This window comes from Juglans microcarpa x Juglans regia, chromosome 4S, assembly GCF_004785595.1.
Source record: "Juglans microcarpa x Juglans regia isolate MS1-56 chromosome 4S, Jm3101_v1.0, whole genome shotgun sequence".
Taxonomy (NCBI): Eukaryota; Viridiplantae; Streptophyta; class Magnoliopsida; order Fagales; family Juglandaceae; genus Juglans; species Juglans microcarpa x Juglans regia.
Window position 1 is genome coordinate 11129648 of NC_054601.1, and position 72089 is coordinate 11201736.

A 72089-nucleotide genomic window follows, 5' to 3' on the forward strand; every position below is an offset into this window, starting at 1 on the left:
CACTACATATATTTGGCATTAATAATACAAATATAATAATAAAAATATAATTTTTTTATATTATATTAAAAATAGAATAAAATGATAAAAAATATATAATATATTATAATAATAAAATGACAGTGAAAGTGAAGGTGAAGGTGAAGGTGAAGATTCTCTTGTGTTGTTGGAAGAGGGAGAAGAGGAGAGGGTTGTGAGAGAGAGTGAGTGGAAGGAGAGAGAAAAAATTAAAAAATAACATTTGAGGAGTGAATAGTACATCTCTAAAGATGTTGAAATATTGTTTATAGCTATGTAAAATTATAGAGATGCATAATCTAATACAATCAAATTAAGGGTCATATTATGCAAATATGTCTTTGTATATGCATATACAAATACCAATGCCAATATCAATGCTCTTAACTAAAGTTTTAAATTTCGTACCGTACCGGCCGGTACGACCGAAATTTTTCGTTTCGGCCGTCCGGCCGGTACAGGTACTATACCTGTTCCATACCGGCCAAAATACCGGCCGGTACCCGTCATACCGACCTCAATTTCGGCCTATATCGACCTATATTTCGGCCGATACCGGCCGATATTTCGGCCTGTGTTTTTTTTTTTTTCATTTTTTCAAACTACAAACTTATTTTTTAACCCTCAATTCAGACTAGACTATTTATAATTTATATATATATATATGTATTTGTATATAATTTATTTATATATAGACTATTATTTTAGAATATAATTTTTATATATATTTATATATATAATTTATTTATAGATCGACTATCCCGAAACGCTATCCCGAAACGGTACCGGTACCGAAATATTTCGTTCCAGTGCCTTGACCGGTACGCTGTCCGGTACGGTATTCAAAACATTGCTCTTAACTCATGTCTATGGAGGTCAAGTTAAGGCCTCGTATTGGGAAAATAAAATTAAGGTCTGGTTTAGATGTTGAGATAAAATGAAATGAGATTAAATTATCTAAGAATAATAGTGAAATATTTTAAATGAAGATGTTTTATTGGATTTTGAGAAATGAGAGAGAAAAAGTTAAATAAAAATATTATAAAATTAAAATATTATTATAATATAAATTTTTAATATTATTTGTTATTTTAAAGTTTGAAAAAGTAATATTATTTTTTTTTATTTGGAAGTTTAAGAAAATTATAATGATTATATGAAAAAATTAAAAATTAAAAAATATTTGTATTTAAATGATATTTTAGAATAAAATTATGAGAAATTATGGTATGAGAGGAGATGATTACTTCTTTTAGTCAAAGACACGGGGGCACTCACTTTTCGATTTGAGTCTCAATTAAGTTTTGTTTAATTATAAGTTGTATATAAATGTAAAACATTTTAATTTGGAGATTTCACGTAACAAGAAAAAGTATATTTACAAATATGTATAGAAGATACACCCTACACCATGCTACATGGCATGATTTGATTGACAATAATATCTAATTTTAAATTTCTTTTTCTAATCAAATAATGTCATGTTATCAATATAAATTATACTTATTTCACACTAACTTGTAATCTACTTATGTTCTCAATCTCAAAGTTTTTAATTTAAAAAAAAAAAAAAAAAAAAAAAAAAAAACTTAAAATCAGTGTTTTGCTTCTTTGAAGAATAGTCTTATTATTGCCACGTGTAAAACAATGATTGAACAATACACATTAAAAAGGTCAATTTGCGTGCCCCATGCTGTTGGGAGACTCCTTCAATCTATACAATGCATGTTCCTAATCTATACAATGCATGTTAGATTATAATCTATACAATGCATGTTCCTAATCTATACAATGCACGTGCAAATTCCCAATCAAAGCAATAATGCATAGCTGTATATAGACTTGGACTAGACCGGGATGAAATTGATGTCGACCATATTCAAAAAATGTTACTATCACTTACAGTTGGGTCTGATATTTTTTTTTTTTTTTTACATGGTAATTAAAAAAATATTTTTTTAATAATATTGTGAATATTTAAGAGTATAAAAAATAAATAAAAAATAAATAAAACTTTTTTACTCTTATCGGACCCGTCTCGTGCTACACCGGGTTTACTGCTCTTCTTTTTTTTTTTTTTTTTTTAGTAACAAATATTGCTTCATTCAATATCAATGAACAAATACAATGAGAGTCTAGTCCACACAAACACATACGTGCCTATAGAAATTACATAATAGATAGGCCTTCAGCATCCACTTCTATGTAACTTAAAATAAAATCCGGAGGATTGTGCTACCATTGAAGAGTATTATTCACAAAGCGCGCATTTCGGGCCAAATGATGTGCTACCTCAATTCCCTGTCGAGCAACATGAAGAACGTCAAATGAATGATAATAAGATGACAAGGCATCAAATGGATTTTTTTTACCGCATCTGCCTATGCATATGTATCAGTTTGATTGTTTACAGATTTTGGCCACTTAGTTTGGGAGGATTTTGGGCATGGACAATGCAACTTTACACAGAACAAGAGCATTGGGGGCAAGGCTGTGCATAGAGGTTGACTTGCAGGCAGATCCAGTCCAAGGATTTCCGATTTTGGTGTCAAATAACAAGACGATCTGGCAAGAAGTCGGATATGAAAAACACGGGTTCTATTGCTCCAAATGTTGCTGTCAAGGACACACAGAAGTAGTTTGCAGAGTGGGGGTGAAACGCAGTGGAGAATCAAGGACTGGTGCCTCATGTAATTTGCCAAAAAACGTGTGGAAGGAAAGGAGTTCGAAAACAAATCTGGAAAAAGACGATGGGGAACCCAAGGAGGCCGTTCAGGTTGCACCATTAGCAGGGAACGTAACTGGGGGTGTTGAATCAAAATCGGCTCATGAAGTGAAAGAGCCTGCTCAAGATGGCCAGGGCAAAAATAATGGGATGGTGAAGTCAAAAAATGGTGAGGGAGTTGTGGATGATGTAGTGGAAGTTTTTAATGATGCTTCAGCGGAACCTCTTGTTGAAGAGGTGGTGAATATTGAGAATATGGAGCCTGAGAACATGGCTGTTTCTTCACCTTCCAGTGGAATGAAAGGAGGCAAGACATCGGACTGGACATTATGTCACTAGGAGGAGTTCTTGAGGCCTTCAGTGGAAGTTAAAGATGTCTTTAGTTATGTTGGTGGTCATATGGACACAGTGACAGCTATTCTGGAAATGGAATACAAGGCTCAAGGGAGGGTGGAAGGTAACTCAGAAGAAGGCCGCAACACGGATTATTTTTCAAATTGTGAGGATAGAGTTGGTTTTCAACCTCTCTCAAAAGAAAAAAAATGTATGATTTCGATTCTAGAATGCACAATGTTTTGCCTCTTGGGAGAGGTCTTGGGAAAGTTGATGTACAACAATCACAACGGGTTGCGACCCGTCCCTCAAAACTAAATTTATGATTGACAATATTATGGTCTGGAATATGCGGTGGTTAGGCACATCTCGAACAAGATTGTGGAGTTTAGTTCAGAAGTTTAATGTAGAGATTGTTGGTATTTCAGAACCATTTTTCAGAGGCCAGCCATTTGCCTCGTCTAACTCTGTCTCTAGGCTTGCCGAATTTTTTTAGCAATGCAGAAGTTGACGACAAACTTTGGATTCTTTGGAGTGAGTCTTATGATTTTGAAGTGATGGGTATGTCCAAGCAAATGATCACTGGCTGGTTGAGGAAGGGTCAGGAGTCTCTTGTCATCACCTTTGTCTATGCGAAGTGCAACCAAATCGAGTGTCAAGAGCTATGGTCGAGTCTCAAGGTCTTTAAATCTCTGGTTTTGTCTTGGCTCTTAGCAGGGGATTTTAATGTGATCAGTAATGATGAAGAGTGTATTGGTGGAAATTCCAGACCCCTCACAGCAATGGAGGAATTTAATGGGTGCATAGATTCTTGCGGACTCATGGTTTTGCATGTGTGGGGAATTGTCTTTCATGGTGCAATGGGCATACAGGGGTCTCTCACAGCTAGGCACGTCTGGACCATGCTCTAGTAAACTCTCAGTTGGCCTCTTTGTTTCCCAAAGCATTTTTGGAGTATATTGACAGGAAGACATCGGATCATTGTCCCTTGCTTATTCGGTTTCAGCAACCAGAGGTTAGATATGAGCCTCACCCTTTTCGGTTCCAAAATATGTGGTATGCATATGAAAAAATTTTGCAATGCATTGAGGAGGTTTGGACGAAACCTGTGCAAGCAGGGGTCTCATACGCCTTGCTAAAAAACTCAAAAGGACAAAAGTTGCTCTTCGGGCGTAGAATAAAAATACTTTCGGCATGGTGGAGCAGAATATCAAAGCAATGGAAGAGAGATTGATTTATTTGGAATCACATCTGCAGGGGCTATGATCAAAGTACTAAAAATGAGATGCTTATCACGAAAATGGAGTTGGACACTTGGGAGCATCGAGAAGAAATTTGGTTGTCACAACTAGCCAAAAAAAGTGGTTCAAAGACGATGACCAAAACTCCAAATTTTTCCATGCCATTGTTAACCAAAGAAGGAAGAGCAATATGATTTCTCACATGGAGTTGGAAGATGGAAGCAGGTTGAGTGATCCCGAGCAGGTGCATCGGGGTGCAGTCTCTTATTTTTAAAATTTTCTTTCTCAACATAATGAGGTGGAGGCGCTGGATTTGTCCTCGCTAATAGAGACGCGTATTTCTGAGGTTGATAACTCTTTTCTTTGCCAAGATCCTTCGGAGGAGGAGGTGCTAGCGGCTTTACGTTCTATTCCCAAAAATAGCTCTCCGGGCCCGAATGGTTTTGGTTTGGCTTTTTACATCTCTTGCTTGGAGATTGTTAAAGAGGATGTGGTGGCGGCTGCTAAAGACTTTTTTACGGGCACCTCTTTGCCACGATTTTATTCATCTTCGTTTATTGTCTTGATTCCTAAGGTGGCGAAGCTGAAAAGTTTTGACAAGTTTAGGCCTATCAGCTTGTATTCTTTTGCTTATAAATTTTTTTCTAAAGTTCTAATTCAAAGGATGACTCGGTTTTTGCCGCTAATAATTTCTCATGAACAGGGGCATTTATCCCAGGACTAAGCATCTTTGAAAATATTACTTTGGCACAGAAGATGGTTCATTCCTTGAATAAGAAGGTGAAGTGCGGTAACCTTATGATAACGATTGACATGGCCAAAGCATAAGATAAGATGGATTGGTCGTTCCTCCTTCGGGTGATGTATAGTTTTGGTTTTCCTACTAAATTTTGCAGCTTAGTGGCAGAGTGTGTGCAATCTCCATGGTTCTCAATCATGATGAATGGGTCTTATAAGGGTTTTTTTTTAAACCAACATGAGGTCTTTGCCAATGTGACTCTCTTTCTCCATATTTATTCATCATCATGCAAGAGGTTTTATCTCGGCTCCTTCGGAAGAATTTTGTGGATGGACGTATTGACAGTTTTTCACATCCTTTGGGAGCTCCTTTAGTCTCTCATTTACTCTATGCGGATGATATATTGGTGTTTGTAAATGGAGAGAAAAGATCTTTGCGACGCCTTATTAATATTTTTGAATCCTATGAGAAGGGGTCTGGCCAATTGATTAATAAGGAAAAATCAACAATTTTTTGTTCTCTAAGTGTATTTTAGGTCCTTGAAGGAGAGGTTTGAGAAGGTTAACAGGTTTTGTGAAAGGTCATTTCCCGGTCATTTACTTGGGTGTTCCTCTGGTGTCTGGTCAACTTACATCTTGGAATTTAAAGCCTTTGGTCTCTAAATAAAAAGTAAGTTTGCAGGCTGTAAATTGAAGTTACTCTCTCAAAGAGGTTGGCTCACTCTTCTCAAGCATGTTCTATCCAGTATGGCAACACACATGTTGGCGGTTTTAAAGGTCCCCATGGCCATTTTTAAAAAACTAAATTCTATTGTGTCCACCTTTTTCTAGGGGCATTTCGTGGTAAATCTCGTAAGAAATTGTGTGCTTAGGATAAAATTTGTATGCCTCTTAAGGAAGGGAGTTTGGGTCTTCGTAAACTTTCTGAAGTTCAAAATCTTTGCACATGAAGTTTGCATGGTGGCTAATATCTGTCGAATCATTATGGACCCAAGTTTTTCGAGCAAAGTACGTGAGACATGGCCATCTGATGTTTATTGAGCCACGAGCTTCTGCTTCTAGATTCTGGAACTCAATATTGAAAGTCCTTCCAAAAGTGATTGAGCATACTAGAGTTACAGTTAAAGAGGGCGGTTCATCCTTTTGGTTTGACCGTTGGCTTGTGAGCGGGCCTTTGTGTGCATCTACTGATTTAATCCAGCAACCTGGCTTGCGCATTAAAGACGTTTGGGTGGACGGAAGATGGGATGAGGATCTACTCATGGACCTGGTTGGTGCAGAAAACACTAGGTATATTATCCAGCATATACCAGTTGGGAAGGAGGGACAAGACACCATCAACTGGCAACCTGCCAGTGATGGTTGTTTTTCCTTGACAACGGCTTGGGATATTATTCGGGTTATAGGGGTTGAACAGCCAGGGATGGAGTGGATTTGGAACTCTATTCTACCCAAAAAAATTACAATTTGTATGTGGAAAGCTAAGACAAATGGTTTGGCAACAGATGATAGAATTCAGTCCCTGGGCATCCCTATAGTTTCTCGCTGTGATTGTTGTTCGCTTGGCAGCTATGAGTCACTTGACCATGTGTTGGCTACGGGGATATTGCAACAAAGGTCTGGGAGTTTGCAGAAAATGCTCTGGGTCTTCCTCGACTGATGTTTCAATCATGGTGGACGAGGGTGTTGCATTGGTTTTCTTTTGCCAAAAAATCATCTCAGCGTGGTGTTCTCATTGGTCTACTTTCGTGCCTTATCACATGGAGGCTTTGGCTAAGACGTTGTAAGGCGAGGATGGAGGAAGTTGTCGAACCAGCAAAGAGTGTATGGCTGGCTGTCATAGTGTGGCTTCGGAAGCTGTCTGGCCTTCTCGTCAACAGCAGGTCTTCTACTTTGGTTGAAATATCCATCCTCCAGATCCTTGATATCCCTATTTGTTGCACTAGGAGTCGAGTTTCGAAACTCATTTACTGGCTCAAACCAGCTGAAGGGTGGGTTAAACTTAATGTGGATGGTAGCTGTATAGGAAATCCTAGGAATTGCGGTGGTAGGGGTGTGATTTGGGATCATCTCGGTAATTTTATTGGGGCTTTCTCATCGCATTTTGGACATGGCTTGAATAATATGGCAGAGTTAAGAGCCCTCATTCTTTGGCATCCGCATGTGCAAGGAAATGGGATTTACGCAGTTGGAGCTGGAGTGTGATTCAATGGTGGTGGTCAACTGGTTGTCAATCAAGAGGTGTTTGAACTAGTATTTATGGGACTACTGGGATGAACTCATTTCATTGATACATGGAATTCGTTTCACTATTGCTCATCAATATAGAGAAGGCAATAACTCGGCTGATTTTCTTGCGAGACAAGGGGATGAGAGTATTGTTAGATGATACATGGATTGGAGCGTATTACCAGGGCCTTTTAAGGGTATGCTTAGATTGGATAAATTGGGCTTGCCGCATATTAGAGTTTAATGTTTTTCGTTTTTCAGTTTTGGTTTTGGGTTTGATTTTGATGGTTTGGTCGTTTTTTTGGTTTATTTTGTTTCTACAGTATTCATCTGCCATAAGTGAGGCTTTTTAATAAATATGGAGGTTCCGCTAAAAAAAAAAAAAAGGGCATGAATCTCCCATATCAGAGAACTGTAGCTAGACTCTTCATCTCGGCTTGATTGAATAGCTTCCAAAACAGCAAGTGAATTTCCCTCAAGAATCAAATGGGAGATTCTCATATGATGGATCATCTGTAAGCCTCTCAAGGCAACAAGCGCCTTAATATCCTCCACCATATAAATGCCTTCTTCCCTTCTCGACATGGCCATAATCATGCCACCATATTCATCCCTCAAGATGGCTCACACCGCAGAGTGACTCTGTTGAGTGAAAAAAGTCCCATCAAAATTCAATTTCCACTTCCCACATAGTGGGGGTTTCCAGCATAATGTAGATAACTAGCTATTAACTTGATGATGTTTGCGAATTATCTAATAACTTTCAACATAAGAAAAACATATTCCAACAATATCAACCAGAGAAACATCACTTGGCTGGAAAGTTCTCAAAATTCCTAAATTTTCATACACCCTAAGCAATAATCACAAACCGAGAAAAAATATTAGGATCTTGGAGTTGCATTATTGCCCAGACCACATTATCAAACCGATAATGTAATTCCCATGAAATCATATCCTTACCAAAATATGCTACCTAGAATTTGAGAAATATTTGGACATTTGCAAAATAATCTTAACTTTATTTGGTAATTGTAACTGCCATAAAGGTTTCCAAAATAATCTTTGTGAAGAATCGTATAAATTGGTTCCAACATTATTCGCTTGACTTGACTGCAGAACTAGATGATATGTTGATTTTACACTGAACAGGCCGTTACGTGTGCATCCCCACACTAACTTATTAGCACTCCAATGAGAAAATAATGGAATATTAAGTATGCCTGAGGACTCAAAGGAAGGAATACCAAATCTGAATTCCACCTACCTGATTGTGGATGATCTAGTAATTCATTAACACACACATCAACAACTAGTGAGTTACATCCAATAATGACTTTCTTGATTGGAGAATTTGGCAGCCAATTATCTGACCATATGCAAATTTGGTCACCTCTTGTAATATGCCATAAACATCCGAATTGAACTGTAAATTTGGCTTCAAAAATAATATGACACACATAAGAAGGATTAGAGCCCAAATTGGAAGATAAGAAATCAGAGTCCAAGAAGTATTTAGCATTAAAAACATCATAGAAAAGAGAATTTTGGTGTAATTGCAAGCGCCAACCTTGCTTGGCCAAGAGTGCCAAAATAAAAGCCTCCAAATCACGAAATCTCATACCACCAGAAAATTTTGAATGGCACATTTTCTTCCAACTCACCCAATGAACCCTTCTTTCATGATCTCTCTGCCCCCACCAAAAAGGTGCAATCAACCCCTTGATTTCTCTACAAAACCCTTTTGGTAGTTTGAAACATCTCATGGCATAATTGGGGATACCTTGAACAACAACCTTGATTAATACTTCACAACCAGCTTGAGATAATAACTTCTCCTTCCATCCTTGAAGTTTTGCCCAAATCTTAGCCTCAATGTCCTTGAAAGTGTGAAATTTCGATCTACCAACAAAAGAAGGCAATCCAAGATACTTAGCATGATGATGGATGGATTGAACACCCCCACAATTTCTTGATATCATTTATTACCTTTGCATTCGTGTTTCGACTAAAAAGTAATTCAATTTTCTCCCAATTCAATTGTTGGTCCAAAGCAGCCCCATAAAGAGCCAAGATATTATGAATCTGCACATTCTCCAAAACAGAAGCCCAACAAAAAAAGATACTACCATTAGCAAAAAATAAATGACTAACCCGAGGAGCTTTATTACAGACCCTTACACCCTTCACCAGATTTTGTATTTCAACCTTCTGCAGCATTGTAGACAAAGCCTCAGTACAAATAACAAGTAAATAAAGAGAGAGAGAGAGAGAAAGGGCAACCTTGTCGAAGTCCATGTGTGGGTTGAATAAAATCTGAAGGGGCCCCATTTATAACAACTTGATATGAAACCATGGCTATGCACATCATGATAAGACAAATAAAGTCAGTAGCAAAGCCCATTTTAAATAAAAGTTTCTCCAAGAAAATTCACTCAACCCGATCATAGGCTTTACCCATATCTAACTTGATTGACATACATCATTTTTTACCTCTCTTCCATCTTCTAATCACATCCATTGTCTCATAAGCCACCAAGACATTATTCGTAATAAGTCGCTAAGGACAAAAGCACACTGTGGTGGTGAAATAAATCTGGTAAAATCAGCTTCAGCCGATTGGCTAGTACCTTAGTAATGATTTTATAGACCACATTACATAAACTAATGGGTCTATAATCATTTATGTATTCAGGTTGTTTTTTCTTCAGTATCAACACAAGATATGTAAGATTAAAACTAGTTGGCATAACACTCAAATGTAAGACCATTAACACAGTATTAAGAACAAATTCTCTTACCAAATGCCAATATTTTTGAAAAAATAACGCAGGCATATCTAGGGGTGTAAACCGGTCGGTCTGGTCCGGTTCGATGATGGATCGGTCCATCACCGGACCGGACTGGACCGGACCGAACACCCCATAGGGACCGGACCGGACCGGTAGTTATCGGTCCGGCCTATTTTTTTTTTTAAATCAATTAATAAAAAAAATTATTTAAAATACTAAATTAAATTAAGTGACTTATTAATGTGGATTATGTAACAAACTCAATAAAAAAATATTTTATATGGTCAATGATAATAAATTAAATGAAAATTACATTATTAATTTATATAATTACTATATAATTAACTAATTGATATTATATATTAGTTAATTCATAGAATATTAATAAGTGTTAATAACATATTTAAAATTTTATATTGTTAATAGTGATAGGTTAGATGAAAATATATATAAAATATTGTTAATTTATAGAATATTAACAAATATTAATAACATATTTAAAATTTTATATTGTTAATTGTACAATTATTATATAAATAATATATATAATTTTTTTTTTATTCGGTCGGACCGGTCCGGTCCGGTCCGGTCCGAGAAATCTCCACCCCGGGACCAGACCGAAGATCGAAATTTATGTAGTGTTTGGACCGAAACCGACCATGCATTTGGTCTGTCCGGTCGGTTTCTCCGGTCCGGACCGACCGGTTTACACCCCTAGGCATACCATCCGGGCCTAGAGCCTTATGTGATTGAATATGAAATACTGCTTCTCTGATCTTAACTTCATTAAAAGAGCGTGTCAAATCACCATTCATTGAGGTTGACAGGTGGGGCTATATAGAAGTCAATGCAACATCAATGTCAGAGGGATTGGTGGAAGCAAACAAATTCACAAAGTAAGCAGCAATCATATTGCTTAGAGCAAGTCCTTCATAAGACACTCCAGCATCATCCTTGAGACTGGTGATCAAATTACGACGTTACCTCTAAGATACTTTAAAGTGAAAATATTTCATTTTGGTCCCTGGCTCCCAACCAATTCACTCTAGATTGCTGTCTCCACATCAATTCCTCTTTCTCCACTAGAAAATTTATATAATTCCTGACATTACAAATAGCTTGATAAGAAATTAAAGTAAATGGAGCAAACTACAATAACTCTAATTCCCTCCTCTTGACATCCAAATTGTTTCTTACCTCTCCAAAATTGGATTTACTCGAAGCAGTGAGATTGGATTGACCCTTTTTAGGTTTATCCATCAAAGAGTCTGATTTATATAAATTCCATATAGATTCAATTGTTTCCTCACATCCCTTCTCACCAACCCACATAGCCTCAAATCTAAATAAGCGAATAGAATGAGGTGCAACACGGCTCATACCTACTTGTTTAATACTAAACACTTGTGGTATGAAACCGAAGTTTCAATATTGTGAATCTTACATGTAGGATATTTCTCAAGCCAATCAAAACTACTAGTAAATCGATCCAATCTCTCCTTTGCAAAAGCTCCCCCTTCCCTTAAATTACTCCATGTGAATAAAGGCCCAACAACATCAAGACTACGTAAATGATAGTAATCTAAAGCAGATCGAAAATCAAACATTTATCTTGATGGCCTTGCCCTACCACCCATTTTCTTAGAATGATGTACAATCTCATATGAAATCACCAAAGCACAACCATGGTTCATCTGACTAATTTTTCAAGTATCACAATAACTCTCATGTTTCATGTCTTTGACAAGTAACATAATTGCCATATATCCCAATTAGTCTCTAGCTTGCATCATTAACAGGAACCAAAACACACATATCAAAATGAAATTTTAGGTAAGAGCGTAAGGATAGTTGTACCTCTTGTCACCAGAAAAGACATAGTCCTCCACTCCGACCAGCACTGACCACTGCAAGGAAGCTAGAAAAACCAAACTGGTATTTGAGCCACTCCATTCGACAGGTATCAAAATGAGTCTCTATGATGAAGACTATATCAGGATCTTCCCTCCGAAGCAAATCTCGAAGGGCATAAACTCCTTGAAGGTTCCCAAGCCCTTGAGAGTTACAGGTCATGATCATCATGGTGTATGGCAGGGCTGAGCATCAATCTCCACCGATAGAACAAGGATTTCCACCATAGCTTCTCCATCAATAGATTTCAGCCTCTTCAACTAACCAGCGTGAATAGAATAATTCAATTGTTTCTAATTGTAGTGGCATTTAGAAGGAACCACCGGGGACCAGATCTGTACAACACACCGAGGACGATTCCCAATTTTCAGAGGAGCTTTACCTCGTCAGGATGAAGAATAAATAGAGGAGTCAAACTGTTTTAGGGCTTCAATTGAGGGTAATGGACCTAGCCCTAACTGAGGCCCATTAGAATTTGGGCTAAGCCCAGCATGCCTTTTGTGGAAGAAGGACAGTTACCCAACGGTTGAATAAAGTTCAAAAATTGCTCTACAGGGGTAACCGTCGATAAGTTTGGAGACAGAGTGGTAACTGCCACTGGTGATTTCACCAACAATAGACTCCAACAACTATCATGCTCCAAGTCAGCAATAGAAAGGGACTCCTCATGCAGGTCCTGCTTTGTATCCACACAATATCGACTCTTTAAGGGAGCATTTCCAACTCTTAGCCATGGTCCATAAGGAAGTCATTGGCATCAATCTATTCTTTATGTTGAATCCATAATAAACAGTCGCGATCTCCATGTCCTAGGAGGCCACAACAATAGCAAAATTGGGGTAAATGCTCATATTTAAAATGAACCTAGACATAATTGGAACAACCCAGAGCTACACGTTTACCACGAGGCAATGGCTGGCTTATATCCAAGGGAATTCGAGCCTGAACAAATTCACCCCACCCAAGTTGTAACTCAGGTAGATGAATATCTTCAATATGACCCGAAGTCTCAGCAATTTTCCTCACAGCCCGAGCGTTCTTCCCATTCATGGGAAGATCATAAATCCAGACCCAAGATGAAGCAAAGGCATGAGAACTTTTGAAACTTGCAACGATTGATCATAGTGTGATATAATCACCAAACCGTTACCAAACATCCAAGGGCCATTATTCACAATACATTATTTTTCACTTGGCTTGAAAAAAGCCACTAAGAACAAATTGTCTCCCATGTCATAGATTTGAAAATTGTTAGTTAGTCTCCATAGATTTTTCGTCATCATCTTAAAAGCCTCCTTGTTATAAAACTTCACAGTAAGAAGTTTTATAAAACTGCTTTGTGTTGAAATGTTTGTTGGAATCCAAGTGATCAGATAAACATTCAGCGTTCTTCTCATTTTCAGACAGGAACAACGTCTTCCAACTTCTGGAAATATCTTCAACCATTAGGAGATCTTGTACAGAGAGCAAACAGCAAATCTCAATAAGATGATAACAGACTCTCATGAAGAGAGAAAACAATGATCAATCATTCATTGGCTATCACTGTCGATTATATTCTTTAGGAGTAGTGATACATCCTTTATAATCATAATATCAATGTCAAAAGAATTTGAATAAGAAAATTATTAAAAAAGAATCCAAATAGTCTTGGAGAACATTCAATTATGAGATAATACAGGGGTAACATTGAAGAAGAACTAGTTACGACACTGTTTAGCTAAGAAAAATAATAATATATTTTAGTGGAGCCTATTTTTTGAAGATGTCTTAATTTAGAGTTTTTTTTTTAATTATTAAAACTTAAAAGTGAAATATATATATACATAGAATTATCTTTATAGATAGCATTAAATATTTAATAAATATGATAAAACTATACAAGTCATGATGAAATTATTAGAATAATGCTATTAAACCTTTGAAACTTAATGTTCAGATGACCCTCTTGACGTGGCACCATCACGTGATGCCATGCACGTGGTTTATTAAAAAAAATTTAAAAAAAATGAAAAACAAAACACAAACACAAAATGGATAGAGGAAATTTAAAGTTTTCATTTTTTTTTTTTTTTGGCATTGTCGGACGTCCTTTGAGTTTAAATATAATTTTATTGTATTTTTTTTAATAAATGACGTCACATTACGTGATGGTGCCACATTAATAAGACTATCTGAACATTAAGTTTCAGATGGCTTAATAGCAGTACTCAAATTATTATTTTCTATCATTTTCGTCACTAGTCATCGCTTCCATGAGATCTCTATAGAAATACAGCCCCCATAAAACTAAAGTTAAAACGACAACATAATTTTGGTCTTTGACTACTACACAAAAGAATCAAAAGAAAAACACAAGTAGTTTCGTTTTTCTGATTTGCTTGGACACTATGAAAGGACTGTACAAGAAGATAACACATGAATTTTTCCATTCATAAATGGAAAAGCTTCTATGCCCTCCATATTTGACCGCTCTATTGATTGCTGATCTCCTCCTCTTCTTCTTCTTCTCCTCTTCTTTTTTTTTCTTTTATTTTTTTTTCTATTTAATAATTAAGGAAGTAATTTTAACTATATTAATATATTTTTTTAATTTTTTAAAAATATTTAAATATATTAAAAAAATATGAAAAAAAAAAAAAAAAAGGCCTGGGTGGTATAGTTGCCTTGCCTATTCATAAATCATTACCCAGACACACTATTTAATATAGAGTTATTTTATTAATCATCCTTACACCACACACTTATTAAGAGAAAAAAAAAATAAAAAATAAAAGTATATGTGTGGTATAGAGATGATGAGTAGAATTTTTCTTTAATATAAAATCACTTTTCAGACTAGCTATTTAATTTAGTAAGTTTTCATGTCAATATTATATTATATTATCAATAAACATGCTTATAAAAGAAATACTTTAAATTATATAAAAATAAATTTATAAACTAGGGTGACTTAATGTGATACGTCAGATTATAAATTTATTTTTTAAAAAATTATAAAAAATTACATCAATTTATAAATTTATTTTTACATCATTCTTTTACGTCTACAACACCTCTCCTACGAAATTACGATAAGTCAACAAAAATATCTAGGATGTTGGAATTGTGTATCGAGACAACAAGGATGTAGCACTTTTCCTACATGAAAAATATTTTAATTTAATTATTCGCATAAATAATATTATTTATGTGAGAGTACTATTAAACGGACCTGTATCCCTAGCTTTGCCCTCCGGTCAGCAACTATGGAATACTGGAAATGGCAAAGTAAACAAATTCACTTGGTATGTTGTATGATATTATAGCTATTATATTCTCTTCACATTATTTATATCTTACATTAAATCCTAAAATAGAATAAAATACAAACTTTAGAGATTCAAATTGATTTAATTTCATCTGATGCAATATATTTATTTTATAATAAAATTAACTTTACAATCATACATATTACATAAACCCATGTCAGTTTGTGAATTTACTTTTATAAAAAAAAAAAAAAATTATAATTAAAATATTTCTTTCCTAATTTTGCAATATAAAAATATTGAATTCCAGCTCCTCCAATTCAAAAGCAAATTTTAGATTTAGAGGCCGAGTATTCATATGAATGTTTTATAATACTTATCATGTTTATACAATTTTCCTTTTAATAAATTTTTAGAAAATCTAGAATTCAGATAAAATAAACACACAAGAAATATCTAACCATATTTATAGTTGCTTATGCAATAAAGTTAATACATATTGCATAATTTAGAATTTGTGCGTGTTTGAGATTGCAGTGAGAAATTTAATTTTTCATAATAGAGTTTTTAATTGTAAATTTTTACTAAAAAAAACTATTTACTGTCTTGTAAACATGCACCTAAATTGCTTTTAAAGTTAGTTACGATAATTTTAAAAAAATGTAGCATTACATGCCGGAGTTTTTGAACAAAAACTTCAATTTGGTACTTTTTAAAAATAATACTTTTAACTTTTTTTTTAAGTGCTCATAATATTTTTTATAAGTTTATCGAACATATTATTTTTTTTAAAAAAAAATTTTTAGACCGCTAAAATCTTTTTAAACTTCCAAATTCAAACGTTTGGTTATTAAGTTCATCTCAACTCATCATTATAATTTTTTTAAATTTTAACATAAAATATAATAAACAATTTAACTTTTTTAAATTTCAAAATAATAATAATATTAATATTATTTTATCATCTCAACTCAACTTAACATCTAAACGTAACCTAACTAATCATTTGCGCATCATTCTTTCATTTTGAGTAATTCGTACAAAACTAATAAAAAAAACAAAAACGTTGATGTGAATGTCCTTTCATGACGTATTCATTTTAGCACTTGATGGACATTGTTATAGTATGTCCACGCAAGCATAGCAGAAGACATGGCCCAATGTAGGCCCAACCCAAGTTTAGAGAATCGAGTTTGATGGAAAGTCCATGATTGAACTTATTATATAAGCAAAGTTCTCCTTGGGCATCATGGCCCAGGCTTTTTATGGCGTTTAAGATATGATTTTTTTTTTTTTTAATTTGCTGGCCCAATGAAAATAAATAAAAATCTTATTTGTTTTTTCTTTGCTTATTTAGGGAAAAAAAAGTTAATAAATAACCGACAGGAGCTTACCTAGTTGGTGTTGATAGTCATTTCGGAAAGAAAAATGATAAACACATATAATTTTTTACAACATTTTACATAATAATATTTAAAAAAAATAGATACTTTTGTAAAATACTTTATAAACTTTCATTATTTTATAAAAATATCTTTATTTTACGACATATATTATAAAATATATTGTGTGAATATCATTATTCTATATCAAGTCTATTAAAAGAGACAACAAATAAAGAGACAATCCTCCCCTCTACCCTACAACACCCACCAAAAAGTTCATCTCCTCTTAAAATGAACCCGACCACCTCTTATCGGGATAGATCAGCTTTCGAGAATGGTGTAATCACATATCATCAAGAGAGATCCTCATTGCCTTTCTTTTTTATTTTAAAAAAAAAAAAAAAAATTTCATATTTTTATATTGTTTTTATCATTTGAGTAAAATTGTAGTTGGATTTATAAATTGAAGACATTCCCATTCTTTAATGGGTGGGTATGTTGCAGTTGAGATAATGTATTAAGATTTTTTTTTTTTTTAAGTAATTGTCATAATTCATTTATCATAAAAACTATCAGATACATTCTAAAATATCTTCTTATCAAACATGATATCTTAAATCAAAATAATGCATTTAGAGTTCTATTAATATACTATTTTTTTTTTGTGACTAATATGATTTTTACAATATTCTCTACAGACAAATATATAAAAGATAATACTTTCTGTTTAAACAGAGACTCAATCTATCATTTATATAAAGAGATGACTCAATCTCTACAGACAAATATTCGAGATATATATATATTTTTGAACAATAGATATGGACGAAATACTAAATTTTAAGAAAATTAATATAAATTTTAAGAAATAGATATTATTTAGTTCTGTACGGACGATTTATTTTGCAGCTGTCAATCAACGCAGCCATGGACCGACAAAATAATTTCAAGCAACGGTTTAGATCGCTTATGGGCCTAACACTTGCACCGAGTTCCCGTGTCTCGGGAAAGTACTGGAACCCTCTCATCATTATTCAAATAAATAAATATATTTTATATTTTGTATATATATCTCATTAACGAACAGAAAGTACTAGTACTCACGTTTGGAGTTGGCTTCTCTTTGTTTCTAGGGTTTTACGGCCTCCTTTTGCCATTTCTAGCCAATATGAGGTAAGGGCTCTGCTCCATTTCCTATGTTTCTTTCCTGATTTTGTATCTTTTCCTCTCTGATTTGATCCTTGTATGCTCGGGCTACTGATGTGTACTTCACACTCTTGCCTTTTCGATCTGTTTGGTTCCTCAGAAAATGAATGGAATGATACCCAAAATAAAGACGTGATTTCTTATGCTTACTTTGTTTTGATGATCTGTTGTTTCAGGCGCAAGTGTTGTTTTTTTTTTTTTTTTTTCAAAAGATTTTTTCTCGTTATTATTTTGCTCATTTCCTCTGGAATGAGACGCTTTGTTGGAAAATTTGTGAGTGAAAATATATTTTTGGAATGTAATGTAGTTGGTCGGTCATTAATTTCAGTAATTGATTTTAGTTGGAACTTGCGGTGGAATTGTATTTATACAAGTAATTGTTAATGTAAGTGGCTGATAGTATTACTAACCACTTATATTCATAATTACCAATTACGAAATTTAACTCCAAGGGTTTAGGATGAGTGCCTAAGCACCTGGTAACCATTACCCGTTACCCATGTTTGAACCCCTAGGGAAACATCTTCGGTGCCCGTCCTAATCATTTATCCTGGTGTCTAAGTTGTGTTGGACGTTGGATATACTCCATGTAAAATTGCAGCACAATAAAAATTACGGTTTTGAAGACGTGATGAACCTCAGGTGTCGTTGAAACTTTTCACTGTTGAATGTTCAATTATATGTTTGAACTAGCTAGATGCATGCAGTGCATGGGAAACTGGTTTTTGCATTGCTAAGTTCGTTTTGAACATTTCTAGTGATCTGGTTAACAAGTAAAGGATATAGGCAAGGTTAATGAGTTGCCATTCTGCGAGAGCCACTAACTATAGTACTTTGAATTGTTGTAAATGGTCTGTCCAATGATTGGTACTTCCGTGCTTTTCTCTATTCCTTTATAGTTTTCTCACTCTTATTAATGCTTTTCCAACATATTGTAGTCGTCATCCTGAGGTGAAGTGGGCCCAGAGGGTGGACAAGGTTTATCTTACAGTGCTACTGCCAGATGCAAAAAATGCGAAGGTTAATCTTGAGCCTGAAGGAGTTTTCACCTTCTCCGCTAGTGCAGGAGCGGGCGACCTCCTCTATGAGCTGAAATTGAATCTTTTTGATAAGGTTGATGTAGAGGTAAGAAGTTAGTTTACCTTATTTTTTGTAGCATTTAATTCACCACTGAGTTGTTTGCTAGTATATTTATCCATTTCCCTGCTCACAAAATAGAACCCCCATAAGAAAAATAGTGTTTGCTAAACTTTGCTATTATTGATCAATGCCGGCCTGGTCTTGTGCTGTCCATGTTGCCTGTGAATTATTATCAGTTAATTAGGTTCGTCGTTATCCAAATCAATCATTGAATATATGTGTCCATTATGTTTTATGGTCATTCAACAATATTTCTCTCTATAACTCTTAAGGTCAGTAGGTGAAGTAATTTTTTATATCAGAGCTTTGTGAGACCGTATGATGCCAGCTAGTAAGCATAATTATTGTGGTATTTGGTTTGGAAAATTATATTTTAGATATTTCTTTAAGTAATTTATTTTTAATGTGTTTGTTATCAATTTCACTTCATTCGTTTAGGAAAGCAAAATAAATATAGGAGTAAGGAGTATATTCTGCATCTTGGAGAAGGCAGAGAAAGTATGGTGGAAGAGGCTGCTGCGTGAAGATGGCAAGGCACCACATTTTATCAAAGTAGATTGGGACAAATGGGTGGATGAAGATGAGGATAATGGTACTAGTTCTTGTCTAAACTTTGTTCTTTTGTGCTTTTAATAGAACTAGTTTAATTGACAATACTATGATATTAGTTTGGTATTAATTGACTTTCTGTTTTGATTAGGTGCTAATGACTTGGATTTGGGAGGAATGGATTTCTCGGTATGGGGATGCTAGCTTAGGGGATTTTTATATTGTATTTTCACCTATGGTTGTGGTTTTTGGCTTATTAATGTTGTATTCTGCAGAAATTTGGAGGTATGGGAGGTATGGGGGGCATGCCTCCAGGCATGGGAGGCATGGGCGATGATGCAATGGGTGGCTTGGGAGGAATGGATTTCTCCGTATGTGAATACTAGCTTATGGAATTTTTATATACAACTTTTACTTTTGGTTAGGTTTAATGGCTTAGTTATTGTGTTTTGCAGAAATTTGGAGGCATGGGTGGCATGGGAGGCATGGGTGGCATGGGTGATGATGCAATGGGTGATGACTTCGAGGACAGTGATGATGAAGGTAACAAAACCATAAGTGTTTCCAATTGATGTAGGGTGCAGTGCTTTGTTATGTGTCACACTTTCCAGACATAAAGCTGGTGAATCCTGCTATGTTTGTTAGTGTTTACATATTAGTTAATGTAATATCCCAAATTTAAGTATAGGAAGATGGCGAATTGGGATCCCAAATTGTTAAGGAGGGAGAAGTTCTTATCCTTTACAATGATTTCTTTATTTTGATGAGTACCCTATCCTTTATAATGATTTCAAAAGGCTCTAATTGTAACATTGAACAATTCTTTTATAGTATAAGATTGGATGTGGCCTGGCCTTCCTTGGGCCATTACAATTGGTATTTGAGCGAGTATAGGAAGGTTACAAATGAGATCTGACATTAGAAGGGAAAAGTTATTACCTTGGTAATGATTTCAAAGGGCTTCAATTGGATTATTGACTAGTCTTTTCGGAGTGGGTTGGGCCTTCGTTGTGTCTTTACAATTAGAGAGACCAAAAAAATTAAGGTAGATGGAAGGAAAGCAAGTTATTTGTGGGAGTTGTTAAGGTTAAGTTATATCTTAAAGGAGATGTCCGCTATTGATTTATATTTCTCTTTTATCAAGTAACAATAGAGTTGTGATCTGGCTGATATGGCGCAACCAGTTGAGATCCTATATATGCGACATTATATAAATGTTGAATTGCAGGCAATTCTTGTTAATTGAAAGAAACATGGGTTTGCAGCAATGTGCAGATCTATAGAGATACATAGTAGAAAGCTGCAGATATAGTTATTCATAGCATTTTCGCTTATATCTTTATTTGTCTTAAGAAAAAATTGAAGAAGAAATCGTTGTCAAATTCACATATGGGGAAGCTGACATTTTATTTTAACCTTGGACCTTGAAGTTTATGCAGTAGTAAACTTGCATTTTATTTTGTTGGGGGTGTTAATTTTATGATTAAAACAATGATATTCATGCAATTATTTTACCACCAACCAACGTGATTGGAGTCATAAAAAAGCTTGTATGCATATATATTATTACTCTTTACAATAAGGGAGATTCGTTAAATGCACTCCTGAAATAGGAAGAAAATGTTTAGTGCAGTTTTTCAAGTCTTGTTTCATGGTTTTTTTTATTTTTTTTCCTAACCGTTTATTGACAACAATGTTTTTTGTTTTTTTTTTTTACCTGTTATGGCAGATCAAGAAGTTTCAAAGTCAGACAAGAACTTAGAAGGAGGTGCAAAGGCAGAAGAAGAACATGGTGGTGCTTCCGGAGAGAAAAAAGAAGCTGCAGCAAGCATATAGTGTTGTGGTGGATTGAGAATGATTTTAACTATGGCTTTGAACTTTGTGGTGGGTGGTAAATTGTCAGTCTCTATGACTGTATCCATGTGTGTCAGTTTGTACTAACAGGGTTGATATCTATGATGTTCAATCATCAAAACTTGAACAATATATTTCGCCTTGGCTAGTAGACAAATCATTAATTTCAGACAGGCAAATATAATTTTTACTTCATAATAGAATGTTCTGTACTTTTTTAAAAAAACATCTATGATAATCCAGAGTTGACTGGGTTTTGCTTCATGGTTGACCAATTTATGGAGCCTGGTTGAAATTAGTTTATATATTTCAAATAGGTAATGATGGTTGTAAGTTTTAAATAGATAAAGTTGAGCAAGTCCTTTATAAAAAAAGATTAGGTCCTATTAATAAAGAATAATTTTTTTATAATTTTTTAAAGAGGGTTAATTTTTTTATAAAAATTTGTATATGATTTGTCTATTTGAAATTTATATAAATTATTTTTCGTTTTGAATAGAGCATGGACATATGCATTAGTTGACTGCTTTTATAGGTGGGTTTTTATTTAGAAAAATTCTATTCATTATTTTTACATCATATGATTTTTATAATTTTTTTTCTTACCAACTGTGGTTTGAGTAGAAAAATTCAAATAATTTAGAAGGAATAAAATAAAAGTATGGCGCGATGTGTGAGATGATGAGTGATAAAATTTTTTTATTTATTTAGTATATGTTTGAAATTGTGGTGAAAACTATAGCTTATGGTATTAAAAAATGCTTAAATAACCTTAAAAGTTCTTTAATAGAAAAACTAGGTTATTTGGGTATTGCATATCAAAATATTTTTAATTTTAAATAAGTTAAAATGTACTTTTCTGAATAATGTAGAACATAAATCAAATTTTAAAAAGACTATCAATAGATAAAAATATTATAATTTTTATATAATTATAACTTTTAAACTTTTAAAAATATGGTTAATTTTTAAAAATTTAAATAATCATCATTTCTATCTTAGACATTACTTTTTTAATTTGTTTCCAAACAAACGTAAATAAGCTTTACATGCAATAAATAACTTTTTAATTGTAAAACTTATTACTTGGGTTATAAGTTATATTTTCCACAACAATTCCAAACATGCACCATATCCCGTTAACCTTGAAAGGCGCAGGTTGTATCTTGTAGCAAATCAGCAATGATGACTAGTGAATACATTTTTTGAACGATTAATAATGGGAACTCTGTTAATAATAATCCTGTAATTGAGGCAGCCGAGACTGAAAATGGGAAAACCAATAACATGCATAATCAGCGATTCCAGCATGCAGAAAAGGAGTTGGAGAAAGGAAATCCATGATACTGCCTTCTTATTGCTATAAAATAACCCTTTGGACAAGGAAAACACACATTAAAACCACCCCAATGCTAACAATAAAATAAAATCACATGGCTGTTGACTTTCCTTCTCTTTTTCCTTTTGGTTTTTCTCTTTTTTTTTTTTTTTTGGGGGGGGGGGGGGGGGGGGGGGGGGTTTAAATTTCAATAATAGAGTTTCTCAGTGGAATAAAGAAAAATCACAGCACAAGCTTGTCACTAAGTTCTGAGGTACTACAACTACTCAAATCGACAATTACAACTGGACAAACCCTAAGAATAGAGAAGCATTGGAGCAACTAACCACCCCGGATGTTACCTAAAAACCTAACCACCCCGACAGCACATATGAAGTTAGACACCAATGCGCCTTCAAGCCACCCATTGAATTTTTTCACACCATAACATAAATCAGCCACGGCCACGTCCAGCACCTGTCACAAAAAGAAAGAAGATTAGTGGGGCTTCCTACAGTATTTACATAATGACTTTGTATTTTTCTTTTGATGGGTAACCATGACCTTGTACTTCACCAGCATTAAGCAGAATATATACCATGGAAAGACCAAATCAGTCATGAAATACACTTTTCCCTGAATTGACTTTATCGGTAGTACTAATAGTTCTAATCAGAGATAGTGACATAACAGAAACAGAAATATAGTCTATAACTAAGCTGATTTTTTTCTTTTGAAATAGGTGTATTCTCCATCAGCAGCTGGTAATAATACATAAAAATAAAATAAAAATCAGCAGCAAAAGTATAATCTACCACCGTTCTTTGCATACTTCTAAGTCGAAATTCATTATACTCACATTTGCATTATATTCGACAAATATAGAAATTACTAGCAATTATATATTGGTTTAGATAAGTTCACCTCTGTTTCCACCAGCCTTTCCACTGGATCCACCTCTGCCTCGGCCTCCCTTAGCACCTCCATCATCCAAACCACGTCCAATTCCTTTTGGTTGGCGTCCACCAGCACCATCCTCCCTACCCCGTCCTCTTCCGCGCCCAACAACCCCGGGTGGTCTCCTATCTGGAAAAGACAAGTGATCAGATAAGAACCTAAATTTAGAAGTAGTTTCCACTTTTATGAACGTGGAAAGATTTATATTACCCTAATAACTCCGCCCGGGGGGGGGAAGAACCTAAAATAAAAAGAGAACTCAAAGCAAGCAAATGCCTTGGTCAAACTAAGTATACCTGAGCGGCTCTTGGTTTCTTCCTGAACCTTATCTATCACCTGAAAATACAAAGGGAAATACCAGGTCAATGCAAATGCACCCACTTAAACAACCATAAGAAAGAACACATGAACCAAAGTGAATGCTGATAGAATCATGGCATCCAAATTTTAAAACATGCAAGCTACCTGTCAACATCAACTCATTCACAACAATAACAGATCCTGAATTCATGAATCCAAAACCAATGTGACTTAAGCTGATATTGATAAAAGCATAAAATAAATTTTTTTTATAAGTAAAAGCGTAAAATAAAATTAAAAATTTGAAAAAAGTACAAGGCATATATCAATGAAAATAAAGGTGGAGTATTTGTGCTTGATGTGCAGTATTTGGAAGGAGCATAATGCACGAAACTACAAAGGTTGTGAAAGAACTTTTCCATAGTCAAGAACAGACTATGGACCATGGACCATGGACCATAGCAATTCCCAATCTGCATCCTTTATAGATTTTTCTAGTACTTGGCTTCTCTAGCCTTCCTTAAATTAGGTGTTCCCTTTTGCATACCCCCACTGCACTTAGGTTGCACCCCTAGCACTTACTGATAATACATGGTATATTTACTTACTATAAATCATAATAACTATAAAGGTGGTAAATCAGGTAGGTGGAACCCAATGCAAAAAATAAGCTATCAATCCAAAATTATACCTATATAAAAAAAAAAAATCAATCCAAATTTGAAATCCATTCATCTTTACTTTCCAGTAAATAGAGGCATTAATCAAATAGAGTTAGCTTCAAATAAAACTGAATAATTGATAACACCATCCACAAACTAGAGCTCAAACTCTAACCATGCCATTCTTAATGCTCCTGAAAGAAATTAATAACTACCACCATGAATATCATAGATGACAGATCAAATACAGAATCTCATAATGACTAGAAGATACATTAATATGTAAAAAGAGAGTGATAGTAAAAGTACAAGGACGGCCAAATTAATTTTATATTTTCAGATAATTAAGAACACCTAACATACCTCATCAGGAACTCGGAGGTACGTGATTGTATTCCCACGGATGTAGCATTCAGGCATTCGCCAAAATCTATCTCCATCCTACATCATGATTCCAATAACAAGTGGTCATAATATTAATTAAGAAGGCACTAATATCCTTATCAAGAAAAACACTATTTGAAGAACAAAAGCAAATTTGTTTCTAAACAAAAAATGCAATATGATTACTTTAGAGGTACAGATGACTTCACGAAGATGAATGTTCATCCAAGTATCACAGTTGACCAAATGCCCGTTATAGGTCTCCCCATTTTTCAGTTCCACCAACTGTTACAACGCAGAATAACTTCACGTTACGAATCCCTAAGCAGAACACAATGTCTAGGAAGCATTATAAACCGGTGTCTATTAAAAACGCAAAATAAACTCGATATGGAGACTAGGCTCTCACCATTGGGTGCCCTTGGGCACTCTTAAGTAGAGAAAGTGGAAGCTGCAAAGAAAGAACAAAAACAGTGAGTAGCAAAAGTTCCATTAAAATAAAATCAGCACCAAAATTAACCCTAATTCTCGTTTTAAGTCGCAGAAAATGCATCAAAAAGACAATAAACTGGTAGTAAATTCAATATTTCAAATCATTCAAGAATTTCGCCTGTACAAATAGGACGGCAACTTAGTTGAGATCAGTACAAGCGTTTGGCTTGTTTAGGTTCAGCTTCATTTTTTTCTATTGCTTTTTAAAAACACCAAACCGATGGAAGAGCATTACTACTTCGGAACCGAACCAATTTTAAGTATCCGTTTTTTTCTCCCCACCATTTTCTCAGGAACCGAACAGAAGGTATAAATTTTGTTCGGAGAGTTACGTACCATCCTTTTAGGGCACAGAAAGCAGACCCAACTAAACCTGAAACAGATTCAAATTCAAAATTTAGTGCAATCGAAATCCTAACCCTAAACAAAAAGAAAAAGGGGGTGGGGCGACTGATACTGCTCTCATAGGCAGAGAGATTGCGGGTAAGTATTTTCGATGAAACCCTAAAACACGAGAAATGGACATTACCACTTGAGATGCTTCCGCTTGCAGCTTCGAGAGAGAACAGAGAATTTCCAACGGATCCGCCTCTATGGCTGTCGCGTATGTATGACAATTCAAAAGTACAAGTTTTTTTCCCCATTTTACCTTTATTTATTTAATAAGTAATCGAAGTTAATTAAAAATTAAAAATGAAACAGACACGATATTATAAATATTTTTATTTTCTAATATTCATAGGAATGTAAGAATATTGTTATTTTTGTATTTTTTTATAAATATTTTTTGTTTTTAATTATAGAAAATAAAATAAAATAGAAAATATAGATGGAGAAGAGAAGGAGAGACTTTGAGACTTCATTTTTGTTATCATCAATTGTTTTTTAATACATAACATATGTTCTTATTTATAAGTAAGCAAGGTTATAGAAAGAACGATAGAAAATAAATCATATTACGATATTGATTGATTTACTAAATATAGTAGATAATAAGTCATATTATCACACATACTATAATGTATGAATATATTCAATAATAATTCTCCTCAAACTCAAAATGATGATGAAGATGACATCTTGAGTTTGTAAATAAGATCAAGTTACGGGCCTGCCAAAGGGATAAGACTTTGGGATTTGACTAACGACCTGACAATAAGCGTATTTGTGGTGTGTAGCGCAAGTAGATGGCAGGCAAAAACAAATTGATATACGAGATTGATGACGAAAAAAAGGATAACGATCTGGTTAAATGCATAAGAAGCTTCTGAAGGACTTGTAGTGAACGGAAAATAATATAAAAAAATATGTTGAATATGAGACTTATCATGGGGGAAAAAAAAAAAAAAAACAATGTGAGACACTAGAAAATTATTGGCTCTAATGCCAAAATGCCAACAACTACTCGGTCGATAGGTAATACGATATGAGAAAAACCAAATTGAAAAAGAGACGTAACATGCGTGTAAAGAACCATACTTGTCAAGTGCTAAAAGATTATTAAACTGAACATGGTGTACTATGTAAATACCAGAGTGAAGGAACACGCCTACTAACAAAAAGATGGAATACATACACAAATGATTATATGAGAGATATCAGGATTGGGTATTCTATGATACCATGTAGAAAATGAGATGTAGAAGAGAGAGAATGAGGGAGGGGGACTTTGAAGGCTAAATTTTTGCTATTGTCAATTGATCTTGAATGCATAACATATGTTCATATTTATATGTGAATGAAACTTGAGAAATAATGGTAGAGAATAATTGATTTACACAATAAACTAACTATAGTAGATAATAAGTCATATTGCTATATATATTAGAATATTATGAATATATTCTATAATAAATACTAACATTAATATTCATAGGTAAGAATATTGTTATTTCACAAAACATTTTATATTTAAAATAAAATTGTAAACAAGTTGTGAAATAAGCATGGCTTTATTCATTGTCCTTAAATAATAGATGTTGGATCAACTCAAGTACAATACAAAAAAAAAAAACCACCAACTTAAGCACTAACCCGCCAAGACCTATCACAAGAAAGCAAATCGAGTTCATACGAATGAGGAATATTCAATCTTTTCATGTTTGATTTAAATGAGTTAAATGAGATTGTTTTATAACTAAAGTTTTACAAAAAAATTAATAAGAAACGAAACAATCTCTCTCATCGCACGCTGATCTCACTGCACTAACCTCCATTTGTTCGGGCCATCCCATCTTTCTCTCATCACACCATCCAAAACCGACCAAAAACCAGTTGGAACCAGCCAGTTTTCTCTCCCTAGTCGGTTGGTTCGGCCGGTTTTATATAGATAAAAAAAATCAACCAATTTGGTTTCGGTTTTAGACCAAACCAAACCGAATCGACCGGTTCTATTTTCATCCCTACCTAAAAGTCCAGAATCCAAAATATGACAGGCACATCCACTGACATATATGTCCATGTCCCTAGTGCAAACGCTGCAGGGTTCGAGAATTATCTCAAATGAGTAAACTGTTTGATAATTGATGAAGAATCCAGAAACCCCAGCCCCAATATTATATACATTGATCGTCTCTATGGGGTGAATGAGAAATCTTTACATGGATTTATAAAGTCGTACTAAATAAGTTAGATAAACACCCACGCCTATGCATACTCATGGGAAGATAGATCCATTACAAGTTGGCATCATTTTCTTCTGAACTTTTATGAATGGTTGTCAAGTCGACCAAATGTCGCATGGTGGGCCTACCATGCGGGCAATTCCAAGGAGACTTCAACTCTGCCAAATGCTGGAGTATCTGAAACATCAATCAGATAACGAATGTAACTCTTTTTAGTTCAATCTCTAATATTTAAAATGATGATGCTGAAAATTGGGAGGAGAGAATGGTGTAAGCAACGAAACACTCCAAATGTGACTAGAGGAGGCTTGGGAAATCACGTAGGTCGAAGTGAAAATGCATCGGTACCGTACCCACTAGTCCCAGTGTGGAATTTAGCAGTAAAAGATGATGCTTCACAGAGAGACATGGAAAGAGGTAGGCGGAATTCAACGCAATCGTGAGTATTCTAGAGTATTCACCTTCTGCATCTCATTTCTACCGAGTGCGTCCCCAATCATAACAGATGATCTGCATGCACGTGATGCCAGCATTGCACGAACTCTTGTAGGGCAAACAGAGTCGCAAGTGTCCATTTTGTAACTACCAATTATTGAGCATTCCCCTTGGCTATCAGCAAGTGTAGAAATCAGGTCTTTGACATCTGTTTCAAAAAGATAATAATAGTCAATGCCTTCTGCACACCATTTTATCAATATGCAAGCACTTTTATCAGAAGATTTTGCATGTCAATTCATGGTAACAAATTTGGCAATATGGTCTTGACATTCAAAAAAAGGCCTTCACAGTTGCAAACTAGAAAAATTTGAAAGCTAACAACAACCTTCAACTCCAAAAGTAACGTTTTTACTGAATGGGACAGCTTTTAATATAAAATGTCGTCCAGGTGGAGCATAAGGATCCTCATCCAAAGAAAAGCCATTTTTCCTGAAATTTGAAATGACCAGAACCCATATAGCAATCAGACAATAAAAACTAGCATGTGAATTTATAAGGATAAAAACAAAACAAAAAGCACAGAAAAGAACCAAGTACAAGTGAAGCACAAATCTTACGCTATGTGAATTTATAAATTAGCATGTGCTTCAACTCAAGTGGCATGTTCGTATATGTTACAATGAGTCAAATGTATGTGTTCAGCATGCATGCTTGCATAGACTTTGCATATCTGGAATAGAACTGTCTAAAATTTTGATGTGGATATGCGTATGCAAGGTATGTCTAGTTGGAGAATATTTTCCTAAAAGAAAATAAAGGTGATGATGCTAACAAATTAACAATAGGGTTGACGAGGGATTTTGTAGTTGATGTGAAGGGAAGAAATTTAAAGAACTATAACACCTACAAACTTTGATTGAATTCGGGGTCCTACGCAGGCAATACTTGACCTCCCTGGTTACAAAGATTTCAACCCTAATTTTGACGGCAATTTCGACAGCACCTCATATAAAATCCAAACAACAGTTAAGTTCTCTTCTTATTCTGATATGTACCGACAGTCACAGCATGCTTGACAACCATAATTGTCATAATGCGGCAGGTGCCTCTATTTTCAACCAAAGTTACAGCTCCAGGAACTACTTTAGATTTCTCGCAGGACTTAAAAAATTTGCTCCCAAACAGAGTTGAAGCCTCATAACTACAGTGCCATAACCCATAACAGCCTAAGAAAAAATGAACAAAACAAAGTTATTCTATTGGTTCAGCCGTAAATTAACAGTTTAAAAAAAAAGAAACACAAGTATATAAAACATAAGCAGCTTAGGTAATACCTAATTGTGTGCATGTGCATTGAAGCAACCACTTCTTCTTCAGGAGATAACTCCAACCTCAATGGCCTATATATATATATAATTTTGGGAGCAAAAATTTAGAATTCAAGTTATAATAAAAGCACAAATAGAATACGCAAGCAATAATAATAAAATGCATGGAAGACAATCAACTACAACCTTTTAATGCATTATTAAAGTCAAACACATCACTCAAAAAATTAAATCTACCTTAGCACAAAGATTCTTCAGAGCAATGACTTGTAGAATACTACAACACCATAATTAGTCCGTCCCCATTGACAGACAAGCTAAATGCAAAGTTGAATGGCAGATATATTGGATACCATTTGAATTCCAAAGGTTCTAGTAGATCCAGACTGAATATAATCCATTCAAGCTTTGCTACTCATCATCCCCACACACCACACACCACACTTATTTTTATTTTAAAAAAATTAATTTTTTTTTGGTTTTATTCTTCCTAAACTAATTGAGTTCTTCTACTCTGCATCCATACACCACACATTTGATAAGAGAAAAAAATAAAAAATAAAAAATTATGTATGGTGTGTGGTGTGTGGGGATGACGAGTAGAATTTTTCAATCTATTCATACCATCTGAATAGGGTGTTTTCATATGCCAAGAAGTTCAAAGAAAGGGATGGGTGACAGGTCTCCAATAGCTGCACAATAGTTTTCAATGGAAGACGATCTGACCAACTGCCCATCCTACCTCCTCTAGGTTCTTAAATAACAATAATATTGGTTTTTGCATGTGTGCAAGAGCATGCTCAAAAAGCAAAGCTAACTATCTTCATATGAACAACATAATTGAACTTTCGCATTAAACATCAAATGTCAAATAATGAACATTTAACTTGGAACTTAAAAATAGCCGCATAATTGGAAACATATAATGCATTTAGCTTGATATTTTCCCTTTGCTTCCTCACAATGCAAAATTACAGATATATAAACATATTGAAAGAAAAAATCCCATTGCATAATGCAACCCATGAAGAAAAGAGACCTGTCAATCTTATCAGACAGAGCATTAGTAAATGGTAAATACAAACAAGGTTATAAAGTGGATACCAAATTTCTTGCAAAAGATTATATTTTAGAAGGGAAGTGAAGTAACATGCTTTTAGCAAACGTACATATATTTTCTATGCAGTATCACTATAATGATCATGCACTACACATCACACCAATCATTAAGCATTTCAAGTAGAAGCATGTTTAATAGAGGAAGCTATATGACAGAGTTGAACTTCTCACCGGAGCAAAGGCTGTTGGTTCAAGATGGTTGATTGAGAAAGATGCTCAAAATTGTACTTCTCATCAGCAGCATGCTGAAAACACAGAATATTTTTTAATATAAAAAAAGAGTATCGAGAAAGTCTGTGGTTGCAATGGAGAAACTTGAATAAAGGAGCATTTACAAGAAGCTATGGTTCAATACAAAGGGTCAGTGGCAGCTCAGTGCCTAGGTGGCTTAGGCAATTGCCTAAGGCCCCACCCCAACACAAAGGCCCCCACCAAAGAATAAAAAGGAAGGCCTTTGTACCCTTAATTAAGAAAAAAGGCCACATAAAAGCAAGTCCCAACTGATTCGAGCAGCTGATGATATTGGAGGATTGGCCAGTATCCTAGGATGCAAGGTGTCATCTTTACCTATGAAGTACTTGGGCCTGCCAAAGCAAAATCCAAATGGGAGGTCACTTTGATAAAGAGCAATGTATCCAATTTGCCCACTTACTATTTGCCACTTTTCCAAATCCCAATTGGGATAGCCCCTTGAATTGAGAAGCTTCAAAGGGACTTCTTGTGGAGTGAAGTCAATGACGAGTACAAGCTCCACCATGTCAAGTGGTCTAAGATCTGCACTTCAATCTCATTAGGCAGGGATAGAAATTTAATCATGCTTACCAAAGTTCCTTTCGGCAATGGCTATGGAGGTATGCCATAGAGGGGGAGGCTTTGTGGCGGCTTATAGTGGAAGCCAAATTTGGTAGTGTGTGGGGCACATAGGCTTCAAATGAGATTAATTGGCCTTTGGGTTTGGAGTATGGAATGTTATTAGAAGGGTTTGGGGGGTTTTCTCGTTTCTTTGGTTTTGAGGTGGGAGATGGGTTGAAGGTTAGATTTTTCACATGATGTTTGATGAGAAAATCAGCCCTTGAAGGTAGCATTCCAGTTTAGTATTTCAGGCTATAAGGAGGTTTCATTAGCAGAACTTAGACAAATTTCTTTCAACAAGCTACAGTAGAATATTACTTTTATCAGATCAACACATGATTGTCACGTGGAGGAAATCTCTTCATTATTGCATCAAGTATATCCTGTAAGACAGTAAGGGCAAGAGGAGAGGAAGGATGAAACATCTTTGATTCCATCCAAAAAAGGGATATTCGAGGTAAAATCTTTCTACCATTCACTCATCCCTGAAGCCGGAGGTTCATTCCCCTCGAATTGCTAATGAAGGAATTAGGCTTATTTGAGGGTAGCATTCTTTTGTTGGTCAGCAATCCTTGGGAAGTTTCTTGTAGCAGAAAACTTGAGAAAAAGACTGAATCATAAAGGAGTGGTGTTGCATGAGCAAGCAGAGTGGAGAAAGCACTGATTATCTCCTACTTCACTGTGAGATGGCTAGGGAGTTATTTGTATCAATCTTTCGTCTTTTTGGATTCGAGTGGGTTGTGTCCCAGCAAGTGGTAGAGATGTCGGCATGTTTGGAAAACCCTTTGGGAAGCTCAAGAAACATTGAAGTTTGGAGGATGGTTCCTCTATGCTTAATGTGGTGCATTTGGCAGGAGTGTAATGCTAGAACCTCTGAGGATGCGAGAGGATGGAGTTCGAATTGAAAGCCAATATGCTCAAATCTCTTCATGGTTGGATGACATCCCACAACAGTTCTCAATTTGCTAGTTTTGTAGATTTTATGAACTTTGTTCTTTTTTATCTTCTATTGGTGTGTTTCTCATGTATACTTTTCGTGTACATGGTTGGCACCTCTCTATGCCATTAATAAGATTGACTTGCTCATAACAAAAAAGGTCCAAAAAGCCAACCCCCGCTCCAAAAGAAAAACCATTGCCAAATGCATTTTGCCTACCAAAAGAAGTGAAAACAATTCGTACACCAAAATCTTAGGGTCAAACAACTTAGGATAAAAAAAGAGCTAGTGCCAAAAGCAATCTGCCTAAAAAAAGAAGTGACTTTTATTTTATTTTTTATAAGTAAACGGTAGTATTAATAAGAATAGGCAAAGCCCAGGTTTACAAGGTGGTATACAAGAGATAAAACCTATCTAGTTTGCTAAAAAAGAAATTAGAAAATCATGTACATTTAGGCCATTAAAATCTACAGCAATAGTCCAAAGAAGTAAGGTGCGGAAAAATAATATTCTAAGATCCTCTGTTGTCCGCTCCTTATCTTCAAATGTCCGCTCGTTACACTCCCACCATATGCACGACATAATGCAAATAGGAACCATCTTCCACACAGCTTTGATTTGTGGAGCACCACCCGGCATTACCCAGCTAGCCAATAACTCTACCACTGTAGCAGGCATCACCCAATTTAACCCTATTTGAACGAACACGTCACTCCACAGGGCTCTAGCTGTCTCACAATGTAGCAAAAGATGATCCATTGTCTCGCCAGCTTTCTTGCGAATAATAACCCGGCGCTTCCGCAGATTATCAGTGGTCAGAATCTTACCTAGAGCCACTGTCCAAGTGAAAAATAGTGCTTTCGGAGGCACCTTATTCCTCCACAATCCTCTCTAAGGGAATGAGTGTTTGGAAGCAAAGTAAGGGACTTATAGAAGGAGCGAACTGAAAAAACACCCTTACTTGCCGGATTCCACCACAGCTTATCTTCTCGCAATCCAAACATCCTCGAAGAGTACACTCGACTGAAAAACGCCTCAAAAATGTTTAGTTCCCAATCTTGCGCTGCTCTACTAAAGGTGACATTCCAATGGACTTGATCCCCTGAACGAACCATGAGATCCGTCACTGAAGCCTCTTGATCACATGCCACATGAAAAACGGATGGGAAAGCATTCGCTAGAGCCTCCTCCCCACACCATATGTTCCTCCAAAATTTTATACTTGTGCCCTCCCCCACCATAAATTTAGTATGTCGAGAAAACACCCTCCATCCACGTTGTATGTGCTTCCAAACCCCCCCCCCGCCCCCCCCAACAAAAAAAAAAAAAAAAATCCTACCATGTTTGCAATCAACCACTAATTTCCATAGAGCTTCTGGTTCCAAATTGTATCTCCAAAGCCATTTTCAAAGCAATGCCCGATTAAAAGTTCTCAAATTCTTTATCCCCAATCCACTTGAAGGAATTGGTCTGCACACCTTATCCCAACTGACTAGGTGAAACTTGAATTCATCTCTCATCCCACTCCATAAGAAATCCCGATAAAGTTTTTCAATTAGCGCCGCCACACTAGCTGGAATTGGAAATAAAGATAGAAAGTAAGTTGGTAAGTTAGAGAAAATACTCTTGATAAGAGTTACCCGGCCTCCTTTCGACAAGTACAGTCTCTTCTACCCAGTCAATCTTCGTTCTATTTTCTCAATAACTGTGTTCCAAATAGACAGCCCGTGTTGCAACCCCCAATGTTAACCCCAAATATGTCATAGAGAGAGAAGCGACCTTACACCCAAGAGTGTTAGCCAACTGCCAAGAAAAGTGACGTTCCCGACAGGCACTAACTCTAATTTATCGAAGTTAACTCTCAAACCTGACGCTGCTTCGAAACAAAAAAGAAGCGCCTTCAGTGCCCTAAGTTGGTCTTGCTCTGCATCACAGAAAATTTTAAAGTGTCATCTGCGAATAATAAGTGGGAGACCGAGATAAAGCCCCTTGCAAATCACCCACTGAAAATCAAGCCATAAAACCATGACTAACCACAGCTGATAACATCCTACTCAAAATCTCGATGACTATAACGAATAGAAGGGGAAATAGAGGATCTCCCTGTCTTATGTCTCGAGAGCTGTTGAAAAAACCCTCTGGGTTACCATTGATCAAGACTGAAAATCTTGCCATTGAAATGCACCATCTGATCCACATACACCACCTCTCCCCAAAGCCACATCTCTTCAGTAAGTATAAGAGGAATTCTCAATTTACATGATCATATGCTTTTTCCATATCTAGTTTACAAAAAATAACTGGAATGCCAGACTTTAATCTACTATCGAGACATTCATTGGCTATTAAGATCGAGTCCAGGATTTGACAACCCCTTACAAAAGCATTTTGTGGTTTTGAAATTACTTTATCAATTGCCACCCCTAACCTATTAGCTAGCACCTTTAAAATGATTTTATATATCCCATTAATGAGGCTAATGGGCCTAAAGTCCTTCAATTCCAAAGCTCCAGATTTCTTCGGGATCAAAGCAATAAAAGTAGCATTCAGACTTTTCTTGAATTTCCCAGCCAAGAAAAGCTCCTGAAACATATTCAAAATGTCATCTTTCACCACCTCCCAACATGTTTGAAAAAACCCCATTGTAAAGCCATCAGAGCCTGGTGCTTTATCCTTCACCATCTTTCGGACCACATCAAATACCTCCTCCTCCTCTTCCTCAAAAGACCTTTCCAACCAGGAGACTGCCTGTGGTTCAATGGACTCAAAACCAAGTCCATCTGGTTTGGGCCTCCAGGCCTCATTTCCTGTAAATAGATGTTCATAGAAATTCACCACATGTTCCCGGATCACAGGGGCCTATGTGCTATCACTACCATTGATTTTCAGCATCTCAATAGAGTTAGTTCTCCAATGAGAGTTAGCCACTTTATGAAATAATTTTGTGCTTCGATCCCCTTCCTTCAACCAAAGTGCTCTTGACTTCTATCGCCAAGAGATCTCTTCTAAAGTTAAAACCCTTTCAAACTCTGATGTCAGCGCTGCCTTACGTGAAACTTCCTCTGGGGTAAGAGTCCTATCCTCAATAATCCTTTCAAGATTATGTAATTCCTCCCTTGGAGTTTTCTTTTGCTCCCCTATATTTCCAAAAGATTGGAAATTCCAAAGCTCTAAATCTTCCTTTAACGCTTTCAGTTTGCCTGCAAGAATATGAGAGAGGGTACCATAAAGCTGATAAGAAGACCACCAATGCCTTACTTTGTCCATGAAGCCATCGCTTTTAAGCCACATGTTTTCGAACTTGAAATAACGACAACCTCCTTGAATACCACCTCCATCTAATAATATGGGAAAATGATCCGAGCATAGGCGCGGCACTCTCTTCTGACATACCTCCGAATAATGGCTTTCCCAGTCCAACGATATTAAAAATCTGTCCAGCCGGGACCAAATTTGACTGTTAGATCAGATGAAGGGACCACCAACTAGAGGGAGTTCAACAAGATTCAGGTCAAAAATGCATTCTGAAAATTCAGCCATGGCTAGATGAATCCAAGTACTTCTGGATCTTTCACTAGGGAACCTTACAACATTAAAATCACCTCCTATGCACCAAGGAAGATCCCACCAGCTATAGATACCAGGCAACTCATCCCACAAACAACTTCTAATATTGTCAGCATTCGGTCCATAAACACCTACAAAAGCTCACAAGAAATTATTCTTTACAATCTTAAAAGAGCAAGCCACTGTAAATTCCCCTATAAACTCCTCCATTTTCTCCACAACCCTTTTATCCCACATCACCAAAATACCGCCCGATGCCCCATCCGAAGCTAGATAAGCCCAATCTGCATACAGGCAACCCCACACATTTCTCACAAGTTTTCTGTTCACCAATTTCAGTTTGGTTTCTTGTAAACAGATGATATCCGCCTTCTAGTCCCGAAGTAGATTTTTTATGCGTAGACATTTATTAGCCTCGTTCAACCCGCAAACATTCCAAGATACAATTTTTGGCTTCATAAAGAAACAACCAACCCCTTTCCCTTTGAACCTAACGCGGCTTGAACTACCCTCATTCAACGACCAATTAAGTCTATTAAGCTCCCTTTGCTTCTTAGAATCAGCTTTCTTGGACTAAGCATGACTCGCCTCAATGGACGTGAGGGCCATAAACTACTCTTCATATCCCACACACTTCATACCCACAGCCTGTTGGATGTCCTTTACCGTTTGGAATACCCACTTAGATAACTCAAAATCATTCGGTAACAAACATTACAATAGGAAAGGCTCCCTTACTTCTGCATCTCCCCCCCCCCCCCAAAACAGATTGTTTCCTTTCCATTCTACTACAGTGCCCTCATTGTCCACTGCAAGAGAATCCGAGAAGTCCACATTAACCTCCAAGAGTCCCTGCGATAACCCCCCGACTGTGTCTTCCAAGAAATCCCCACTCCTTATTTCCCCTTCTTCCAATAATACCTCAAGATGGTCATCGTAGATATAACAGAGACCCAATTGAAGAAATGTAGGTTCCAAGTTATGTATCGGCGATTTCTGGGAGTCGAATTCTTGAAAACTACAGAACGTCGACGAAATCTGCTTTATCTCCTCCTCGCTCGACGGTAGAATTTGATCTACCACCATTGATGGCATTACCTGAGTTGGGACCGTGTCGTCGACCACCATCGGGCTTGTCTGTGTAGATCCCACTGCCAAAGGAGGAAGAGCTCCATCGACATGGCTTCGTGAAAGAACTCCGAGCACTGGAAGAGGTCCCGTTGGCGTCGTTACTATCGTCGATGGATCAGCAGCCGCCTTCGGTTTCTTTCTCCAGACGAAGTCTCCTGCTGGGTTGAGTAAGTCCTTGGGCTGAGGCCCATCTACTGGGCCCAACTTTCCTAAGCCCCTATGAAGTTCCGTATCCTGCCCCAAAACGCTGCGCTCCAGCCAACCAACTATATCATTTAGTTCTCCCAACTGAGTTTCGATAACAGCGAAGGCCTCTACCAATGTTTCCTCATTTGGACCAACACCATCCCTACCATTACCGTCGCGACACTAACCACTCTCCAAAGATGGAACTCCACCAAACCTGGGCAATCCTGTCGTCTCTGCCCTCTTCACAACACAAGGCCCCTCATGCCGACCTAATAACCCCTCCCTGAATGACGACGGAGGTGCACCATACGACGATTTCGCAGGTGCCGTCAAAATAGAAACATCTCCTTTAACAACTTCCTGCAACACCACCATTAGGTTCCTCCAGCCCATACCCTCTCTGCCTTCAGGGATAAAGATGAAGCTCCTTCTCCCACCACCTCTATACTCCGCCAAAACCATGAAAGTCCCTTGAGCATTGGAATAGCTTTGCACAATATAGCCCCTGTCCCCATCCCTATGAGCAGAGTAGAAGCCCCTATCTGCTGCCTTCAGACCATCCTCGAGAGCTCTACAAAACCACTTAGCAATCCCCACCCCCACTCTCATATTTTTCACACCTTTCCACCTTTTCTCACTCAGGAATACATATCGCCCATCCCTACCCACCTCAAAAAGCTTAGACTCAACCACAACATGCTTCATGGAGGACATTTTCCAGTGAAAAAGATCACCGTCAAACACCCATAACCACCAACATCAACGTAAAAGAAAAAAGAGTACAGAGAGAAAAAAGAGTATATATTTATTTAAGCAGAAGTGACTTTTATATTTCCTTTTCTTCTCCTTTCATACTCAACTCTCATCTTACATCACATCATTGGTTTTAGCCGGCCATAATAATGAGTTCCAACTTCCACCACCCATAATCATGATGCCAGATTCTATTATTCCAAACTTTGTGTTTTAGAAAATATAGAAAAGGATTCACAAGAATGAAGGGACTTACCTGATCCACAATAAATAAATCTTGATCTAACTTCCCAATAATAAAACCAAGGTTGAACTGCCCAATTACCTATATATAGAAGCAAAGGTGGGTCAATACCAATTAATCATTTTTGGAATGTACAAAATGCCTTGCATTATTAAGGTGGGTCTAAAATTGTGTTTTGAAAAACTAGAAAATCACTCATCACACAGATTAAGTTGGACGATCGTCAAAGAAGCCAAACCCAGACCCATTAAGTCTATATCAGGTGTGTCAAAATATGTGTCTATCCATGAAAAGGATCAAATGACCTGTAAAAATATTTATTTATCGCAAGATAAGCCTTTTGCATCAAAACAGAAAATGCAAAAGGATAAGTCAACCAGGCAAGTAAACTGGCCAGGTACTTTCTATTTTATTCTCTTTTTTTGGTCCACTTAATGGTAAACTCAAGCTAATTTTTTAATGTATGAGAATATATAAATAATGAACAATGCGCACAACCACCTTCATTCTACCAAAGTCCTCCTTTCTGAAAAGTCTTTCCAATTCAGTGGTAGCTGCCGCTAAAGCCTTTTCCTTTCGGTCCTCATTATCTGGCTGAGAAAGCTCCAGAGTTGCAGCGGCATAGCACCTGTCAAAGACCATTAACATTCCAGTCCAGATAAAAACAGAGCACAATCATAACTTTTCCTTTTCTGAATCAATTCACTATATAGACCTTTTCTTCTTCATTATTCCAGGTTTGTAATCATTAAACCGGAATGAGGATAGCCTCTGCTGCCTCTTTGTCTTCAAGTCTTCAACACTAAATTGCAATGTGGAACACATCTGTGCACCAGAAGAAGGCTTTGTAGAATCTAATATGGAACTAGAGGGATCTAAAGGAGTTAAAATTGAAAGATCTTACAGATGCATGGTTGAGATCCTTGCTAGATGAATCGATTGATACTGTAATAGAAGAAGGCACCGCTATCTCTTGATCCACTAGTTCCTGATTAATACAATTCATCAGAAATAGAACAATAAAAAAAAAAAAAGTAAGAAAAAAATAGACAACAATGGATAGCAATTACATCTAGGGTTACCTGTAGATAATATCTACCACAAGACCCAGAGTTTCAAGGATGTAAAAAATAAAAATAAAGCCATAAATCAAAGATCTTTTGTTCAAACATGTTATCCAACCTAAAATGTCATGCAGGATCAGTGAAAGCTTGTCATTGATTGGTCATGTCACCAGATGAACTTATAATAGAGCTGTTTCTAAATTTGAGACAATTACCTATTACAAATTTGGGAAGTAAAATTAAGCACTGAGGAACACTTAAAAAGAAAGCAAAAATAAAAAAATAAAAAAAAAATAAAAAAAAAACAGCTTGTTGCTCTATTTGTTAAGCAGTGACAGATAATAAAGAAATGGCCTTTTAGTTAACATGTATAAGGGAAAGTTTAAGCATGAGATGATTCTTTACTTTTTTTTTATAGGAAAGCATGAGATGATTCTTTACTAGCGAAAAGTAACGGGTAATCACAACATTCTTGTTTGCGTTAAATACCAAAATGGTATATGCGGTTTGCCTTTTGGACAAATTGGTCCCTATTCTCTAATTTTGAACTTTTTACTCCCTCAGTTTTTAGTTTTGATCGTTTTGATTTTGCATTAGTCCACTATTAATAGTCCTTTTTTTTTTTTATATAAGTCCACGATTAATAGTCCGTTAAATATGCCACATCAGCCCCGACGATTGAATTCCATGTGTAAAAAAACCAGAAAATCATTTTAAAAAAATAATGAAAATTCTGGGTTTGCCTGGTTCACCTGACCTAGGCGAGACTAGGCATGACCCAAGCTGTGCCAGGGTTTCGCCACCAGGCCACACTTGGGTGTGACCCTCAAGTCATACTTTCTTAACACCATTTATCATTGGATACTGGTCCATAGTGTTGCTTCTTCTATTACTTTTTTTTTTTTTTTTGATAAGTTGCTTCTTCTATTACTACTTTTAAGAATTTTCTAGATTGATTTTCTTTTGCTAGTTAGGTGTATCCCTTGTATATTTCATATGTTCTAGGGTATCACCCTTTAATACTCAATTAAATTTATCTTATTTATTAAAGAAGTAATGCAAAAGAAAAAAGTCAGTCACATCTTATAGCAAGAAAATCATTGAATTTTTTTGATGTAGAATTTAAAATAAAATTCCTAAAAAATGTAGATTTAAAAATAGAAATATAAAGAAGATTTTTTCCCTCATACTGGCCTTTTATGTCACATCATTTTAAGATGCGTTTATCAAAGCTGACAGGAAACAAGATTAAATACCAATGATAAAACTAAAAGAAAAAAGAAAAGAATAACAAGTCTAGAGAATAGATAAACACACCTTTCTGGGTTTTGCATCATTAGGATGGCCTCCAGAAGAAAGTGGATTTCCAATTTTACCAAGGATCTTCTCTGCTCGGAGATACTTGGAAGGCTCATTCTCATTCATGACAACAGAATTATCCACCCAATCATTGCCAGCTGAGGATCTAGAAACTGCAGACTGCCTTTTAGACTCACTATCCCTTAAAGGGCAAGAAAGAGTTTCATTTCTAAGAACAGGCAGTTCAGATAATGCTGAACTAACATTTTCATGCTTTCTTTTATTGACAGTCACAAATTTGTTGAGTGCGGACTGAACATAGCTTGAACGACTGCTGGAATCTGTACTGGCAACAATTTTATTCTCAACTGCTCGTGTAGAGGGGGAAGCAATTTGATTGGTTTTAGAACTGTTGAGGAGGCCAGTCAATTGCCTACAGTTGTCAGCCCTCTTGGTGCCATGAACTCTAAGAGTAAAATCTTTCTCCATGAATTTGTCATTACAATTTTGGATTGATCCTTCTAAATCATGCAATTGCTGCTGGGTGCCTTCAACATTTTTTAGGGGACTCATACTCTCTGTGACATCCTCCTTAATAACTTTGGGATCACTGGCATCTGGAGATAATTGTTTTAAGAACACAGCAGATTTCTCATGAGGAGAATGCAACTCAGAGCTATATGCCTCCTTAGTATGCTCCTCAACTTCATTAACAGAATAAGAGGCATTACTTGGGGAATATATCTGCTGTAAACCCTCCCTCAGGGCATGCAGTATGGAGCTTTCATCAGAAAAAAATATTTTCCTTTTATCAGGAGTTACATTGACATCACATGCTCCTTTCGGAATGGTAAAGTTCATGATTGCAATTGGATATTGCCGGGAGTTTGCACCTTTATAGAACTCGTTCACCAGCTTGCTGACTTTAGGCATATCCACTGGTCGGTCATTTACAAAAAAGAATTGTCTATCTCCCAAGTTGCGTCCACTACTCTGTCCAGCCTTGGAAAGGAATCCATCAACCTTGCAACTGTCTGATATACATATATTCACAGGCTTTAAGCAGTTAAAGACATTCATGCCAAACACTGTAATGATGTTATCTTTAAGGGAATCACTTCCTTGTGTTTTAAGAACCACAGACTTTGCATTTTTCCCTGTTGTGTTAGAGCAGACTAACCGCACGCCTTTTGCAATTAAGGCATAGGCCTGAAAATTGAAAAATAATGGATGACAATCAACTATGAATAAAATGAAACGTATAGCCAGATGCATATAATTGTTTTGTCCAATGGCAGGATGATATTAGGAATCACTCAGAGCACAATCATGATTAAAAAAAAATAGAGTTTTGTTTACAAGTAGAAAAACACAAAATTTTATGTCACATATATGAGAAACTTACATTCAATAATGAAATAAGCTTCCCATATTCCTTGCGGATATTGCGCTTGAATTCTTTGCTTCGCACTGGTAAATTGGAGAACAACTTCTTAACAGTAACTGTGGTACCAATTTGACGTGCCGTTTTCTTTTCAGCTGCCAATGAGCCAGAATGGTCATAAGTCAAGTGTGTTGCAACTGACTCATTCTTTGTCCTAGTCTCAACAGTCAAATTCCCTAAAGCACAAAGAGAACTCAATGCCTCGCCTCTGAAGCCAAATGTGGTCAATGACTGAAGATCAGGAAATTCAGATAATTTTGATGTATGATGCTTGAGCGCCAAAACCTGCAACAATTTGAAAACAATAATTATATGCTACGCTGTGCAATGAACAATCAATGACAATAACAGAAATTAAAAATTCTCTAGAAAAACCAAAGTTGGCTGAAATTCGAGTGCATTGAAAAGAAATGAGCAGAAATTTCAACAACTAAGTGCATTATACACTACTTTCCCTCCAAAATGGATTTACTGAGTGAGCAGAATTTCAACAACTTCTATCCATAATTTCATGAAGAAAGTTTTTCTCAAATAAGTGACGATAATGAATATTTGCTGTTCTCCTCTTTCTATATCTTTTTGTGTGATAACCCAACATCCTCTGTTTCTATAAATTAGGAGGACAATCGGCATTGGATGGCTCAAACTTTTAGGGATAACTCTCTTTACCTAGGCACTGGCTGCCATGGCCCAAATGAAAGTCAAAAGACTTGTAGCTCATAATTCAAGTGGACATGTAGGTCATATTCATACAGGTTTCTCATGTTGAACCATAGATTGAATTCAATCGCTACTAATTCGAATCTTTGCCATAGTGTTAGCATTAGGGTGAACCAGGGTAAAATATATCAGATTTGGTTAGGTTTCAAGAGAAGACCTTTACGCATTCGTTCCATCTCCATGCATGATTTCATGATATTCTGTATGGCAGACCCGTATCAAATATATAGCGGATTTGGACGCTCTAGCTAAAACGAATCCTATTTTGGTAATTAGCTACTCCATTACCATATTCTCATGTCAAAGTTAAGCAATGCAAGATACTGTGAGCGAGAGAAACTCAAGTCCCATCAACAAAACGCCTATTGAACTCAAACAAAAGGACTTAAAAGGATCAGAATCTCTGTTCACAAATAAAAGTTGCGCTTTGCTACACTACCAGACAAACGAAATCCCTACTAGAAATAATAAGGCACCCCATTTTTTGGAAAAAAGAACACAAAAGTACCTCGAAGTTATTGGGTGAAATGCCGGACCCATTGTCGATGACCTGGAACCACTCTTCGCCGTACTCTTTCAGAGTGATTTCAATGCTGGTGGCGCCGGCGTCCAAGCTGTTCTCGACCAATTCTTTTACAGCGGACGAGAGGTTCAGAATCACTTGGCCGGCGCAGATTCTGTGAACCGCGCCTTTGTTAATAGGTTTTATCACGGTTGGAGAATCAGCTGGAGTCACTGCTGCTTCCATCGAAGCCCTAATTGGAGGAATTCTCACATAATAGACGACGAATTCAGAATCGCAGAGTGATTTTCTGCGAAAGGAGAGAGCACGAGAAACCCTAGTTGGCTGTTACTGTTTCCAGATTTTGCCGCCAAAACTAAGGCTGAAAGTGAAGCTGATTTACCCTCGGAAAATCACCCTCGGAAAATCACCCTTTATTTTTTTCAAAGGGCAAAATACATTATCACGATGGAAAATGGTTTATTGGGTCAGCCATAAATTTTTAGATGCAAGGATATTTATATTTTTTGGCACAAAACAAAAACGAGTTTTGGCTTTCATATTTTAGGATGTAAATTTAAATAGAAAAATCGAAAAATCGACCCGAACCAAATCAATTGGTCAGATTTTGAACCGGTTCGATTTAGGACCCGCTCCTGTATTATGAAAACTGGTCAGACCTGGTCCAGTTTCAATTTCGTAATTTTCGAGACCGGACCTATTGGTAAAAATATATATAAATTAATTTTATATATTATATAAAATATTTTTTATATATAAGTTTTATATATAATATATATAATTATATACCATATAAGAAATAATTTCATTGATATTAGTATAGTATGATACTATGATATATATTAGTATTATACTATGATATTACTTATTAGCATAATATTATGATTTATAGCGGTAACACTATAATACCATGATATATTAATATATAATATATATGATAAAAGTTATAGCATAATATATATATATATAATAGTATAGTTAACTTAATATTTTAGCATTAATATCACTATTATATTTTTAAAAAAATAGAAAACTCGAATCGGATCGAACCGAAAATAGGTAAAACTAGAAGTACCAGTTTAGGAAGGTAACTAGTGCGTAATTAATTTTGAAAAATACAAAATCGGTACATGCTGGTTTAGTCCTAAATTTTATTTAAAACCAGACAGGACTGGACCGGTTACACTCCTATATTTCATCAATGCTTGAGATTTCATTCATAATTTTTTTAATAATATTAGATATATCTCAGATTGTTTTAAAAGAAAAGCACAAAATTTACATATTCTAAATCTAAAACTATATAAATCATCTTTTTATTCTTTTGGATCCGCTTATATTTGCAATGAAAAATGCTAGTGGAGTCCCTCAAAGTTATCATTCAATTATTTTAATTTTTTAATTTTTTTTTTTTTTTTACTTAATTGTTAAGGAAATGTTAGTAAAATTGTGTTTTTTTTTTATTTTTTTCTTAATAATTAAGGATATTAAAAAATTATTGAAAAAAAAAAAAAAAAACTAGCCATATGTCCGACGGTAACCATTGGCCGGCTATTACTATCCATTCGCATTAAGCATCCGTACAATCACGTCAAAAAGATAACCAAATTCTTTTTTACTGAATTTGGTGGTTATTAAATGCTATTACTTTCTATGGGTGATTGATTCCTTGACAACGTTTCATCTTTTTTCCACCCAAAATGTGAACAAAATATTAATCCTTTAGTATTACCGGAACTGAATTAAAAGACGTATATTCTTATAGAAAAAAAAAATAGTTAAGATTAATAACCCTATTTGGTAGTACTTTTTTTTGTTAAAAAAATAAATAAACACTTGACTAAAAACATATAATGGAGGCTGACAGGAGATAAAATAAGAAATGATACTAATAACCCTTAACAAATAAAAGAATTATAACTAAGGACACTCCATAAGTGGCACCATTACTAGACTCATTGCTAGGCTCATAACACAAACCCTCTCTTCAAAAGACCTTGCTCTTATGGTCGGGAAATTTGCGAATGAGATCCTTAAGATCTTCCCACATAGCATCATCAACGGTAGTTGCCTTTCACTAAGGTTACGTTTGGATGTTGAATTGAGTTGAGTTTAGATGATAAAATATTGTTAGAATATTATTTTTTAATATTATTATTATTTTGATATTTGAAAAAATTGAATTGTTTATTACATTTTGTGTTGGGATTTGAAAAAGTTGTAATGATGAGTTGAGATGATTTTAGTTACCAAACGAAGCCTAAATCAGCAACTCAGCTCCCACTTGTGTCCCTTTCTTTTTAACCTTTTTACCAGAACTTGCTCGGGTACGAGGGGAAAGGGTTCCATCCTCCATGATGGAAGGGAGATTAGGGATGGGGTTAGTCTGAGATCTGACCTTCTTCTTGAGGCACGACATGAAAAATCGGATAGATCTTACAATTCTTGTGGAGATTCAGCTTATACGCAACCTTGCCTATCTGCTTGACCACTTGAAAAGGACTATAATATTGTAGGGATAATTTAAGGTTCCGCCGGAGTGCCACCGTCATTTGTTGATATGGTCGCAATCTGAGGTACACCCAATCTCTGATGGTGAATTCCTTTTCTGTTCTTCTTTTATCTACATCATATTTCACTTTCACTCGTGCTTCTTGAAGGTTTTCTCGGACCAGTGACAGGATGTAGTCACGGCTCTTCATCTCCTCTTCTACAGCTTGAACAGTAGTTGAACCGAGCTAATAAGGAAGAATGCGTGGTGATGGGTTGCCATACAAAACCTCAAAGGGACTGATCTGAGTAGAAGTGTTATAAGACCATTCAACTAAGGAAAGTCAGTAAACCCAATCCTTTGATTGATCACCTAAAAGTATAGAAGGTAGCATTCCCACCCTTTGTTCATAACCTCTATTTGTCATTCGTTTGCGGATGATAGACTGAGCTCATGAGCAACTCAATTCCACTAATTCGAAACATCTCCTTCCAAAATAGGCTTGTAAAGATGGGATCTTTATCACTAAGTATAGTTTGTGGCATTCCATGCATTTTAAAGATGTTATCCATGAATAAGCAATCAATACTAGCATATACATATGGATGAGATAGAGAGAGGAAGTGTCCATACTTATTGAACCTGTCTACGACCACCATGATCACATTGTGCCTTATGGATGGTGGAAGGCCACCCCCCCCCCCCCAAGTGAAGTCCATACTGATGTTGATCCAAGCTTGGTTTGGAATTGGCAAGGGTTGGAGTAGCCCTACCAGATGAAGATTATCCGTTTTGTTGCACTAACACATTGCACTCTCTAATGAAGGTTCTGACATCTCGCCGCATACCAAGCCAAAAAAACTCTCTTAATTCTTGAGTGTGTTTTATGTGTCCCCCATTTTTCCTCCTAGTGAGCTACTATGAAATTGGTGCAGTACCTAATGCTGAAATGGTACGAGAGTTCCCAAATATAGCATGCCCTTGTAGAACAGCAAGCTATCACGTAAGTGGTTCTTGTTTGGGTCAAGGTCCGCTTGATGGTAGTTGTTGATTAGCTCCTACAAATAGGAGTCTTGTAGGTATGCTTGGTGAAACTTCTTCATCCAAATATCTCAAACAACACTAATGGCCTTAACCTCCATGCTTCGGGAAGCTAACTTATGTGTCTTGTGAATTGGGGTCTTCATCCTTAGAGTGCAACGTTGATAAGGCATCAACCCATAATTACTGAATCTTAAAGAGAAATCGACCTTTTGTCTTTGAGTTGGTTTTGCGTACACAAAGGGCATACGTTAGTGATGTACGTTATGCCCTATTATTCGGCCTTACAAGTTCTTTTTTCCTGCAACCCTGACCAACCACCTGTTATGAGCTGAGCAATAAGTCCAATAATGGTGTCACGTATGGAGTGTTCTTAGTTGTAATTCTTTTATTTGTTTAGGGTTATTAGTGTCATTTTTCATTTTATCTTATGTTAGCCACCATTATGTGTTTTTAGTTAAGTGTTGAACGAAGCTTGGGCCACTTTGCCAAGTGGGCATGCGTTCTGGTCTAATTACGTAATTGTTGAAGTTGTTTAGCATGTATATTATTTTCATCTTCTATTTAAGGAAGTGGGAAATATAATAAAGATAATCTTTTTATTCTAAACCATTTAATTGTTTTGGAGATCTTTGACTTTTTGAATTGCTACTCTTTACCTGCTTTTTATTATTATGTTCGTAATACATGGTCTCAAAGTTGCGTTCATGCAATATGGTCAAGGGTATTCGTAATGCTTAATCGGCTAAAGTAGTAACAACTTTGCAAGGGGAGACAACTTTCTTAAAAGAGGAACAAAGCCGATAGTGGACATTAATGGAGAATGTTTTACAATAGATTAGCAATTTAGCAGCTAGCTATGACAACTTGGCGCAACTATCCTCCAAGGTTTTCTCTGGAAAAGGATCGTTGGGAGAAAATAACTTAAAGCTGAGTCCCAATCTTTTGTTCAAAAGGCAAGGTGGAATCCAAACTCATACAATTTACTTAGATTTTCCCGTTTTGATGGAGCAAACCCCACCGAGTGGATCCTTAAAGGACAACAGTTCTTTTCATACTTGTCAAATAACAAAAATCATAAATTGCATATTGCCTCTTTCCACATGGAGAGAAAGACATTTATCCTTGTACAATTGGTTGATGGAGTCCAGCCTCATGACGAATTAGGATAATTTTCTTATTGCCCTTAGAACTCGATTTGGTCCTTTGACATATGAAGATCCAGTACAAACCTTTACTAAGTTTCGACAGACAGGCAGCGTGGAGTATCAAACCAACTTTGAGATCCTGTCCTATAAAATTACATGCATTAGTGAGGAATTCTGCATCATAACTTTCTTGAATGGGACTAGAGATGAGTTGTGGATAATAGTTACCATGTTCAAGCCCATCACGTTCTTGGTAGCCTTTGGTTTAGCAAGACTACAAGAAGAAGAGTTTGAAGAAATAATGGTTACCACACTCTTAACTCCCACATCACATCCTACACAACACTCACCAAACCCACTACACTACAACTTCTTGCCCCTAGCTCCATCCTTAGACTACCTGCCCCGCCACAACCACTTAGAAACAATAATTACCCAACTTGAAAAATAACATTTCCCATTAAACATATCACCCCCAACCTAATGCAAGAAATGAGAGATAACAGATTGTGTTACTATTGTCATGAAAAATACCAGCCTAGAAATAAATGTAACCTACCCAAAATTTATTTGTTGGAAGTCATGGAAGTGGAACCAGAAGAGAAGGAAGGTGATGAAGGATTTGACACAATCATACAACCTGGAACAAAGGTTGAACTAGTATCCAGCCACATAAGACAACCAAACCCACCCATATGAGACCCTATTGATATTGAGAGGTTAGGATCATTCAGCCCAGTCAAAGTCTGTATTCATCTGCTATCCTGATGAGTGTACGAAATTACATTTTAAATACCCTATTATTGGATTAGAATGTTAAAATGTAAATAGAAATCATTGGAATTAATTTATATTCTTGAATTTAGTTCGTATTTACTTTGAGATATTCCTAAGCATATTTTTATGTTTAATTTCAGAATCTATAAAAGAGGAGGCCAAAGCCCATTAAAAGAAAGATGCAAAGTCATTAATAACCTCTAAATTTTAAAAGATAAAATGCAAGTTCAGATCAAGAATTTGGGAAGTACACGACTTTCAAGAGAACAATTTCAACCAGTTATAATATTTTTCTTGGACCAAAGTCAAATGTAGCATGGCAATCCACATTAAAAGACTTAAAAGACAATTAAAAACACATCTCATAAGCCCATGCGGAAGATCAAAGTCTATAATAGACAAAGAGAGATATTTTAATCTCTTGCCAGGTGTTATGCGTGCTAGCCACAGGAAAGAAGTGGTAAGATGAAGGACTTTGCCTAACTGAGCAGTAACGCACTAGCACATACGGGCGAGATGGTAGGTAGGTGAATTACTTTTGAGATATTGTGATAAGGATGGATTGGTGAGGATACGGGAGAAATCTATTTGAATTTCAAATAGGAATTATTGATCGGTTGGTAGGTGGACTATAACACGTGAACCAAACATAATTAAATTCAAATTCAAATGGTCACAAGACTTCCAAAGGGAAGTGACTTTTCAGCATGTGATGGGGACCATTTCTAAGATAAAAAACTATTTGACGGCACGTACGAAAGAAATTATTATTCTTGGTTTTTGGTTGTTCTGTTTTCATAGTTTTTGTTGTTCTTGCTCAAATGAACAAATACATCCTTAAGCAAGGTTAGGGATGAACTTGCACAATTGAGGGTATTTCAGTTTATATTCATGTGATTGTTCTTTATTGATACAAACTCTTGTTTATCATTCTCTAATTATCGGTGGTATTTTCTCATCTCGAAATAATCTTGGATTTGATTCCTTTCTTAGATTCTGTTAAGGTTTCTTTTATAGAATGGTTAAGGTCCATGATTATGTTTGGATTAATTTATTGTCTTTATTGATTTAGTTCTCTGCTGCAATATTGCCACTGGGTATACTGTCGTCGTTGGGTTTTATCAATAAGGATGATAATTCATAAAGTTTAAAAAGTGGTGAATGATTTCTCAAAGAGTTATCTCCGGACTAGTGTGGTTTGTAGTTCTATATCTTCCAATTGGGGACTTTGGAGTTGAATTTCCAATTGTGTAATTCAATGAATCAAGAATGAACAAAAATACCCATTGAATTAAGAATGAACAAAAATACCTGATTTGAACAAAGAATTCATAATGCTTTGCTTTTAGTAATTTGAGTAATCCTTGTTTTTATCATTGTAGCTTTAGTTGTTAAATTGCATTTAAAACTAGTTCTTTCTTATAGATCATTAATTATTTTCCTTTAGTTTTTTGGTTCTTTTTGTGCTTATTTAATCTGTCTCCCTAAGGAATCGAAACCCCAAAGTTATGCTACAACTACCGCGTTATTCTTTGGGTGTAATCAAATTTTGGCGTCATTGCTGAGGAGACAATGGAATAATCGATACAAATAATTTATTCCAATAGTATATAAAGGTGGTAACTTCGTTACCTTTTTTAGCTTGCTACATATTGTAGTATTTTTTTTTTACCATGCGCTGATATAGAGACACCTTTAGTAGATTTACTTGTATGCTTGTGCTAGAGTCATAATCAAATTTTTTAAATTCTTTATTTGACAATCCATCTAGTTCCAAAGAAATAAGTGAACACAAAGATCAACCCACTAGAATTCTTCAAGATTACCTCCACCCTACACGCACAACCACTCCATCATGCATCATGTTTTCAGTATATACTCGTCAACTTGAGTTTAAAACTGGGATGATACAACTACTGGTCAATACTATTGTGTCACGAAGTGGTAAATCCTTACACATCCCAACAACTGATAAGCCAGAGGATGTTGAAGAGGAACAAAGCAATGATAGTGCTAAGTTGCCCAAGGAAGACGAGGTACTCAAGAACTCAGTTAAGGTTCCATTTCCTCAAACTTTAAAATCGAGTATGTGAATTTTGGATCCTAACAATGAAATCCTGGAGAATCTCAAGCAGGTAAAAAGTAACCTCCCTCTTTTGCATGTTATTAAACAAGTTCATACTTATGCCAAAGTTATCTAAGATTTGTGTACGGTTAAAAGGAAGCACCATGTTAAGAAGACAACATTTCTAACAGAGCAAGTTAGTACTCTAATTGATCAGTGAATTCCTCCTACGTACAAAGACACTGGTTGTCCAACCATTGCATGTAATATTGAGGATCACGAGTTTGGGCAAGTCTTGCTAGATTTAAGAGCTAGTGTAAATTCAATACCTTATTCCATTTATTTGCTGCTTGGTTTGGGTCAAATTAAGCCCACTTCTATTGTGTTTCAATTGGCTGACCGTTCAGTTAAGAAACTGAGAGGAATAGTTAAAGATATTTTGATCCAAATTGACAAGTTTACTACCTTGTTGATTTTTTAATTTTGGACACTCAGTACGTTGTTGAGTTTAACTTTAAGATTCGTCTCATATTAGGTAGACATTTCCTTACTACAGCTAAGGCACTTATAAACTGTAGAAACGAGCTTATGAAACTATCTTTTAGAATCATGACTATGGAGGTCAACATATTCCACATCAATAGGCAGCCCAAGGAGGATGATGAGTGCCAACAAACGTACTTAACTGATGCATTCACTCAAGAGGAGGAATTTGACATCACCATCAAAGATAAGAAATGAGTGGAGAATGTAGTGGCCGACAACTCTCGAGAATCACATTTGAGGACACCACCAACTCCCAACGTAGACTTAACCTCTCCATGAAAGAAGTTTTGAAAAATGAGGTAATAAAGTTGTTGGAGGATGGTAAGCTTAGAAAATTTCAGTTGACCGAGTTAGAGGAGTTGAGAAATAATGCTTATGAGAACTCTAAAATCTATAAGGCTAAAATGAAAATGTTTCATGATAAAGATATTCTTAGGAAGACGTTTAAGTTTAATGACCTAGTATACTTATATGATTTTAGACTTCACAAGTACCCAAAAAATTTCGGTCTAGGTGGACCGGCCCTTTTGTAGTGAATCATGTTTTAGAAAATGAGGCTGTAGAAATAGAGGATCTTAAAGATGGCTGAGTCTTCAAAGTAAATGGTCACGCCTAAAAATAATTATTGATAGACAAATTCCTGTAGTGGAAGACATTCCACTTACAAACCCGATCTATCAACTTTAACTGCACCATACAGGTATGTTTTTCTTATTATTATTTGTTTTCTTTTCTTTTATTTCTGTTCCTTTTCTTTCTTTTTGTATGTTGTTGTTTTCTTTGTTTTTTATTTTTAGGTTAGTGTCATTTTGTTATTTCAGTTTGTAATTTCTTATGCTTACCGAGCAACCCATGTCACACATTAGGTGTATTCTACCAACTTCAGTTACTCTCCTTTCAGTTTTGATTCTTAAGCATTGAGGACTAGGGGTGGGCAGCGGGGCGCCCCGCTGTCTCTGCGCCCCCAGTAAACGAGGTGGAGCCCCCTGTCCGTCAGATGCGGGGGGCGGGATAGGGGCAACCCCCGCCCCACCTCGTCATTATATATATATATAAATATATATAAGTATATATATAACGTCGTTTCATGTCTGGGTTATTTTTTTAAATATATGCATTGCGAAATGACGCCGTTTCGTCAATGGTGAAACGGCGTCGTTTCCTTTTTGTTTAGAATTCCCCCCTCTCCTGGCGGTCACCCTCCCTCCCACTCTATTCTCTCTCTCTCTCTCTCTCTCTCTCTCTCTCTCTCGCAGACTCGCTCCGTTGCTCACTCGTCGTGCTCTCTATGTCTCGCAACTCGCTCTGTCGCTCGCTGTTGCCGCAGCCTTCCGTGACTCCCGTCTTCATCTTCGTCGCTGAAGGTAAGAAACCCATCATCTACTACAATTTGTTGCGATTTGAAATCCCTAAATTAATTTAGGGTTTTGATTCACCCTAAAATAATTTAGGGGTTTCGAGGATTGAAACCCCTAAATTATATTAGAGTTTCGGATTAGAATTCTAAATAATCAAAACCCTAAAATACCCAAATTAATTGGGTATTTCAATTTTTTTACAATTTTTATAACCCATTTTAATTTTTAATTGGGTATTTCAGTTTTTTTACAAGTTGTATAACCCATTTTAATTGGGTATTTCTATTTCATTTTTTTATAACTTGTATAACCCATTTTAATTGGGTATTTCATTTTTTTTTTTTTTTATGTTTGATGTTTGATCGTTGATGTTTCATCTTCCAACTTCCAATATATATGTTAATGCTTGGATATAATTGTTTGGCATGTTGCTATATTTGCTTTAATTTTAGATTTCTTGTTTGGTTGAGTTCATGGATATGCCAGCAGATTCTAGTGCGAGCTCTCCTTTCCATGCCCAGGATACCCCTACCCCTACACCTACCTCTACTCCTACTCCTACTCTTACCCCTATCCCTAGCCCAACACCTACCCATACGGCATCTTGCCCCGCCCCCAAGCCCAACAAGAAACCTGTTTTTATAGTTTGGGCTCATTTCACCAAAGTAGAGGGTGGTGACCCCAATAACCCCCAAGCCAAGTATAACCATTGTGGAAAAATCTATGGATGTCACTATAGGAAACATGACACTTCACAATTAAAGGTGCACTTAGAAGACCAATGTAAAAAAATCCAATATTACGATCATTACAAGAGAAAAGCCAATCTAGGCTAGAAATTGAACTTCAAAAAATGGCGGATGGGACTAGTGGGGATGCAACTTTGAAGGGGTATACTAAGTATGATCCTGATGAGTGTGGAAGACACTTAGCTCGTATGGTCATCATAGACGAGCTACCTTTTCAAATTGTTGATGGGAAAGGGTTCCAAGCGTTTGCTTGCCACTTGAAACCAAGGTTTAATATTCCTTCTAGCCACACGGTGGCAAATGATGTAAAAAAATATTTTTGGTCTGAAAAAGAGAAGTTGATGGGTGAATTGGGCGGTCAATTTGTTTACCTTACCACTGATACTTGGACATCAGTCCAAAATTTTAATTATATGTATTTAACTGTGCATTTTATTGATTGTAATTGGACATTACATAAGAAAATTATAAAATTTTATCAAATCACCGATCATAAGGGTGAGACAATTGGGAGGGCCTTAGAGGCCGTAATAAAAGAGTAGGGGTTGACCCGAGTTCTTACAGTCACAGTTGATAATGCCTCATCTAATTATGTCTTATTAGGACATTTGAAGACCTATTTTAGAGAGGCAAATAATACAATCTTGGGTGGTGAGTGTCTGCATGTGAGATGTGCGGCACATATTCTGAATCTTATTGTTACTGATGGCTTGAGGGATTTTAATGTCTCAATTGCTCGAGTCGGGACTACTGTGAGATGGGTGAGATCTTCTCCTTCGAGGTTGGAGAAATTCAAGATTGCATCAAGGTCTGCGGGCCTAACATCCAAGAAGGGCCTTTGTACTGATATGCCTACACGATGAAACTCAACATATTTGATGTTGGAGGCGGCCCAAGAATATAGGCTAGCATTTGCACTATTGGGTAATAAAGACATCCAATATTGTAAATATTTTGATGATCACGAGGGATTGGGAAAACCCGTAGATGATGATTGGGAGATTGTATATATTTTTGTAGAGTTTTTGAGACTTTTTTATGAGGTTACCACGACGATATCTGGAATTTTGTACTCTACATCCCATCAATTCTGTCAGCAAATATGTAAGGTAAAAGAAGAATTAGATGACATGGTCGCGGGTGGTTAGTATAGGCTGCGGGAGATGGCATTGGCTATAAAGTCAAAGTACGACAAGTATTAGAGAGATTTTGCTAGGGCTAATATTTTTTTATATGTAACTGTCATCCTTGATCCGAGGTTTAAGGTGGATGGCATGGTATTTGGATTGGGCCTTGCATACAGGCAAGCATGGGCGGAGCTTATTGCAGCAAGGGTTCGGAAAACCCTTTGTAGATTATTTGATGAGTTTACCATCCTGCGGGGTGGTAATATTGCAATACCTACACCTACCCCCACACCGGTTCAAGAAGTCGATAGTGGGAAAAGATGTAGATTGGACTGGGGTGAGAGGTTTGAGCAGACCCCCTTATTGTGGAGTTATGTAGAGGCTCAGTCAGAGATAGACAGATACTTAGCAGCGGAGGTAATACCATTTTCACGAGACTTTGATATATTAAGTTGGTGGAAGGTGAATGCCGTGAAGTATCCCATCCTTGGAGAGATAACCCGCAGTCTTTTGGCCATCCCTATTAGCACCGTAGCCTCAGAGTCGGCCTTTAGCACCAGAGGGCGTGTATTGGATTCATTTCGGAGTTCATTAACTCATACAATTGTGGAGGCTTTGATTTGCACGCAGAATTGGATCAATGGAACTCCAATTCATGTTCCGGATGTTCTTGAGTATGAGGAGGCCGACATCGAGGAGGAGGGTGGTGATCAGCCTAAATCTGATATTTATTTTAATTTCATTTTCTAATTTCTTATTAATTTATTTATTTTCATTTAATTGGTATTCATTAATTTAATTTCAAATTTTATTGTTATAGTGATACATGAGACGACGTCTACGGCTACCTCGGATGTAGTACGACTTTGTATTGGACCCACCATTGCCATGGTTTGCACAATTTGTCCTTTATTTGTTTTTTGTATTTATAATTTTATATCATATTTTAGTATCTAATTATTTTGCTTGTTTTTATTTTAGCTTTTATATTCTCAATATACAATTATACATTTGCCCAATCCTAATGACCGATCTATGCTCATCTGCCTCATCTTCATCTCAAATTCCAATTGCTCAATCTCAATCTCATCTTGTTTAGTACTTTTAGTATTTTGTATTTTAATTTTTTTAATTTTTGTTTCATTTTATAACTTTATAATTCTAATTTGTTTTATTTTTAACTTATTAATATTTCAGCCTTTAAGGTTTTATAACTTATTAACGTTTATGATCTTGATTTTCAATCTCACAGCAGTCGACACAACTCACCACTCAGTGAATTCACCCATACACAGCATCACGCTGCCATTCCAAATTGATCAAATTGAAAAGTTATAAGTTATAGGTGTTAATTTACAATTAAGTGTAATGTTGCTACAATAGTTAACAGTACAATTTATAATATTTAATATTTTTAGAGGAGTTTGTAATATTGTAATAGTTTAAGTTTATTAGTTCTCTTAGAGTCTTGATTTGTATAATTATAAATTTTAATTTGTAATAGCTTAGTAGTTAATAATCCTATCTATATATATGTATATACTATATATTTTTTTAATTTTTAAATATATTTAATTTTTTTAGTTAAATTCTGGACCCAAAGTGGCCCAAAAATAGATTTTGGGTCATTTAAGGCCCAGAAAAATGAGCTAGGCCGAAGGCCCAATAGGGGGGCGGACGGATGGGGTTTACCCCAACCCCTCGTCGAAAGAACGGGGTACCCCGCCCCCGCATGAGCGAAGGCGGGGTACGGAGAAAAATATCAATCCCCCGCCCATGCGGGGGCGGAGGGCGGGGGAGGGGACCCCTATTGAGGATAATGTTTCGTTTAAGTTGGGGGTGGTGCAAATTATGCATTCACAAATGCTTGTTGGAACTCTGTGACATGTTTACATGTGTCAAAATCTTTTTAATTAGCACGTACATCCGCTTTCACATGTGTACTAATTCTCATACATAGTCATCTTAATGAATACAACAAACCCCATCTGGATCATTATGATGAGATATTAACAGAATTTCTAATGCACCCATCCCAAGTTTTATGGTAAGATGGTGGTTTGACACATGTATCTAAAGAACTCGTTTACTTAATTCTTTATGTGTGAGTTTTGGAGAGGATTGAGAGAGCTAGCAAATGTTGAAAATTGTGATAAACGTTTATTGGTTTTTTTGAATTTGACACTTTTTTTGGGAATATCATTGTATGGTTTGTGGTATGATGGCAGATATACTTGGGATATGATGAAGGTCAATTTAGGATTAACGTTTGAGTCTTTCAAGCCAACCCTTTGAATTATAGACTCCTAGTAGCCAACTTTGAGTCAAGAAACACATATAACTTTTTTTTCTTCATATATCTATATTATCTGTACCTCTTCACATTTGTGTATAATCTATACATTGATTTTTCCTGCCATTGTTACTTCCAAGTGTGTATTAGATGTGAAATTCTTTATTTGCAAGGAATAAAAAAAAAAAAGAGAAAAAAGCGTAGAACACGAGTTTCGAGGTATTCAAGTGAGTGAGTTTCAAAGTCAGAAATACCAAGACTAGGTAGAAATAACAGAATATCAAGGCAACGTATATTTGTTCACCAAATTGTTGAGCTGGAAATAAAAAAGTAATAAATGAAAAAAAGGTGTTATTCGTTGATTTGGAAGGTTGAAAAGTACATCAAGTCAGAAATATGGTTTATTGAGACGTTTAATAAAATTCCTTAGATATTTATTTGGAAATTTTTTAATCATTTTCATTTTCTTGTTATATAGCCTAACCTAAGCCACATTACAACCTTTTGTTTTGATCGTTCTGATCCCAACTAAGCCTGTGAAAAGAAGATTGAATTCTCATTTGTTAGTATTTCTATCATAAGATCAATGCTTACTTGATGTTTGTTCATAATTATCTAAAACTCTATGTGATTGTGTGTACACCACTTGTCAACTTCATAGAGATGACCCGTACACGAAACATTATTATTCCTGTGAGTTATGGAGTTAAATATTTTGCTTGAGACGTTATTGATGTTGCATGTGTCAAGGTTAGTGGTAAGATGGTTGTGGTCTGGAGAACACACACACTATGTGAATTGCTATAGGTGGATTGATCTTGATGGAGTTATTGAATTTCTTAAATTGTTTTAATATGTGAATCTGGAAAATCTGAATTGGTGGCCTATTTTAGTGATTTTCTTTAACCTTTTTCATTTCTTTTGTCTAGAAATTGCTAGGGACTAGCAATAAGCAAGTTGGAGGTGTGATGAGTGTACGAAAGTGCACTCTAAATACCCTATTATTGGATTAGAATGTTAAAATGTGAATAGAAATAATATGAATTAATTTATATTCTTCAATTTAGTTTTTATTTACTTTGAGATACTCCTAAGCATATTTTTATGTTTAATTTCAGAATCTATAAAAAAAGAGGCCAAAGCTCAGTCAAATGAGAGCCAAAACCCATTAAAAGAAAGATGCAAACTCATTAACAACTTCTGAATTTTAAAATATCAAATGCAAGTTCAGATCAAGAATTTGGGAAGTACACGACTTTCAAAGGAACAATTTCAACCAATTATAATATTTTTCTTGGACTAAAGTCAAATGTAGCATGACAACCCACCTTAAAATACTTAAAAGGCCAATTTAAAACACGCCTCATAAACTCATGCGGAAGAACAAAATCTATAATAGATAAAACGAGATATTTTAATCTCTTGTCAGGTGTTATGCGTGCTAGCCATAAGAAAGAAGTGGTAAGATGAAGGACTTTGCCCAATTGAACAGTAATGCACCAGCACATATGGGCGAGATGGTAGGTAGGTAGGTAGGTAGGTAGATGAATTACTTTTGGGATATTGTGATAAGGATAGATTGGTGAGGATACAGGATGAAATTTATTTGAATTTCAAATAGGAATTGTTGACTGGTTGATAGGTGGACTACAACATGTGAACCAAGCAGAATTAAATTTAAATTCAAATGGTCACAAGACTTCCAACGGGAAGGGACTCTTCAACGTGTGGTGGGTACTATTTCAAAGATAAAAAAAACTATTTGATGGCACGTACGGAAGAAATTATTATTTTTGGTTTTTGGCTGTTTTGTTTTTAGAATTTTTGTTGTTCTTGCTCAAATGGACAACTAAATCCTTAAGCAAGGCTAGGGATGAACTTGCACAATTGAGAGTATTTTCAGTCTATTTTTTTTATTCATGTGATTTTTTTTTATTGATGTAAACTCTTGGTTATTATTCTCTAATTATCGATGGTATTTTCTCATCTCTAAATAATCTTAGAATTGATTCCCTTCATAGATTCAGTTATATTTTTTCTATAGAATGGTTAAGACCCATGATTATGTTTGGTTAATTTATTATCTTTATTGATTTAGTTTGCTGCTATAATATTGCGCATTGGGTATACTGTTGTCGTTGGGATTAGTGTGGTTTGTAATTCTATTTATTCCAATTGGGGACTTTGGAGTTGAATTTCCAATTGTGTAATTCAATGAATCAAGAATGAACAAAAATTCATGATTTGAGCAAGGAATTCCCGATGCTTTGTTTGTAGTAATTTGAGTAATCCTTATTTTTATCATTGTAGTTTTAGTTGTTAAATTTCATTTAAAACTAGTTCTTTCTTATTGATCATTACTTACTTTCCTTTAGTTTTCTTGTTCTTTTTGTACTTCTTTAATCTGTCTCCCTGACGAATCGACATCCCAAAACTGTGTTACAACTACCACATTATTCTTTGAACGTAATCATATCCTACTAGCGCATGTGTGAAAATTATCATGCCCTCGACAAAGAAACTATCAAAGATAAGTATCCTATATCTAATATTGATGAACTATTAGATGAATTGCATGGTACTAAGTTATTTTTTAAGCTCAATTTACGATCAGGAAACCATCAAATCAGAATGAAAATCGAAGATGTACCCAAAATTGCCTTCCGCACACATGGTGGACACTGAGGCTTTGTTTGTTTTTGCAAATGAGATGAGTGAAATGAAAGTTGAAAATTGAATAAGATATTATTAGAATATATTTTTTAATATTATTATTATTTTGAGATTTTAAAAAGTTGAATTGTTTATTTTATTTTATGAGAGAATTTGAGAAAGTTGTAATGATTAGATAAGATGAGATGTGTTGTGAAAACAAACGATGCCTAGAGTTTTAGTTATGCCCTTTAGGCTTATAAATGCGTCATCAACCTTTTAAGAATTAATGAATGAAATTTTTAGGCCTTACCCTTAGAAAACTTGTCCTTGTATTTTTTTATGATATTCTTGTGTATAGCAAAACATTGGATGATCATTTGGGGCTTTTAAGAACTATTTTGAGAATCTTACAAAACCACTAGCTATATGCCAAGTTTGGATAACTTGGACTACAAGTTGAATTTGTACACTTAATAATCCAAGTGTACATTTGGCAGTCAAGATGTTGAATATCTTGGCCATTTGATCTCAAAAGAATGAGTCAAAGCAGATCCTACGAAAATTTCAGCATGCTAGATTAGCCACTTCCTAAGACTCTCAAAGCTTTAGGGGGTTTTTAGGTCTCATAGGGTACTACTTTTGGATAACTAATTTTGGAGTATGGAGACGTGATATTCTCATATTATCATAAGATATCATGTAATTAAAAATTAGTACTTATGCAAGCAATTTCTAATTACATGACATAATGTGATAATACCATGTCATCCATATTGCAGAAGTACTTAATACTTTTCTCCTTTTTGTTGGACTACAAGTTGACCTTAACCCTTACCACCATAGCAAGGTCGTGCCCATATCAGATCACCCTGTTAATGTGGCCAAATCTACCCATACCATGTTCAAAGCTTGACCACAATGCCAATCGTCAATAGGGGTGTCTTTTCTCAAGAATTGGTTAAAGAGCAGTTGTGGGTCGTTGTACCAGTTTCAAACTGGTTTTCAATAGTCTTCTTTCTGAAAGGAAATCTCACAAAGAGGATTTCGACAATACATCAACAGCACTTTTCACTTTTCCATTAGTTACTATTCCAGAGAGAGATGAGTAAATACTACTTTCCGCATGTCCATGCGGGCGCGCGTGTGTGTGTGAGAGAGAGAGAGAGATGACAGGTTGCGGAAAAAAAAAATTGGCATGATTAATATACACTTACTGCAATTTATTATGCTAAACTTACAATTTTTGTTTTCGAGAAGAAACAGATTAAATTTAAAGACTATGGTTGGTTAAACTTTTGGGAATTGAAGAATTCCCATGTAAAGGAGATCGATACAAACAACAGGAAAAGAAAAAAGAACGAAAAGAAAAGAAGAAGAAAAACCTATATATATATATATATATATAGAGAGAGAGAGAGAGAGAGAGAGAGAGAGAGATAGATATATATATAATACAATGGAGCAAGGACCAGCAATGGAATTTCCACTAAAATATGAGTCCCTAATCTTGCCACACTTTAAAATGGCGAAGAATGATCTAGATTACTGATATACACGAAGATACCTCCTCTACATGAAATAGCTTAAAGATCTCTTCTTCCTTGATCCACCTTCTCCATAGAGGTCATTCCACTGCAGGAGTTCGTTCATATTTGTAGACTCTGATGACACACTTGCACACACCTGCATATTAAGATGTATGATATCGATGAGATTGTCTTCAAGCTCCCTAGAATATAGAGAATATCAACGACAATGGTGAGGCTGGTTAACCCAAGTTTTCCAAACTTAAGCCCTAACCCAGCCCAACTTGAGTTTCAATTTGTACAACTCAATTTGAGCTCAGCTTGTACAGCACTTCTCAAGGTCAGTTTTGGGTCAAACTATGACATGATCCAGAGGTGGGCTGAGTTAATTTTTGGAATCCAACAGAGGTAACTTGAACAAATGATACTTGAAAATCATTGACAAAACTAGAACTACAACAAATACAAAGGAGCTAGAAAGATATAAAACTATAATTGATATACCTCAAATACCAAACAAAAACCATTACACGTATGTAAGACATAAAACTCAATAGATAACCAATAAGAAAGTTAACTAGCTATATATAGGTTAACTAAGCAAAACAACCATGTATATTTACCGACGGCAGCAATCAATGAAAATTTTATTAATACGAATGAAGTAGACAAAGACCATGTGTACAGGAAGTATAAAAAGAACACCTCTTGGAGAGGATTGTGGAGGAATAAGGCACCTCCAAAAGCACTATTTTTCACTTGGACAGCAGCTCTGCGTAAGATTCTGACCACTAATAATCTGCAGAAGCGCCGGGTTATTATTCTAGAATGGTGTTGTATGTGCAAGAAAACTAGCGAGACAGTGAATCATCTTTTGCTATATTGTGAGACAGCAAGAGCACTGTGGAGCGATGTGTTCATTCGAATAGGGTTGAATTGGGTCATGCCTGCTACAGTGGTAGAGTTATTGACTTGCTGGGTAATGCCGGGTGGTGCTCCACAAATCAAAGCTGTGTGGAAGATAGTTCCTATTTGTATTATGTGGTGCATATGGCGGGAGCGTAATGAGCAGACATTTGATGATAAGGAGCGGACAATAGAGGATCTTAGAATTTTATTTTTCCGCACCTTACTTCTTTGGGCTAGTGCTGTAGATTTTAATGGCCTAAATGTACATGATTTTCTTCTTTCTGTTTTTAGGGAACTAGATAGGTCCTATCTCTTGTATACCTCCTTGTATACCTGGGCTTGCCTATTCTTATTTATACTACCGTTTACTTATAAAAAAAAAAGTATAAAAAGAACACCTAAATACATTCTAGGAACCAGAAATTAAAAACAGAAAGTCATGAACACTAGTTCCATTGAGCACTATGGCTGAAAACCAAAGCAATAAGGTGTGCACAAAAAGATTTCAAAGTTCCTCCAATGTGTGCTCTCTAAATTCAAAGCACTGATCATTCATTTCCATCCAAATACACCACATAAGGCATAGAGGAATCGTCCTCCAAACCGCAACCACCTGAGGACAACCGTGAATACCATTCCAGCAAGCTATTAAATCCACCACCCTCAAAGGCATCACCCAAGCCATGTCAATTCTACTATAAACCTCATCCCACAATGCTCTTGCCACCTCACAGTGCAATAGTACATGATCCACTGACTCCCCATTCTTCTTACACAAATATTATTATATTGTGCAATTATCTCTAATATGTGGGATCAACCTACGGGAAGAACTTCAACCCTACTTAGACCTAAATTGAAATGGGGACAATATACTCTTTGTAACCCAAACTATCTTTCATTTGCCAATGTGGCACCCAAACTACTACACCCTCAAACAACCAAAAACTTGTCATATGCACCATTTTTTAAGAACCAATGTCAAGATTCTTCCGCATCACCTCTTTTTTGTCCATCTTTTATTTTATGAGCATCAAAGATTTATTTACAACTCACAATTGACATAGCCCCAAGTACATAGGAAGTATCAAAAAGGTGATAGCTCAAGGGTGTATTTTCCCCTCTTTCATTCGGAATGGGAGCTTTCAACCCAAGCCCACAAATGGGCTCGAAAAATTTTCAACCCAGCCTTGAACTTTGGGCCTGCATCGATCAGGGCTGCCTTGCGTGATTGGACCCCGAATCATTGAAAAGAAGCCACCACATGGACAATCTCTACACCTAGACAATAAAAAGATGTTTGTTGAATTCCTGGTATTATGGTAAAAGACCTTGGTTGAATTTCAGTAAATCCTACATTCAAGTTTAGCCACTGTCACAAGCTCCTAGATCTCAACACCAGCTTTATGAAGTTAAAAGCACACTTCACCTATAATGAAGTAATGAGTTGACATATTATTTTAAATATCTGTTTTCCACGATCTTACACAACCTACTTCTGTTCTCATTTATCTTTAAAACCTTAAGAAAAGAAAGAACAGGCTTAATTTAATCATTACAGAAAAAAGTAGTTACTGATTTCCAAGAAAAACAACTCAAAAACAAACAAGTGTATCAATCACTATTTTATGGGTACATATGATGTGAATGACTCAAAAAACTCAAAATCACATATAGGCTTATACTCCAAAAGGAGTTTTTTATATAAGAACAAATTTTATTAATAGAATCTAGGCAAAGCCTGAGTGCATAGGAAGTATACCCAAGGACTTATGAAGGTTAAAATTGGAGTTGCATGTAATGGAATCATTATAAAGCCAAGTCCAACTAATAAGGAACCAGTGCGGGACTTGACACTCAATGAACCTTCCTTTATCATACTCATTTACCTCTACCATACATCTCCCACTCAGTGTGGGACTTAGTTGTAATGACCCAAGCCACATTTGGGCAAACTATTCAATAATACAGTTGGAACCCCTTGAAATCATTATAAAGAGCACAAACTTCTCCCTCGCAAACAATGTAGGATCCCATTCACCACTTTCATACACTCAATTTAGGGTATTACACTTGTAATGAACATAGAAGGTCCAAGCCACATCTAGGCATGTACTCTAAAAAAGTCAATGTTACAAATGGAACCCCTTTTGAATCATTATAAATGGCAAAAACTTCTCCCTCCAAAGTGGATCCCATTCACCATTTTTCTATATCTGATCCGAGGTACTATATTAGACGATTGTTATAATCGCCTTCACACAAATCCCTTACATTCTCTTTAAGGCCTATGTCACAATGAGTGATTAGCACCACATGATATTACTAGGTCGGTCTAATAATACCATTTGTAAAGATTCAAGGAAGTCCAAACCACATCTGAGCCTATACTCTTAAAAATATTAGTGAAGATTGCAATTTGTGTTCTTTGGAATCATTATAAAGCCCACTTTCATGTTGTACGGAACCAACATGGGACTTGCACTCAATGCACTTTAACACCTCCCACTTCATGTTGGACTTAGTGGATCGTTACATGACTAACTAGAGCCAAAAACATTTCACACTTGATGTTGGACTTAGTGGAGTGTTACATAAGAGTACCTAGAACCACAAACATTGACAAAATTGTCAACAAAACACAAGTCCAAATTTTAACACATGGTGATTGTGGTCTAATCATCCAATGTAATTTACACAGAGGGAAAAAACAGAGAACAAAAAATCATTATTATTTCTTAAAACTGCTCAGCTGATATTTGAAGGGGTCAAAACGAACTTTCGAAGTTTTTGATTAAAAAATATATCTTACCTGCTCATGTGCATATTTGAAATCCTCCATCTTCAGAGGACGAACGTCAGCACTACTATGCAATGCAGGTAAAGGTTTGTTCTCTGCCAAGGCCGCATTCTTTTCCTGGAATATACATAAAAGATCAATGAATATTTATATGCATAACCTCAATTAAGATATAAAAGATGGTCAATAAACAAGAACACCAACATCATAGGGTTAAACAATGACTTCAAACAAAATAGCACCAGATATAAATATCACTAGCTACGAAAGAGGACTAAAAAGAGTACTGACAAAGATGGACAGATTAGAAGATGTAAGAATCATTATCAAATTCAACCATTTCCTAGTAATTCCACCAAAAAATAGCTATCAAGACACAGCAGACAAAAGCTAAGGAAAAAACGCATTGTTTAGATGAATGGTAGCATTTTAGAAGCCATAGGGCTTTCCATAATGAGAAATCACTGGAATTAAAGGAATTTTGTAGTTTATAAACTATTTCACTACTTCAAGTGTTTTTTTTAACCCCTAGGGGTTTGGCTCAAGTGGTAAAGGCCTTGGTCTTGGTGGTATGCTCCCTCCAGGTCCAAGGTTCGAATCCCACTAGGTGCAAACAATCTCTAGAGGCCATCGGACTATGAGATTTTTCCTTTAAATTATCCGAGGTGCACTTGCAGGAAACTCCTTGTCGATGGCTTGTGCACCCCCGGGATAAGTGGGGACACTGTTCCCGAACACCCAGTGCCAATAAAAACAAAGTGTTGTCCTTGCTGTGCATTCAACTTTTTTGTCTCCACGAAACCTCCATCAAGATCACCCTCTCAAGTTCTAAAGCAAACCCTACAACTCCTCAAATAAAGATCTCTACCCTCCGTCTTATTCTGCAAACCCTGCAACTCCTCAAATAAAGACTCCTTTCGACTGTCCACATTCCCAAAGACTTGCTCATTCCAAGTCTTCAAAGCCTTTTTAATTTGCTTGCCAATATAAAACTTGGGTACCCTACATCTGGTAAGATGACCAACATTGTTTCACCATGTCCAAGAAACAATCGGCCTTATGTTTTCAAATTGAAATATCTTCGACCCCATGAATACCTCCACAATTCAAAAGAATGGGAAAATGATCCAAGCAAATCTGAGAAAGTCTCTTCTGATACACCTTCAGAAAGTGGGCCTCCAAACCCAATTGTTGGACCAAGTAAATGCACCCCCTGCAAGAGTTACGTCCAAGAGATCTAACTCAAAGATAAACTCCAAGAACACCCCTATAGCCGAAATGAGACTAGATTCCCCCGTTTCTCACTTAGAATGTGAATAATATTGACGTGCCCTCATATACAGCAAAGAACATCCCGCCAACTATGCAAACCAGCTATCTCTTCCCACAAAAGTCTTCTACTACCATCTGAATTTGGGCCATATATTCCTGCTAGAGTCCCCCTCAAATCCATCTTCCACGTTTCTAAAATGACAAGCCACCAAATACTCCCCCATACACTCCTCCATAGTCTCCACTACCCTCATATCCCACACCGCCCGACGCCCCTTTAGAGGCAAGAACCGCCATCCCACATGTAAACAATCCCATAAACTTCTAATAGTACTTCTGCCAACCCATCTCAATTTAGTTTCCTGCAAACATAAGAATATCTACCTTCCAAAGCCTCAACAAATTCTTGATACAAAGGCGCTTAATGAGATCATTAAACCCCCGAACATTCTAGGATAAGATCTTGGGTCTCATAAAAACAAATTTGTCGCCCTACCCTTAGATCTTCCTTAGCTTACGCTTCCTTCCTTCAAATCATAATATATGGAACATGAAAGTCTCTTTCCCTGTCTAATTGAAGCTGATTTTGCTAACAAAGAACGACCCGACTCAATGCCTATGAGCAAAGCCCGAAATTGTTCCTCAATGGTGAACCTACCATGTCAACATGCAGAGGTAGGGAGCATAAAGGAACTGGATCAGAGACCTCCTTGGTGGCCCCAAGATTTCGTACATTCTCCATTCCTTAGCACCATCTGCATATCCTCAGACATCTGGACTTTCCCTAACCCCCTATGTTTTTACTCTTCTTGCAAACAGGAAGATAGAACCATATCTTGCACCAACGCACCTCCATCCTCAGGAGAAGTCAGATGCTCCAACACGTTCACCTCCACCTCTGTATTTTCACTCTCCAGCACATCCCCTAGATCCAGAACACCTTTCAACGACTGAGTAGGCGACATCAATGCTTTAGTAGCACCCAAAGAACAAAAATTGCCTTCGCCAGCAACACTGGAAGGTAAATCCAATGATCTCCTGACACCATTATCCCTTGCAGGAGAAGACTTCAACATCAGGGCACTGTGCAGAGACCCCGAGGTGTAATTAAAACACAGTTCCTATTCCCCACTAAAAAAAACCTAATATAAAACAACAATTAGCCAAGGCACAAAACATCTTATTGAGTGCCTCCATGACAATGAATAAGAGCAGAGATAATGGATCTCCCTGGGGGGAGGGGGGGGGGGGGGGAGTGGTAACTAACCAAAAACTTTGGTCCACCCTTTTTGCCAGACCGGACTGATTACCCCTACAGACTGGACCAAACCATTAGCTATCAATCCGATTCGGTCCATCAATATTTTTTTCCTCTTTTTCTTTTTTGGCAAATAAATTAATACAAAAAATTAATTAAATTAGTAAAATTAAAATTAAGTGAACTCTTTAATGTGGATTATGTAACTAACTCATTAAAAAATAATTAATTATAATTATATTTATTATGTTAATAGTTGCTAACTTAGTACTTTAGAATTCATAATGGCCTATATTAAAATTCTAACATTTTATATATGGTTAATGAATATTAAATAATTTCATTGTCCATAGATTATTCATGCTTACTTGCAACTTAGATATCTTAAAAAAAATTACCTAATTACTTTAATTGGGTGTAAATATTAAAGTATATATCTACATATAATAACATATATTATCATATGATATATTAGTTAATTAATAGCATATATTATTTTACATTTTATATGGTCAATGGTGATAGATTAGATGAGGTTTGGGTATTCGGAACTTGCAGTTTTTCAGCAAAGCTTTGCTTGATAAGTGGCTATGGAGATATCACAATGAGAGGGGGGCTTTGTGGAGAAGTGTCATTGAAGTGAAGCATGGGGAACCATGGGGAGGATGGTGTACCTAGGAGGTGAGTGGGCCTCATGAGGTGGGGCTATGGAAGCACATAAGAAAAGGTTAGGACAAATAATCCAGATATAACCGCTTTAAAGTGGGTGATGGATCAAGAATTAGATTTTGGCACGATATATGGTGTGGCGATATGGCACTCAAGGAAACTTTTCCACAAGTTTATGGCTTAGCAAGCATGAAAGAAGCCTCGATTGCGGACCTCTTCATACTCTCTAACAGCACTCCACAACGGAATGTCACGTTTCTTAGAGATGCACAAGAATGGGAAATTGAGGCTTTTTCGGCATTTTATAACCTAATTTACTCCACCCAATTGTTGGCGGGAGCTGAAGATTAGATCTTTTGGTGCCCTTCTAAGATAGGGAAGTTCTCAATCCGCTCCTCCTACATGACAATACATGGTACAAATTCATTCCTATGGAAGAGTATTTGGAAGACAAAGGCGCCCTTAAAGGCAAAATTTTTTGTATGGACAGCTTCCTTGGGGAAGATCCTCACTCTAGACAATCTAAAGAAATGTTGAATCATAGTCTTGGATTGGTGTTGTATGTGTAAAAAGAGTGGAGAGTCAGTTGACCATCTACTACATTGTGAGATTGCTAGGACATTGTGGAATGAAGTTTTTGCTCGGGTGGGATTAGCTTTGGTGATGCCGAGACATGTAGTGGACCTCCTTCCTTCTTGGAAAGCCATCCAAGGCAACTCTCAGATTGCCTCTATTTGAAAGATGGTTCCAATATGTTTATGGTGGTGTATTTAGAGGGAGAGGAACGAAAGAAGTTTTGAAGATCAAGCACTGTCAACGGAGGAGCATAGAAGTCTATTTTTCAATACTTTATTTCATTGGTCGATTGTAATTGATTTTCACTGCTTGTCATTTCATGAATTCCTTGTATCTCTAAATTAAGCACACATAGGCGTTGCTCTTGTATATGTCCCGTATACTCGGGCTTTTGCCTATTCTTCTGATCAATAAACTATAAAAAAAAAATTAAATAAAAATTACATAATTAACTTATACAACTATTATATCAAATAATATTATATATATAAAAATTTAAAAAACTTATATGTAAACATTTTGGTTCGATTCGGTCCGATCCAAAAAAAAATCTTGGGATTGGACCGAAAACCAAATTTCTCATACACCATGGACCAACATGATTTTGGGTCGGGTCCGGCCCAGTCCGAACCAAACCGTTCTGTCTGATCGATTTTTCCAGTTCGGACCAAAAATCTTTCACCCCTACTTGGTGGCATGCTCCCTCCAAGTCTAAGATTCAAATCCTTTTGGGTGCAAACAATTCTAGGGGCCATGGACTAGGGGAACTTCCCTCGACTTACCCAAGGTGTATTTGTGGGAAACTTCTTGTCGAGGGCCTATGCACCCTCGAGATTAGTCAGGACTTTGTTCTCGGACACCCGGTGCCAATCAAAAAATTTTTCTTCAAAGCCACATCTCCTCAACAAGCACAAAGAACTACTAACTGATATGATCATATGCCTTCTCAAGCTGCATTAATTTAAAATGAGGAAGATAGGAAAATGTGTTCAGATGAAAATATTTTTTGGAAGAACTACTGATTTTCTGATGTTCGGTTGACACCTTGAAAAATATATGGAAAAGAATTTATGGTGTTTGGTTGCATTGAAAACCATGACTATATTTATATGACTATATATTAATGATTTTGATTCATAATACTAATATCCTCAAGAAAAATAGAAAATCAATCTAATAATTCTTAATATTATTTATTCGCATGTGAGGGAGAAATATCAAATCTAATAATCTTTAAGATAATTTGTAATAGTAAAATTCTTTCAGCAAAATATTATCTCTTATTTGAGTGAAAAAACTATTTATCCCTGCATGAAGAACGCGTAAAGCAAGGAGTGGAAAATGACTTTACTGGCCAGGAGAGCGGTAAGTCACTTCGCACCTCATGCACATGATTTTCCCATTGACCCACTAACCATTTTCCGTTGACCACTCTTTTATGCCCTTTCAAAACAGGCCAAGAGATCAAATATGGAAAATATTTTCAGCTGAAACAAACACAGCCTCAATATCAACTTCATAAAACATACACCCATCTCTAGATCTAAGTTCACTTTCCTAACCCTTGTTGATAATAAGGACAAAGTCTAGCATTTGTCTACCTTTGACAAATGCTTTCTAGGGCTTCAAAGTAATCTTCTCTATCACCATATGCAGCCTATTAGCAAGAACTTTAGAGATTATCTTGTAAACCCTGCTCACTAAACCAATAGGTTTGTAACCTTCAACATTCACAGCCTATTATCTAGCATTTGTCTACCTCTGACAAATGCTTTCTAGGGCTTCAATGATCTTCTCTACCACCATATGCAGCCTATTAGCAAGAACTTTAGAGATTATCTTGTAAACCTCGCTCACCAAACCAATAGCTTTGTAATCTTCAACATCCACAACCCCCTTTTCATTTGGGTATAAGAGTGATGAAGGTAGATTAAGCCTTTTTTCACTCTTACAATGGATATGAAAATCATAGAGCACCAACATAAGAACTTATTTTATTGCATCCTAGCATGCTTGAAAGAAAGATATAGAGAAACCATCCGGGCCAGCGCCTTCTCATTGTTCAAAGCTTTCAACACTTTAACAACCTCTATACCCTCAAAAGGCCTCTCAAGCCCTAAGGACGACTCCTCGCCAACAGATTCAAAAGCTAGGCCATCCAACTTAGGCCTCTAAGAAATTGATCAAAACACATTCAATCATAGAACTGCACGATATGACTCCTAATCTAAGTTTTATCAATAGAGATCGAGACATCAATCAAAAGAATATTAATTGAATTGTTTTTCTGATTCGAGTTCGCACTAGATGGAAAAACTTTACGCACCTATCACCTTCTCCTAACCAAAGAGCCTCTGACATCTGCCTCCGGCCTCCGGCACACCACCTCTGATAATGTAGCCGCTACAGGTCACTTATTACTTGGTTATTCCTAGTCTTTTCTTCGACAGATAAAGTCTCCTTCTTCCACGCTGTCAAAAACCTGCAGCTCTTCTATTGAAGACTTTATCTGATACTCTTCACTGCCAAAAGTCTGGTCAATCCTAAGCTTTAAGTTTCTAGGTCAAAATGGAACTTGGGGAACTTTGGAAAAGGAACAGGCTGCTGTATATTCTTCTACATAGACTTCGATCTTCACCACCAACCTTCTGTCCCAAATCAGCAGTAATCCACCAATCCAATTGGTGGCACCCCCATAGGCTTCAAATGCATCTTCAAGAAATCGACTCCAGCTTGGTCTCCTCCAAACAATCACTTTTGGAAGAGGTCTTTTATACTATAGGGCGCTTGTCAGCATCGTTCAACCCTCTTTAACATTCCAAGAAATCAATTTAGGCTTCATAAAGAAACAGAAGTCACCCACCCTCAACTTTTCTACGGCTAGAACGGCCATCTCTAGATTCATAATTTATAGATGAGGAAAGTCTTTTCAATTCTCTGTTCTCTTTTACACCTTTTCTGGAGGTAGAACCCAACCTCTGATAGGAGTGGCTTGCTTCAATATCAATAAGCAACACCATAAGTTGATCTTCAAACTCCTCACACAAGAGACACGCACAACATTTTTTCATTGTTTTGTGATAAACATGCGCTTTGTTTATCACTTCTGATC

At 36.2% G+C, this 72089-nt stretch overlaps 4 protein-coding genes across 11 annotated transcripts in view; 1 reads left to right on the forward strand and 3 right to left on the reverse strand.

Annotated features, from left to right (window-relative positions):
- The first annotated feature begins 17645 nt into the window (after positions 1-17645).
- LOC121261850 (uncharacterized protein OsI_027940) lies at positions 17646-21504 on the forward strand. 5 transcript variants are annotated; one of them, XM_041164250.1, is made up of 7 exons: positions 17646-17796; positions 18768-18954; positions 19408-19561; positions 19670-19707; positions 19794-19889; positions 19974-20061; positions 21248-21504. In XM_041164250.1, exons 1-7 carry the CDS (start codon positions 17792-17794, stop codon positions 21352-21354), a joined length of 675 nt encoding a protein of 224 aa, XP_041020184.1. In that variant the 5' UTR covers positions 17646-17791; the 3' UTR covers positions 21355-21504. The 5 variants fall into 5 exon arrangements, with proteins under 5 accessions (XP_041020184.1, XP_041020185.1, XP_041020186.1 ...); XM_041164251.1 differs by having other exon boundaries at positions 19794-19842; positions 19984-20061; XM_041164252.1 differs by having other exon boundaries at positions 19794-19842; positions 20002-20061.
- Positions 21505-22695: 1191 nt separating this feature from the next.
- LOC121261851 (probable U6 snRNA-associated Sm-like protein LSm4) lies at positions 22696-26155 on the reverse strand. Its single transcript, XM_041164255.1, has 8 exons — positions 26015-26155; positions 25822-25858; positions 25403-25444; positions 25180-25278; positions 24973-25050; positions 23944-23983; positions 23615-23776; positions 22696-23167 (listed from the first exon to the last, which is right to left on the reverse strand). The coding sequence occupies exons 2-8, from the start codon at positions 25822-25824 to the stop codon at positions 23145-23147; spliced, it is 447 nt and encodes a 148-aa protein (XP_041020189.1). The 5' UTR covers positions 25825-25858; positions 26015-26155; the 3' UTR covers positions 22696-23144.
- A 1861-nt stretch (positions 26156-28016) lies between these two features.
- On the reverse strand, positions 28017-44089 carry LOC121261849 (DNA mismatch repair protein PMS1). Of its 2 annotated transcripts, XM_041164248.1 has the most exons (12): positions 43703-44089; positions 42436-42759; positions 41049-42239; positions 39572-39655; positions 39383-39492; positions 39169-39295; positions 38680-38748; positions 31166-31239; positions 29882-29947; positions 28933-29036; positions 28571-28752; positions 28017-28286 (listed from the first exon to the last, which is right to left on the reverse strand). In XM_041164248.1, the coding sequence occupies exons 1-12, from the start codon at positions 43940-43942 to the stop codon at positions 28161-28163; spliced, it is 2697 nt and encodes an 898-aa protein (XP_041020182.1). In that variant the 5' UTR covers positions 43943-44089; the 3' UTR covers positions 28017-28160. The 2 variants fall into 2 exon arrangements, with proteins under 2 accessions (XP_041020182.1, XP_041020183.1); XM_041164249.1 differs by lacking the exon at positions 38680-38748.
- Positions 44090-61433: 17344 nt separating this feature from the next.
- LOC121262512 overlaps positions 61434-72089 on the reverse strand; it is a 24672-nt gene continuing 14016 nt past the window's right edge. For all 3 annotated transcript variants that reach the window (XM_041165009.1, XM_041165008.1, XM_041165007.1), the window contains exons 26-27: positions 65215-65319; positions 61434-61650 (exon numbers count right to left, since the gene is read on the reverse strand). In XM_041165009.1, the coding sequence (XP_041020943.1) occupies positions 61537-61650; positions 65215-65319 (219 nt within the window). In that variant the 3' untranslated portion in view covers positions 61434-61536. The remainder of the gene's footprint in view (positions 61651-65214; positions 65320-72089) is intronic.

Excerpts from the sequence above, each read along its gene's own strand:
- LOC121261849 (XM_041164248.1), bottom strand. The coding sequence starts at position 43,942 with ATGGAAGCAGCAGTGACTCCAGCTGATTCTCCAACCGTGATAAAACCT. Across the intron at positions 31,240-38,679 it reads ATTTATTTATTGTGGATCAG|CATGCTGCTGATGAGAAGTA; the intron begins GTAAGTCCCTTC and ends CTGTGTTTTCAG. Across the intron at positions 29,948-31,165 it reads AACCAACAGCCTTTGCTCCG|GCCATTGAGGTTGGAGTTAT; the intron begins GTGAGAAGTTCA and ends ATATATATATAG.
- LOC121261851 (XM_041164255.1), bottom strand. Across the intron at positions 23,984-24,972 it reads ACCTCCGAGTTCCTGATGAG|GTGATAGATAAGGTTCAGGA; the intron begins GTATGTTAGGTG and ends TTGTATTTTCAG. Across the intron at positions 23,168-23,614 it reads AAAGGCTGGTGGAAACAGAG|GTGCTGGACGTGGCCGTGGC; the intron begins GTGAACTTATCT and ends TTTTTGTGACAG.
- LOC121261850 (XM_041164250.1), top strand. Across the intron at positions 18,955-19,407 it reads TTGATAAGGTTGATGTAGAG|GAAAGCAAAATAAATATAGG; the intron begins GTAAGAAGTTAG and ends TCATTCGTTTAG. Across the intron at positions 20,062-21,247 it reads CGAGGACAGTGATGATGAAG|ATCAAGAAGTTTCAAAGTCA; the intron begins GTAACAAAACCA and ends CTGTTATGGCAG.